The following is a 61,453-nucleotide window of genomic DNA, read 5'->3' on the forward strand; positions in this document are numbered from 1 at the left end:
TCCATGACACACATTCTGAATCGACTCAAGGTAACCTTTTCTTGTCAGTTTCTAATGGATTTTTTACTGCTATTGACAAGAGAAATTCAGTTTTGGGGTTTTGTTTGATTTAAGAGTCGTATCACAGTTCCCCTCAGTTTCAGAGCTTGTAGTCTGTTCCAAATCCTAGTGAGCTGCCTTCATAGACTGCATATCTGGGCACCATAAACAAATTCCCACTTTGAGGGAATGTTGAAAAAAAATCATATTTTCTACCTCACTTTAGCCAGATTTTAAAGCAGGATATATTTCACAAATTAAAATGTCAACTATCAATAGGTATATTACATTTATCATAGAAAAATATAAATAAATGCCGTCTGACCTAATTCAGTATTAAGTATTAAGCTATAATGATTTTATATATTTTAGATTTGAATGAATAATTTATTCAGCAAGGTTGCATTAAATAGATCAAATGTGACAGTGAAGGCTTTTATAATGTTACAAATTATTTCTATTTCAAATAAATGTTGTTCTTTTGAATTTTTCTATTCATCAAAGATTAATGAAAAACAAAATGTATCACAGTTTTCTCAAAAATGAGAAGCAGCATAACTGTATTCAACATTGATAATAATAAGAAATGTTTCTTAAGCAGCAAATCAGCATTTTAGAATGATTTCTGAAGGGTGGGGTAATGATACTGAAAATTCAGCTTTGCATCACAGGAATAAATTACATTTTAAAATACATTTAAAAAGGGAAGAGTTATTTTAAATTATAATAATATTTCACAATATTACTGTTTTCTCCATATTTTTGATCAAATAAATGCAGCCCTGATGAGCATAAGAGACTTCTTTCAAAGGCATTTTACCAACCCCAAACTTCTCAATGATAGTATACCAAAACTTGTTGAATTATGAAAGCAAAGCCTCATTTTTGGACAAAAGTGTCTCTAGTTTAATCCTCCCAGCATAATCATAAAGATATAATTGTTACTGTAAATGACTCTAAATGTTTAGGTTTATTGCCGCACACATTTGCTAATGGAACAATGAACATTTAAAGGAAAAACTCTCATCTCGTTTTCGCTGATGTCTTAGCAGTTTAACACCCACTGTGTGATCCTATCAAAGGTAAAAGGCTCTGCAGAGTTTGTCATTACACCCACAAAGAACTTCACTGGTACTCTAATCCTCATATATGGATTGAATTTAGATCTGTAGATGTAATTTGAAATTTTGTTATGTGTCATTTATAAATTGCAAGTTTATAATGTATTATGTAAAATCTAAATCTGTGTTATACAACACCAAGAAAGAGAAAAGTTCTAAACCTCCTGCTGGAACTGACAGTTCAGACAAAAATTAGAAATGATTAGTTACAAACCTCCACCCTCTTTACTCTCACTAACTCAGACCACATTAAAAGCACATCCCAAGAAAATGCCATTTCAGTCTTTTTACTTAAAGTGCCCCTATTATGGGTAATGAATGGTTCATATTTTGGTTTTGGGAGTCCCCAACAACAGACTGACATGCATGCAAGGTCAAAATACAGTTTCATTGTCTTATAATATGCACTTATTTTTACCTTGCTTGCTCAACAAATCCCAAACGATTCGCTAAACTATTAATTTTTCCAAACCCCTCCTTTGCGTGATGCTAATCTGCTGTGATTGGCCCAATTGGTCTCATTTTAGTTTCATCATGCCTGTTATAATGCCTGATAAAGCAGCGTTTGTGAGCACAGTGCTGTTTTGTGTACAGTGTTACCGGGGAAACCACTATTTTACTGCTCCAAAAGCGGCACCTAGTGGCAAAGAATAAATTTGCAGTTTCACTCAGACCAATACGAAAAGACCAACAAGTGAGCGGGAAATATGCTAATGTTTCATGTTGACGTCAGCAAGAAACGGCTTAGGATTCGTTTTAAAAATGATTGAGAGTCGACTCTTTCTTTTGAGAGACAAGGTGCACTTTCAGATTTTAAAACTTTGCAGGATGTTTTCATTCACTTAGAGGTGTGTTATACAAATTTTACAGTTTATTAAATTTGTTATGGAAAACAAAGTACAAAGTAATTGTGACTTTTTATCTGAGAATTCTGACTTTTTCCCCTCACAATTCTGATTTTATATCTCACAATTTTAACTTTTTCCCTCTGAATTGCAAGATATAAACTTGCAAAAAAAAAGACAATTCTGAGTTTATATCTCACAATTCTGAAACATTTTCTCAGTATTGTGAGATATAAATTTAGAATTGTGAGATAAAATGTCACAGCTACTGTACCATTTTATCTCATAGCGGAAACAGGCTTACATACTTACTTGTTTTTTTTGTAGTAAATATTTTAATTTACATGCAATTTCAGAAGGAAAGTTCAAATTACATCTGATAACATTATAGTGTGAGACAACAGAGCTATATATAATCTTTCTAACATGTATACAACATATTCACAACGCTACTGTAACCTCTTTAGTTACTATCGATGCCATAGTGACCTGAATAAATGAATGAAAATCAAATAATGATGAGCTAGTGTCAGTTATTAATCCTGAAGCAAATGTTACAGATTCACCTGGGAATGATAGTGACATAATTCAATACTACTAGCTATGAGAACAATAACTACAGAGCCAGTTTTGTTTCTGTAATTACACTAAAGTCAGTGAGGTCAGAACATTCTGTATTTTGTATTCCACCGTGGTCCAAAGAGACAGTAGTATGACAAACACTTCAACAGTTTCCTTATCTTGAAGTTTCTAGGAAGTCTTAAAACTTTTGGGGATTCTTTTTCCCTCATTCTTGATTTCTGGGGGACAAGAATGGCAAGACTGCAAATCATCCATCTAAAAGAGCTAAAGAAGATAGAAGAGAGAGCCAGAGATGGAACAAAAGTGTTGTGTTAATTTGTAAAGGTGTCAGAGAGAATTGTAAAAGTGCAGAAAAATAAACCATCAAAGGAGGACCTTTGACGTGCCATTTTCTCTCGCAGACACACAGAAACATGAGTGTTTTTTTAGTGTCCAAGTCCAGATAACTGAAAGCTAAATCTGCTGTCTGCAACAAAACATACTCTATAAATCTAAAAATTACATGTGGCTTGTCACAACAGTGCTTATTTTCTCTAGCAATGGTTTTTATGTTGGTTTCAGACACCTAGATAAAGACTGTAGTAATTAAGATCATTTTTATAAGCACACAATAGCCTTTGTTACATGAAGAATGTCAAGCACTGAAAGAAACACATTGAAATATTAACTGGAGTAAGAAGTATGACAACATATACACTCATGTCTCTAGTGCTCACCAAGGCTGCGTTTATTTGATCAAAAAGCAATTATAAATAAAAAAATTACTTCTTTCTGTTGCAATATATTTTAAAATGTAATTTATTCCTGTGATGCAAATCTGAATTTTTGTTGAAAAGAGTATTTATTTCTTAAAAAAAAAAAAAAAAAAAAAAAAAGCAAATAAACTTTCACACCTTTGAACAGTAGTGTGTGTATATAAATGGCTTATTTAAACCACACAGGTCTATCTCATACAATTGTTCTACATCAAAAGCTGATTGTTCCACTAAAGATTTCAGCACATTCTCTTGAAATCTTATCATCTATCTGAATGCTCCAGTATCCAAATATCCTCGAGTGTGTTTGACTAACAGCAGGAGAAGGATTCCAACTGGATCTGAAGTCAATTTGAAAAGAATTCTCCTCATCAAACGGCAATGAATTACCATTTAATGATGACTTCTCAAAGAGAGGAGCTGTCCCACATTTTTAAGAGGGGAGTTGTTGATTTCTTGAGGAAGAAAATGTAAAAAAAAAAAAAAATTAAAAAAAAGAAACAATATATATGGCAGTGTGTGTGAGAGAGAGATGTGAGTGGCTTATTTTAAAACAGTCTAGTATATTTGTGTGAAGATATTCATATTTTATCTGAGTTAATTTAGAATTCTTTTTCTTTAAAACATGGAACTTAATGGGATTAATCAGTGATCTAAATGAGTGGGCGTCTCAGTGTATTCAGAGCTGTGTGGAAGCATTGGCACATGCAGTTGCTGCTCTTTAAGGTGCACACGTGAAAATCTGAGAATGTTCTGAAGACTCCAGAGACTCGTTGAAGCTGTGAAAATCAGGACACTGATGTTCACAGAACAGCATGACTTATCTAGAGGTAACAATGGTGTTTGTTAGACAAAGTGGCATTCAGTGCTGGCTATTTGAACAATTAAGCACAACTGAAATGTATCAATGTCATTAGATAACCAAATATCAAGTGGCATGTTTTTTTTTTAAGAAATTAATACTTCTATTCAGTAAGGATGCATTAAAATGAGCAAACGTGACAGTAAATACATTTAAAATAATAATAAGTTTCAAATAAATGCTGTTCTTCTGAATATTCTAAAACAGTGTATCACAGTTTCCACAAAAATATTAAGCAGCACAGCTGTTTTTAACATATGAAATGTTGAATCAACATATCAGAGTGATTTCTGAAGGATCATGTGACACTGAAGACTGCAGTAATTATGCTGAAATTCAGCTTTGAATCAAAGGAATAAATTCCATTTTAAAATATATTCAAATAGAAAACTTTTTTTAATTACATTAATATTTAATTTTTACTGTAGTTTAATTAAATGCAGTCTTCTTCAAAAACTGCTTTCAAAAACAAAACAAAAATTGCTTTAATTTTTTTCTTTTTTTAAGAAAAAAAAACATTTAAACTGGTGTATAAAAAGATAGCACAAGCATACTTCAAGCAAAACATTTTACAAAATAAGACTTTTTTAGTTGTACATCATAAAATAATGTTCAAAATCTAATTTTTTGGAACAAACAGAGCAATTACTAAAGCTTCAAAAAGGGCACAAAGCACCTTAAAATATATTAAAAGCAGTCCAATATTTAAAGTCTTTTTAAGCCACAAAGCTTTGTGTGCTATATGGCAGACCAGTACTTTAGAGACTTTATGATGATTTAAATTTATTGCAGCTGCTTGGGAAAGAGTGACGTTCTTTATAATTTCTTCTTTTGGTTCCAGGTATGACATAAAGTCATACAGGTCTGGAACAGCACGAGGGTGAATTTATGACAGATTTTGTATTATTGGGTGAAGTATCCTTTTAAGTGTGTCTTAAGCATCCAAATATACCTGGGGCCACTGTGGTTCATGAACTAAAGGACAAAAGACACAAGCATCTTATTTTCTCTGAAGTGAATGTCAAAACTTGTTTCACCGCAGTGCAAAACGCCCTTCATAACCTTCACTTTCCATCTGAAATCAATAGTTTATAGACACACAGAACAGCTCGACTGTAGTTAATCTGGGAACTGTACCTGTGGATCCCGCATTTGATCATCTATCTATAGATCACAGCTCAACATTGCCACACTATTTCATAATCCTATGTTGTAATGAGAAGATATCAAATATAAGCGGTGCAACTCGCTTTCTAATGTGACCAGTAATCAGCTCCGCCTTTTTCCTTCTTTAAGCGGCGGAGAATTCTAATGCATCAACTTGGATCCCTCATTAAGAAAGTGTCTTTATCCTATCTGGAACACAGCTGGAATATAAAGAGACTTCAGAGAGGAATGAGCACTTCATTCAATCTTAAACCACCTGCTTAACCCTTCACATTGACCTGTGGAGATGCTAGATAGACTTATCGAACAGGTTGCCATAAAGGCTGTATGGAGTGTCATAAAATCCCACCTGTCCAGATGTAGTCAGATCCGTTGTCTTCAAGATGCCTGATACAAAGCTGCAGTTCTGCTAAGCCCATCAAAGCCTGCAGCTGTATTTATAACCCGATGGCAACAGACGCTGCAAGGGAAGAGTCACGGTGCCAACAAGGGCATTGGATTGGGCATCACCAGGTGAGACGGGTTAAATGACAGACACCGCTAATGAGACACTTCACAGGCCGGCCGCAGTGTCATTCCTGATGAGAGCCGTGTCGGGGTGATGTGGCGACGCCCCCAACAGGTGCTGCGTATGGTCACATTCTCGATGTGGTGCTCATGCCAAGTGACTTTTGAGAGTAAGACAGAGAGGCATAATTAAGATACTGTACAGACACTGAGGCCAGGCTGCTTTAAAAGGCTCATAAAATAGAGAAAAAATAATAATTATTGAACTTGCCGTTTTAAAAATAACAGACATAAACAGTCCATCCAGACTAATTATGGAAATTAAACTGGGAAAATGGGTAATAAAAATAATATATTAAAAAAGCTTTTTTAATATCGGTATTTACAGTATTTGCAGTGACGGCATAGAAAAACTAATTTGGGTGCCCAAAAGATCGTTTTTGTGGACAGTTCTTAAAAAAAGAACATTTTTCTTAGTGTAAAAACATTTTAAAAATCTAAAGAATCTTGATGGTTCTTCATGGAATCATCAATGGCACAATAAATAATTTTTTACTCAACATTTATTTTAACTTGATATAACTTTATTTTTAAAAGTGTGAGGTCATTAGTCAGGGTGGAAAAGAAAGAAATGTAACTATAACAATTCGTTTTTTGTTTTTGTTTTTTGAGGAAAAAAATGTAATCTCAGTGCTGAATAATAAGATATATATTTTTAATAAGTTCATTTAAAAGAATCCCAATCTTTAAAAGTGGCATACATTAAATTTGATACTTGGCCTTAAAACGACAGTTTTTGTCATCATTTACTCACCCTCATGTCATTCCAAAACTGTATGTACACAATTTTTTGTCTTTTGTGATCCAAGAAAATCATACAAATTTGGAATGACATTAAGTAAATGAGGTCCAAGTGATATTTTTTGAGAACTTTATTCATTTATTTATTTATTTTTAATTTAATTATATTTATTTTTTGATGCTCAATTTTTTATTTTTTGGAACTATCATATTATGAACTACCATTAACTGCCATTGTGCTATGGGAGTCCCGAATTCGAATCCCGACTCGAGGACCTTTCCCGATCCCATCCTCTATCTCTCTCCCACTTTGCCTCCTGTCAGCTCTGATCTGTCCTATCATAATAATGAAAATGCCAAAAAACAATAAAAAATTATAAATAAATAAATAACCATCCCTTAAGACCAATTTGTTCAGGAATCAGTTAAATTGCACTGGTCATGCTGTTTGGGTTTGATTCACTTAACTAAACTGACTTACTACCTGACTCGTTATAAAGAACTAATTTGTTTTTAGTTCTTACAATTAAACAGCTGGTTTAATTAGACAATGAAATGGTCATGCAATTTTAAAATAACAAGAAACTGTGACTAATATTATAAGTGAACTTCAGTTTTGGAAAGGATTCTAAAAGTGTAAAATATGACCTATTAAAAAGGACGTCATTAAATGAAGGTACAAAAAGACCTGGACTATACAATAAAAATAAAAGGGCAAAAATCATGATGCATCAGTGTGCCAGAGAGAATAAACGTCCAAATCTAGATGGAAATGAGCTAGAGAGATACAGAGAGAGAGAGAGGAGAGAGGATAATGAGAGCTGCAATTTAAAAATTGTCACTGAAGAAATTGTGCCTGTCACTGGCTTTAAAATCAGAGCGTTCCACTTAAGCAATTTACCGCCAAGATCATGCCACACACCACCAATGCATGCTCAGCTTGTTTTGAAGACCACAACCATGAATTCAGTGTCTCATATGCAGTAGGCCTATCAGTCTCATTCTAAAAGCTTCGAATCACACCAGTCGTGCCACAAGGAATCGCTTCTACAAAAGTTCTGAAATTCAATTTAAAGCACAAGTCAAAGCCATATTCCCCCATGGGGACTCCAGGGAATGTGATTTGAATAGTAATATTTTTGAAGTCAACCCTGCAAAATCCACCCACCGAATCGATTTGACAGTCTGCACTGCGGTAGCACCGAGACAATTTAGCCACCGTCACGTTTAATGTGGTCCAGGGCCTCCGTGCACATTGTTTGGGACAGTCAGAACCATGTGCTTCTGGAGAGGGGAGAAGAATCGCTAGGGAGCTCACTGAAGAGTCATATGACTTACTGAAGAACTGCACCCATGGCGTCTCCCAAGGGCGAATGGACCGTTTGGGAAGAATTTGCAAAACATGAGAGAGAGACCTCCATTAACCTTCAGAATGTCTTGTAAAATATTAAATCAGTCCTTATTATATTTCTGACTTCTATCATTTCTTTCCAGACGCTTGTGGGAAAAACCACCTGTCATAATTTATTCATCATTCACTGTTATTTTTTTTATTTAGAACATTACTAAATGTGAAACAGACAAAAGTGTGAAGCACTCTGTGTAATGTCTTCACAAGGCTGCATTTATTTGATCACAAATACAGTAAAATTGTGAAATATTATTGACATTCAAAATCAATGTTTTCTATTGCAATATATTTTTAAATGTAATTTATTCCTGTGATGCAAAGCTGAATTTTCAGTAGCATTACTCCAGTATTCAGTGTCACATGATCCTTCAGAATATTATTGTCAAGGTGAGAAACAGTTGTGCTGCTAAACATTTTTGTGGAAATGGTAACATGTTTTAGCATTCAGGAAGTTCAACAGAATTATAATATACATACACTCTCACACACAGGTTATAAATACGCTTCATATTACCCATTCATAGAGGGAAACAAATAGTTTTTAAGCTTCCTATTAAGTGGACATTTACAAAAGAAAGAAAGATTTAACAAGGTTTTTTTTCTTTTCTTTTTTTCTTAAAAAAAAGTCCTTCCTTGCTTACTGAAGAAAAATAAAACTATCACTAAAATAGATTTGAGACTTGATTTGGATTCATGGGAGAAGGTTTAAGCTGTGGTCACACAAGGCTTTGAGCATGCAAAATCAGTTCAGACCACACAACACTGCAAAGCATGCAGCCTTCCGGTTCCCCGTGTCAACACAATGAGTGAGAACAAGTGTGAGGTGTGACCATGGCTTAAGACTTGGCCTCTTAGTCTCCACACCAGAAACCTGTCATGCATTAATCACTTCAATCACATCTATGCCCAAAGTCTTTATCAGGTTGCCATTGGGTTTCAAAAAACCCTTCCAATTAACATCCATATTAATAACGTGATTTCCCAAACTAACAGTGCTCATTTGCATATAACATTTATGAACGAGTAGTTCAGCAAACCCGTATCAGCAAAGCCCACTGGTTACGTGATATGCCAGCAGATCTTGCACTGTTCCCTAATTAGGATTTAGTGAGTGTTCCTTTAGCGGTGCTGCTGCAGATTTCATCTTTAACCTGGTGTTTAATTGCCAGAAACAACCAAGGCCTGATGTTTATTTAGTTGTCCATGTGATTGATCCGCAGTCTCGGTCACGTCATTAACATCAGGTTTATCCTATTTATTTTCATCTACCACCTTCAAATATTTTGACATGACAGAAATGCATGGTTTATTTATTTATTCATGCAGTTTACATCAAAATTGAAATTTTCTGTTAATTTACTCACTCTCAGGCCATTCAAGATGACTTTTTTTTTCTTTCAGAAGATATATATATATAAATCTCTAATCTTTAATGCTTTCCATAGATTTTGTGCTGGATTCAAGTCAGGTGATTGGCTGGGCCATTCTAGCAGCTTTACTTTCTTTCTCTGAAACTTAATGAGAGTTTCCTTGGCTGTGTTTGGGATCATTGTCTCACTGGAATGTCCAACCTCATTTCATCTTCTTGTGTGAAATGTTGGTCATGAGACACCTTTTTATAGGCCATCAGTTGGGACTTAACCAACTAAAATTCATTTCCACTGACAAGGGGCAGGATTGCTTTCTAATTACTGATAGATTTCAGCTGGTGTCTTGGCTTTCCATTCCTTTTTGCCCCTCCCTTTCTTCATGTGTTCAATACTTTTTCCCTGTGTTATTCTACTTTATTACACAGAAGTTAATTTCTGAATTTATTTGCATTGTTTTCTTTGGGGTATTAATTTTGTCTTGTCTGTATATAGTTTTTTTGACTCTGATTTTGTGACGGTAGCCATTCAGTTGTATTTTATGAATCACCAAGGTCCACAGTTTCATCTAAACAACTTTTTTACTGTTCTGCTGAAGAAAAAGTCACCTACATCATGGTTCTTCAAATCTTACCCTGGAGGGCCAATGCACTGCAGAGTTTAGCTCCAACCCTGATCAAACTCTCCTACCTGAGATTTTCTAATGATCCTGAAGACATTGATTAGCATGCTCAGGTGTGTTTGATTAGGGTTACAGCTAAACTGTGGTGTTGAGTTGATTTAGTGGTCTTGATTTGAGGATCCCTGACCTACATCTTGGATGGCCTGAGGGTATGTAAGTCAGTGGTTCCCAACCACGTTCCTGGAGCCCCCCAACACTGCAGGTTTTAATGTCTCCTTAATCAAACACACCTGATTCAAATCATCAGCTCATTAGTAGAGACTCGAAGACCTGAAACTGGTGTGTCAGACAAAGGAGAGATGCAAAATGTGCAGTGATGAGGGGCCTCCAGGAACGTGGTTGGGAACCACTGATGTAAGTGAGCAAATTTTCATTTTTGGGTGAACTATCCCTTTAACTAGCGATCCATTTGCAAACATAAATACAGTGGCATACGGTACAATGAATATTTCATCACTTACAATGGCTGTCATTTCATGGTGTGAAAGGCCTTTGAATGACAAATGTAATTCAATCTGTAAATAAATTCCTCTTCTGGGTTTATGTACTACACAATATTCCTGTTAATCAACAACTTGAAAATCAACGTTCAAAATGTTTATTCACCGCAAAGGCATTTAATCCGAACCGTTATCTCCTCCTGAGCGAGCATATTTGTGCGTTTTGTATTCATTCGCACACTTCTGCTGTTCAGACTCGAATGAATTCGTGTCTCTCCCGCATGCCATTTACGAGGAGCTCCCTTGGTTGTAATTTCTGCGGGTGTGTTTGTTTGCTTGTTTGTTTGTGTGTTAGCTCTCCTGTCAGGCGGCTCTCTCAGGGGTTGAGTGGAAAATCCCTGCAAAGGAGCTGCTGTTCCATTAACATTCTCCACCACAGGCAGCCTAAGCCTTCACACGCTGCCGCAGCAGAAGCATTTCTTTATCGCTCTGCCTTTCCCTCGCCATGTCCTTCTCTATCGCATTGTCCACCTTCTTGCAACTTTTCTCTCTCGCTCCATCTCTATGACCCTCTCCTCCTGTCTTGCTTTCTCGATCTTTGTTCATTGTCCTGTCGATTTACCTCAGAGAGGCGGCTGAAACCTGCAGTGCAGCACCAGGCGAATTAAACAGTCCTCACCGTCTGACCGTTCTGCCAGGGGCAAGATTAAATCACCTCAATCTGACATCAAGAAATGAGGTTTGATCCCTGCACTGCTACACTAAAAAAGTGGCTTAAAGGGGTCATATCAAACAACTCTTTACAGGGATAGTTTACCTAAAAGTCAAAATACGACAAGCGTACTTTTCTGTGGAAAACAAATCTTGCATTTATGAAGGGTAGCATACATACACTTAAGGGAAACTTTTGTTTGAAACAAAATGCATTGTCTTTATTCTTTCATTAAATTAATCTAATCAAAAACTGGTGCCATGCAGGTGGAGATTAAAATAAGTGTTATTTTAGTATTATTTATACACTTTTTTATATACTATTATAAGCCTACTAGACTATTTCATTATTTCCAGCTGAATACTGCATTTCACTAGAAAATATTACATTATGATTGCAAAGTGCCGGATGATTTCAACATATTAGTATTCTGAAGTAAAAATGTGCAAAAAGTATTTTAATATCCAGCCTTATGCATAATATCCATCAATTTTAAAAACCCACGCTTACTCTTTAAACACATTAATCTGCATCCTAAAGGAGTCTGCTTTGATCATTCCTCCGTTGGGAAATACACTTCGGCCAGCCACAGACTAAGCTCAAGCGAAGCGAGGCCAAAGCAAACTATTTACCACAGGAGCCTATCTAATAACTTTGTATGATGGTAATTTTGATATATGTGGCTCTAGAGGATATATACGCTCTGTATATATCTGAAGAATCATAACTAAATCTGAAGTGCACTAAAGCATCAAAAAATCCTTGTGAGTGATACTCAGCTAATAAACCACAGGCAAAAGCATGCTAAACACAAAATGTAAAAACATGTTTCAGGCTAGTTTTCTACATCCTTGATAACACTTTTATTATAAAACTGACATAAAGATGCTTATATTTTGTATCCATACTAATAAATGGTGCAAGGCTTAAAATAATGCATTTAAAATACAGGTCCTTCTCAAAAAATTAGCATATTGTGAAAAAGTTCATTATTTTCCATAATGTAATGATAAAATTAAACTTTCATATATTTTAGATTCATTGCACACCAACTGAAATAATTCAGGTCTTTTATTGTTTTAATACTGATGATTTTGGCATACAGCTCATGAAAAACCCAAAATTCCTATCTCAAAAAATTAGCATATTTCATCCGACCAATAAAAGAAAAGTGTTTTTAATACAAACAAAGTCAACCTTCAAATAATTATGTTCAGTTATGCACTCAATACTTGGTCGGGAATCCTTTTGCAGAAATGACTGCTTCAGTGCGGCGTGGCATGGAGGCAATCAGCCTGTGGCACTGCTGAGGTGTTATGGAGGCCCAGGATGCTTCGATAGCGGCCTTAAGCTCATCCAGAGTGTTGGGTCTTGCGTCTCTCAACTTTCTCTTCACAATATCCCACAGATTCTCTATGGGGTTCAGGTCAGGAGAGTTGGCAGGCCAATTGAGCACAGTAATACCATGGTCAGTAAACCATTTACCAGTGGTTTTGGCACTGTGAGCAGGTGCCAGGTCGTGCTGAAAAACGAAATCTTCATCTTCATAAAGCTTTTCAGCAGATGGAAGCATGAAGTGCTCCAAAATCTCCTGATAGCTAGCTGCATTGACCCTGCCCTTGATAAAACACAGTGGACCAACACCAGCAGCTGACATGGCACCCCAGACCATTACTGACTGTGGGTACTTGACACTGGACTTCAGGCATTTTGGCATTTCCTTCTCCCCAGTCTTCCTCCAGACTCTGGCACCTTGATTTCTGAATGACATGCAAAATTTGCTTTCATCCGAAAAAAGTACTTTGGACCACTGAGCAACAGTCCAGTGCTGCTTCTCTGTAGCCCAGGTCAGGCGCTTCTCTGCCGCTGTTTCTGGTTCAAAAGCACACACCTGTGCACGGTGGCTCTGGATGTTTCTACTCCAGACTCAGTCCACTGCTTCCGCAGGTCCCCCAAGGTCTGGAATCGGTCCTTCTCCACAATCTTCCTCAGGGTCCGGTCACCTCTTCTCGTTGTGCAGCGTTTTTTTTTTGCCACACTTTTTCCTTCCCACAGACTTCCCACTGAGGTGCCTTGATACAGCACTCTGAGAACAGCCTATTCGTTCAGAAATTTCTTTCTGTGTCTTACCCTCTCGCTTGAGGGTGTCAATGATGGCCTTCTGGACAGCAGTCAGGTCGGCAGTCTCATGATTGCGGTTTTGAGTAATGAACCAGGCTGGGAGTTTTTAAAAGCCTCAGGAATCTTTTGCAGTTGTTTAGAGTTAATTAGTTGATTCAGATGATTAGGTTAATAGCTCGTTTAGAGAACCTTTTCATGATATGCTTATTTTTTTTGAGATAGGAATTTTGGGTTTTCATGAGCTGTATGCCAAAATCATCAGTATTAAAACAATAAAAGACTTGAAATATTTCAGTTGGTGTGCAATGAATCTAAAATATATGAAAGTTTAATTTTATCATTACATTATGGAAAATAATGAACTTTTATCACAATATGCTAATTTTTTGAGAAGGACCTGTAAAACAAACAAACCTTTCAGTTTCTAAAATGCAATAAAATAACATTTTGTATATTAATACTTTGTATTTCTGTGATTTAAATAATGTTTGTAATACTTTAAATAAATCTATAATAAATTCAAATAAATACAATTATTTTTTGTATTTCCTTATGGGTTTTGCTACACAATTTACCAGATTGGGTTTGCTTATTTAAAATAATAAATCAACATTAAAAAAAAAAAATGCTGAAACTCCCATTCTGTTGGACTTGCCACAAAGAAAGGGAGATATGCACAGTGAGAGAGAGAGAGACGTATTGTTTTTCTTCCTTTTTCATTCCCATTATGTTTCTCTAGGAAAAAAGCGGTTTGATTTTACACGGCTGACCTTTACAGAGATGACACAGTTTCCTGCATTGTGCGCCGCAATTTATGTATGTTTATACAGCCGTAGGAGGAAGCCGAAGGGAACGTTACACACAGAGAGAGAGAGAGAACGCACATTATAACATGCAATTCCTAAACACTGACAGATGCACTTTGGTGGAGAACAGTAATGCATCAATGTGACCCGAACACCACAGACAGGGATTTCCTCATGATGTGCTTCGCATCCACATCTCAGTCAATAACATCCTCTGAGAAAACCCATCACAACAGCCCCACCACCTTCCCGCTGCAGCTTAACCAGAAAAGATGACATTTTAGATGTCATAAATCACGATTCACACCTGTTTACAGGCTCTATCCTTGACACGACTCAATTCTGACCCTTTCCTTGACCCTGAACACCATTGACCAAAATCACTTCCTGACTGCCTCAAAATGCTCATTACCTGCATTGGGGTTATGACAGCAGCAACATGACATCACACATAAGAGGTCACAAGTGTTAAGAGTGCTCGAGAAGAGCCGGACGATAAATAAAGCCGCTCACATGGACTTCATTACATTCCCGCTCGTGTGGGATGCATCGGGTCTCTTGCTGAGGGATCAGTGAGAGGTTAATGCAGTTCTGGCCCACTGTGTTCGAGAGGCAAGCAGGTAGAGACCGGCTCGGATGTTTGAGCTTCGGATCACCCACGTTACATTATGTAGAGAGATATCATTTGATATTAAGTGGCAATTAACCCCTCTTTGCAAATTCTGAACTACTACAAACACAGGTTTGGGTAAGTGTCCAATCCGGCTTACGTAATATACTATCACAACCATTATAGCCCACTTGGTTTTATGGCTTCAGCAATGCAGGGTAAATATGTACTTGGCAAATGTTGAAAACAGCAGTTATCACTTTGATTGCAGTTATGGAATTAACTGGCCTGGTGGATTAAAGTTTAACTTTTAGCAACATCAGGCAATAACATTTTAAAACATTACTGCATTACACAATTAGCTTACATTTAGAGTATGATCACTAGATTTTCAGATCCATATTTAAATTTACATGACCTACTGACCTGTCAAAATAAAATCTAAATTATATGGCATAGCAATGACTAGCAGCCATTCAAAACACTCCAGGCAAACAGCACTGGTTTTTAAATGTAACCAGTAATATCACAGCCATTTACTTTTCATTATCCAGTCAGTAAAATACAGTGCATTCAGAAAATATTCAGACCCCCTTCACTTTTTTCTATTTTATGTTGCAGCCTGATACTACAAATATTTAAATTCATTTTATTTATCATTATTCTACACTCTGTACCTTACACATTTTTTGAAATGTAAATTTATTAAATACAAAAAAAATTGACTGAAATAATACATAAGTACATACTCAGTACTTAGTTGAAGCACCTTTGGCAGCAATTACAGCTTCGAGTCTTTTGGGTTCATCTGACCAGATAATCTTGTTTCTCAGAGTCTGAGGGTCCTTTAGGTGGCGTTTTGCAAATTCCAAGTGTGTTTTCATGTGTCTTCACTGAGAAGAGGCTTGAGTTTGGCCACAACACCATAAAGCCCAGATCGGTGGAGTGTTGCAGTGATCTTTGTCCTTTTGTAGGTTTCTCCCATCTGCATATATGATCATGGAGCTCAACTAGAGTGACCATCAGACCACCAGTCTAGACAAGGCCCTTCTCCATCAATTGCTCAGTTTGGCTGGGCGACCAGCTCTTGGAAGAGTCCTGGTTGTGCCAAACGTCTTCCATTTGAGAATTATGAAAGCCACTATGTGCTCTTGGGAACCTTCAGTGCAGCAGAATTTTTTTTTTGTAGCCTTCCCCAGATCGGTTTCTCAATACAATCCTGTCTCTGAGCTCTGCAGGCAGTTCCTTTGACCACATGGCTTGGTTTTCACTCTGATATGCATTGTCAGCAGTGAGGCCTTTTATAGAGAGGTGTGTGCCTTTCCAAATCATGCCCAATCAATATAATTTACCACAGGTGGACTCCCATCAAGGTGTAGAAACATTTCAGCAATGATCAAGAGAAATGGGAGGCATCTGAGCTCAATTCCAAGTGCTGCTGCAAAGGGTCTGAATACTTATGTAAATGTGATATTTCAGTTTTTTCTTTCTAATTAATGAACAGACATTTCTAAAATTCTGTTTTTACTGTCATTGTGAGGTATAGTGTAGATTAATGAGAAAAAAAAATGAATTTAAGAAATTGTAGTGTCAGGCTGCAACATAAAATTGAAAAAAGTGAATGGGGTCTGAATACTTTCTGAACGCACTGTATAGCGCACGCAAATCTTGTTTGGTTTTGTTTCGGGTGCATAAAAAGCTAATAATATAAGTAATGTGAAAGTAAAATTTAATATATTTAACTACTAGTCAAAAGTAAAACAAAAATTAAACTCACTCTTTATTATTGAAGAATAAAAGTCAAATTATCAAAAGTACAAATTAAAGAATGGGAATTATGCAGTAAAAAAACTTTTAAATTAGAGTGATGAAGCTGAAAATTTAGCTCTGATCACAGTAATAAATAATATTTTTAAATATATTCAAATAGAAAACAGTTATTTTAAATAGTAAAAAAATATTTCACAATATTATTGCTTTTGCTGTATTTTGGATCAAATAAATGCAGGCTTGGTGATCAGAAGAGAATTATCTAAAAAAAACATTAAAAAACGGTTCATAAACTTTTGACTGGTAGTGCATATGTGTGTGTGTGTGTGTGTGTACATTTTATACATGCAACATTATATGTACATACAGTATGTATACACAGTATAGAATGTATATAGTACGTGAATATGTAGTAGTGCATAATTAGATACAGTATATGCTGTAATATTCAATAAGTCTTAAAAGATATAAAAACCTGCAATCACAAGGTCTTTATCACTAGCATAATAGAGAAGGAAGCAATCTTACTTCACTGCCTCAAGATGTGTCTCAGGCCTGTATTGGAATGAAAATGAAAAAGTGAATCAAGAAATAGAGTACATTTTAGTGAACTAGCAAAAAAAGCCCTGGGTCCAGTTACGGTCATTGAAATGGCAGGGGAGGACCTCTCCACAAGCTCCCCAGAAACATTACAAGTAATATATTCCAATTAGTATGGGAGGATGTTCAACTAGGCTACATTTGCATTTGATTTCGCGCCTACATTTGTGGATAAGAGTATGTGTGTGTGTGGGTACAGAGAGAGCTCACATAATAATTCTTCTTCAAACAAGAAAAAAACAACCAAAAATGCGGATAATTACATAAATTAAAGTGTAGAGCTTTGAATTACTCTTTGTTTAATTTTTAACATATTTACAAAAGAATGGTGTTTTTCCAAATCAAATATTAGATTTGGACAGTTGAATATACAAGTCTGAATGAAGTCGAGAGCAAAAGATTGTCAAAGGAAAGGACAGTCCATTTGGCAAACCATATCTTTACGATTTTTGAGAAGCAGTCATACAATATCAATGTCAAAGCATGAGCTATCACTCTCTCACTTGCTTTGACAGATTACAGAAAGCTGCAAGTGTCTCAAATGCAATATTTCTCAGTGCTCAGTTACATTATTTGATCTAATACATAGGCAAAATTCAAAAACAGGCTTTTCATACCCTGTGTCGGGCTACTGTGCTTGGAGGACAAGCTCTAATAATTCAAGAGAGTTGAGCTCTAGTGGTACTATGTTGCGTAATTCACAATCACAGCGGTTTGATTGCAGGTTTAGAGCACAAACTCTATTGCTACATTCTGCAGCAGGTGATTAAGTGTCAATTGAATTACAGCCGTAATTGCAAACCACACTGAAGTTTTACCTGGCAGGCTAGAAGCTAGAGAGCATGAAATGCGTTTTTCCAGAGCCCATATCGACCTTCTCTCACAAAGTTTAACAAAACACTGAAAAACTTTTCTTTCATTTGAAAAGCACTGAAAGCTATTTCAATGGCCAAAGAGAATAAATCAGCCGTTTTTAAACCTAATTCAGGCTGGTGCTTTGTTTGAAATTAACTTCATATTGTATTTTAGTTTTTTAAATTTTTTTAGAATATTATTATTATGTTTTTTATTATAATATTATGATTTGTTTTTTTGAGAGAAAACTGATAGACAGACCTCCTGTTGAGGACCCTTCACTACAGTGTTCATGTTACTCTTCATTAAAATGAGTAAAGACTTAAGGTACAGGTCATGTCTTCAGTTGATATTGAAAAATTATGAGAGACAGAAAGTCTGTTCAATGAATTATACTGTTGTGTACTTTGGTGCTAATATTTTAATCAAAGAAATATTTCAAATATCCAGTAAAAGTCCAGTAAACATGGATTAAGAACATTAGGCGTGACTGAAGAAATAAGAAAGAACAAACTATTGCGCTTGTATATCTCACAGCATTGTTTTCATGTGCACCAATTTGGAATTTATATGGAATTTATTATTCATAGATAAAATGATAGGGTAGAAGTGTAGAATGACAGATGAGTAGAAGGGTAGAAAATGGATGAACAGACTTAATGGTGGACTGATGGACAGAAAGATGAATATAATGATCAATATATAAAACAATTGAAAGACAGAACGAAAGAGATATAATGAAAGATAAATAGAGAAAAGATAGACAGAATGATAGAACAAATCAAAAAACAATACAACAATAAAACGAGCGATAGAACGAATGATAGAACGATATAATGAGATAGATAGATAGATAGATAGATAGATAGATAGATAGATAGATAGATAGATAGATAGATAGATAGATAGATAGATAGATAGATAGATAGATAGATAGATAGATAGATAGATCATAAAGAGGAAGATGCGACAAAGAAGACCTAAGACAGTTGAGCAACTAGAAGCCTGTATTAGACAAGAATGAGACAACATTCCTATTCCTAAACTTGAGCAACTTGTCTCCTCAGTCCCCAGACGTTTGCAGACTGTTATAAAAAGAAGAGGGGATGCCACACAGTGGTAAACATGGCCTTGTCCCAACTTTTTTGAGATGTGTTGATGCCATGAAATTTAAAATCAACTTATTTTTCCCTTAAAATGATACATTTTCTCAGTTTGATATGTTCTACATTTGATATGTCATCTATGTTGTATTCTGAATAAAATATTGAAATTTGAAACTTCCACATCATTGCATTCTGTTTTTATTCACAATTTGTACAGTGTCCCAACTTTTTTGGAATCGGGTTTGTAGATAGTATGATGGAATAATAGATAGAATGATAGAGTGACAGAATGATGGAGCAAATGACAGAAAGATAGATATACAGAACGCTAGAAACAACAATAGAACGATAGATAGAACGATAGATTAGATAGATAGATAGATAGATAGATAGATAGATAGATAGATAGATAGATAGATAGATAGATAGATAGATAGATAGATAGATAGATAGATAGATAGATAGATAGATAGATAGATAGATAGATAGATAGAATGATTGTATGAAGGAATAATAGATAGAATGATGGAGCAAATGACAATAAACATCTGCCAAAATCCATAGCTTTAGAGAATTCTCCAAAAATGAGGTCTGAACAAAGTTTTGGTGGTGCGCTGGCAGAGAAACACTGCCTTACAAGAGCGTGTTAATCATGCCGGTGTGAAGCTCAGCCTGACTAGTCTTGCCACTGATAGGCCCTGATGAAATGGCGTTATAATTAAAACCACTCATGTGTTCAAAATAAATGTCTGCCTGTGTCCCTCGCCAAGGCACCGACACCACTGAGAGACGCCGGCAATTACAGTCAATATTTCTCATTTCCACTAAGCTGTAGTGGAGGAATAGTCTTCTCTATTGCTCCCAACGGACTGTTGGCAGAATGAAATTCATTTGTCAAGACATACACAGTGGCATCACTGTTTTTGGCAATGTATCGACTAACCGTTATGACATTTAAAGTCTGATATAGAGGATAAAATGCATCACAGAATTCCAAGGAGTTCGATACCAGCTGAGCAACTGCCAATGAGATCAATGGAAATGCTAACGAATTGCTTTCTTCAGGTAGACTTCTTTGGCCTATTACCAACTCAGCTAATCAATATTCATGAGCCAAACTTATGCATTGCACAATGCGTCCTGCCCACACAGCTAGAAAAGGCTGCATTGATGCATGGGTTCATAAACATGCTTCTCTTTAAAATCCAGATAAACAAGACGCTGAATCAGGGCAGAGATAATAATCCCCCGCGACATGCGTTGACTCTGTGATCGTCTAATTAGGCCTTAATACATGATGAGGAGAGGTGCTAATAAGAGCACTCTTATGCATATTTTGCGCTTTGGCTCACCATCCTTGGCCTCGGGAGTCTCTGCGGAGGATGTTCTGTGAGGACAGAGGGAATGTAGGTGAATTATGAAATCCTTTGCCTTTCATGTGTTTATTTAAAATTAATTGCTGAGGTTTTTATTCATTTTCTCAATGGATATGGCACAGTTAATAAAACAAGAGTCCAGACAGACACAGACACAATGAGGAAGAGAGAGAGAGACTCTATCTAATGATTCTTTGAGTCGTGAAAGCCTGGCTCTTGTGCAGAATCCAGGTCAAAGCCGCAGAGTTCCCTGACTGGCACACGGAAAAGTGGGGCAAACTCGAACTTTCCCTCCTTTTTTTCCAGTGAGTAAGCAGTATGACACACTCCCTCACAGAAAACATCACCAACGATCATACCGAAACAAGACGGAGGGAGGGAAGAGAAGATTTAAGAGAGAAATAAACAGGAAAAAGACGCTAATGAGGGAAGGAAGGAAAGCAGGGAAGGAAGGAAGGAATAAATGATGCAACTGAGGAATGAAAGAAATGGAGAAACAGAAAAGAGAATAAATGTAAATGTAGAACTAGAAGGTTTTTTATGTATCAGATTGAAGGCTATAAAGGCCTTACAGAAACATACAGGTTGTAAAACGTTTCTAGGGCGATGCTAGGTAGTAGCTGGGGTGTCCTGAGTGGTTGCTAGGGTGTTGCACTGTTAGGTAAGCCCTGTCTCTACTGGCAGAATAGATAAAACGATAGACAGAATGAGAGACAGAATGAGATTAGTGTATACCAGGGTTCCTCAAATCTTACCCTGGAGGGCCAATGCACTGCAGAGTTAAGCGCCAACCCTGATCAAACTCACCTACCTGTGATTTTCTAATGATCCTGAAGACACTGATTAGCATGCTCAGGTGTGTTTGATTAGGGTTAGATCTAAATTATGCAGGAAAGTGGATCTTGTGGGCCAGATTTGAGGATCCCTGGTGTATACTATAATATTAGTGTGATAAAACAACAAAGAGAATGAGAGAAAGAATAGCTATGTTACTATCCACCTTTGTTATGCAAATTTTGGGATATCACTTAATATCACATCAATTCTAAAAATGTGCATAAAAACACCTAACAAACTCTGAAGCTCATCATATATTGTATACAAAAATTATTATATCCAGTGCCTTCTCCTACTGCAGCAAATGAAATTTTTCTTTGTGATATAATTTAGCCCAAGTTATTCAGGAAGTGAAGATTTTGTTCTCTTCAGAAACTGCTTTATTTGCAAATGTTTTATGCAATATTCCGATGGATGGATGGATGGAAAAGATGATGTTAAACAATAGAATGATAGACAGATACAAAGAAAGAACAAAGCAAAGATAGAACATTAAATTGTACCATTAAGAGAATGATAGATAGAACAAAAAATGATAGATCAATAAAGCAACAAAAAGAGCTATGAACAAAAAATGATAGATCAATAAAGTAAAGAGAACGACAGAATAGGATAATAAAAAAAAAGAGCGAAGGAATGATGAATGATAATGTAAAATGTAAAGATCGAAGATTGGATTGTAGATTGAGTAGTGATGGTATAACAATGTTAATATAGAAAAATAGATTGTTATTGTTTGAAAACGCATATACAGATGCACACACACATAGACACACACACACACTAGATAGATAGATAGATATGATAGATAGATTGGGGGATAGATAGATAGATAGATAGATAGGGTAGACGCTGTACAGTCAGATTCACCCACATAGATAGATAGATAGATAGATAGACAGACAGACAGATTCTGAATGAAGGGATCAGGGGTTTAATTGCAGCATGTACAATGTATGAGTATGTTGTGTTTGAAGGAAGTCAAGGAGTCATGCTCAACACAGACAGACAAAAGGAGGGTGGGAGAAGAGAGGGGAACACAAGGGATGAAAGGTAGACAGTGTGACAGAAAACCAAGTTAGCTGAGGTTGAAAGAATGAGAGGATGGGGGGGGGGTGAAGAAAACAAGGCCGTCAAAAAAAGCAAGAGAGGCTCTCAGTGGTTCTTATATGTTGTTCGCTTCTCTAAAAATAGAGAGGTGAAAATACTGACAAGCAGTGACACCGTGAGCGCTGTTTCCTGCATTGATGAGACAAGTGCATATGTGGCGGGAAAACGACTGTGTTGAGGGGTTAAAAAAAGAAGCTGTTTTCAGGAAGAAGCAAAATGCGTGCTATTCTGATTACCTATCTCCTCCCTGTGCTATTGATCACAGTTGTGACGGAGCATGCGTATGAGTTCTGAAAGTCAAAAAGATGACAATAAACTGACAGAAAATCAAACACAAGTCTTTCGATGTCCTACTTTTTGTGCAGAGCAACACTGCATCAATGTATAGGAAAAATCATCTCATCTTAAAATCAGCTTTGTTTAGGTCAGTGTTTCCCAACCTTATTATATATATCATATATATATATTATATATATATATATATATATATATATATATATATATATATATATATATATATATATTATATATATCATAAAAACACCAAATGAAAACAGTAAAATCCATAATGGCCCTGTCCCAAATGGCGCACTTCATGTGGACTTAAATTGCGTGTACTCGCCGAGTCTACGAGTCCGTAGGCCGTCCCATTCAGCATTTTAACGCTCTGAAGTGTGCTCAGCAGCGCCCCCTTTGTACCCTTGAAGCGGTCTTCCGCGAAGGCCGAATAGATGCAGGCTCCGCACACTTTAACTACCCAGGAATCCTTGCGAAATGCCAATCAGACAATAGATGGGAGGAGATTTCGCTCAAGAGCAATTGATAACATGGCTGAGAAGAAAATATTTAAGTGTAGGTATCATTATGGTTTTTATGACCTAGGTGTACATTTTACCAGTTGTTACCTACAGTTTTATACAAAACATTATGGTCATCGACCAGTGGTTGATATCTCAAACATAATAATAGCGCATTGAATAATACGATCGCATTATGATTCATTAAATAAATAGAACCGAATGTCAGGGCTTTACTGAGTCATATGTAAACCTAGTATTTATATTTAAACTTGTAAATTCATCTGAAACTCACGCACATGTTTATTATGTGTTAAAATTGTAATCTTAGTTCAAATGGAACATAGGCAGCATATTCCCCGAACCTGCAGCTCCTGTCAAAAAACCACCAGACCGTTATTTCCGGCGTGACGATCGAGTCTGTCCCAAAAATACCTCTCAATGCGCCCTCGTGGACTCGCGCCAAGGGCCCTATAGGTCTGCACTACATGACGTCACCAAAGTGTGGACTCTGAGGAAGTCCACAAGTCCGGAGTGTGCCATTTGGGACAGGGGCAATATTGCAAATCATTATTAAAATTTTAAATAAATTTTTTATTTTATTTTTTTTTTTTAATTTATTTTTATTGTTTTTTTGTGAGGTTGAATTTTTGGATTTTTTGCTGCAATTTTTAGTGTCACATGATCCTTCAGAAATCATTCTTATATGCTGATTTACCGCTCAAGAAACATTTCTTATTATTATTAATGTTGAAAACTGCTGCTGACGGACAGATTGAGCATCTGTCTTTAAATCAGCTCTTTGGATACATGTAAATTGACCTTAACAGTGACCCATGACCCAGTGAAGTAGTTTGCTCTGTTTCAGATTTGGATGGGTTATGCGGCTCCTAAGGTATTTCTGAGCACACAGTCTTCCACAGAGAAGGGTTCATGTTTAAATTTAATTACTGAAACTCATGTTATAATGAGAAGCGTGTAATGATGCAGACTTCTCTGTTCATTTAGTGGCAGCTAATGGCAGAAAGGATAATACATTTATCTTAGAAATGCACACACGTTGCTGAATGGTGGGTGTTTCACTAATACATTAATCAACACAGAGCAGGACCAGAGCAGTAAAAATAAAAATAAAAAAAACACCGCTACAGAATTCCAAAATTAAATGTTAGGGAACTCTTGCAAAAATGTAGATTCTCCTCAAAACTGTGCATATAAAAATACATTTGTAGCTGCTTGGTATTAACCACCACTGTCATGAAAAATGCAGTAAATGAAAGAAGCTTTTGAATGCTGGCTTAACATAGCACTGTATGAAAGTTTAAAAAAATACCATAAGTTATGGTTTGATATTACAGTGTTACATTTACCAGAACAACAGATGGACTGATCAAAGAAGCATGGAAAGAGAGATCAAATAAATGACAGACGGGCGACTGAACAGAGACAGATCAATCAGATGGCAATACTGCATTACTTAAAAGTCATACCACTAAAGCTATTTGAATAGAAAACTGAATTGAATTGATCTGCCTGACCTCACAAGTATTCAAGTGTGACGTTACATTTAAGTTCATGAAATTATATAAAAATGACATTAAAATATATGTATTTATAACATGTATATGTATGTATGCAACAGCTTTACAGTTAGACACTATGGATTCTTTTCACATTTCCAAGGTTCTCAGAAGCTGAAGTCGTCATAGTTGGGTGTGTAGTGAATAATAGTGTAGTTTAGTAGTTGAATTTAGTAGGTTTTAGTGAATGGAAAATACAACAAATATATTTTTGTCTTCTCAGTAAATATAGCATTACAGAACATTTCAGAACACTAATCAAGACCCTGTAATGTCTGCCAGCCAATCAGAATGAAGCATTCAACCATAGTTTGGTATAATGGTTCAATAAACCGAAAGCAAGTGAGAACAAAAGAACTAAACTGATTATACACCCCCTGACATTTCAACACACGCCACATTCAAACATATTCCGTCGCATGGATATGATTTGCATATATTTATGGAGTGTGTGTTAGTGTACGTGCTCAGGCTCGATGCTCCCCATTGATCATCATCTCAAAGGCTGGTAGTGATTTTTTGCAGGCAGTCCTGTGAGATAACAGTTATGTCCTACTGTTATTTCCATTGACACAAATACAAAACAAAGCAGGCGTTGCATGGACGTGAGGGCAAAGCATAATTACACACACACACACACACTGCTTTCTTCCATCCTGTCAAGGGGTATTTGTAAGTCACCTGAAGCCTATTAAAACAATTTAAGCAGAGAAATGAATCACTGAACTCAGTGTCATTCATTAGCATCTCAGGTAACACTGGAGAACCAGTTCTGTGAAAAACAAGTGCTGACATCTAATAAGCAATCCAGTCAGCCTACAGTACTACAGTACCTCAGTGACGAAGGGTGAAGTATATTTTATATAATGTTTTTGAAGATTAAAGGTCAAGTGTGTAATTTCTGCAGCAGCACCAGAAAGAATTACTCGAAAGGTGAAACTTTCTATGTGGCTGCTAATAAGATGTGGTTAGTAGCTGCCAAGTGCTTACTAAAGCTGAAAGTGCAAGTTCAAGTTAAGCTGAAACAAAACTACAGAATTTGTGGCATAATATTGATTAACACAAAAAAAGTTTCCACTTGTCTCTCTTTTTCTTAAAATATGTGGGTTACAGTGAAAGGCCAATTCGTAAATGTTAAAATATGGTATAGCCAGAAAATATATGTTTGGTAACATTATATGTGTGTTTTTGATTGAACGTGAACAACTTTACAGCACAAATATTTCACAATTTTCAACACCAGGATTGATGCAAGTGATTTTATAACATTATAAGCAGTGTTGTCATTTTAATAAACTGTTAAAAATAGCTTACTGGTAACTGAAATAGAGCTAGAATAAAAATACAAATATTTAATCTATGATTTGATATATGAATAAATATAAAATAAAATATATAAATATTAAAACTTTGTCTTGGCAACTACACTGTAAAAATGATTAATTTGTCAATAAAACAAAATTATTGGAGTATGTTTTACAAGAAAATTCTACTCACTTTTATCAATAGTTTCTATTTCTCTGTAATTATTTGTGAAATATACTAGCAATTTCTGAGTGAACATTCTTTCTACACCAATTTAATAACTCCTAAAATGCAAAAAAAAAGCTAAAAAGAAATACAAAAAAAAGTTAATAAAGCTAAGATAAAGTTAATAAAACATTAAATCAGAAAATAGTAAAAAAAAACTAATTCAAAAAACTATAATAGTATGCAAATAACATTAAATTAAGACTGATAATGATCTTTACATTTACTGGCTCCATTTACCTTCATTCTAAGTTTCTCACTGGAATCCAGAATTTTCTGAAAAAGCACACTAGATGAAGTGAAACTATTTTTTATGCTAATCAGCTTCACACCACACATGCTGTCGATTTAGCTTAACTTGTACTGAACTGAGACTATCCCTTTAAGAACTAGTCAAAGAAGGTGGAAAATACCAGCAGAAGATGAAGTTGGAAACTACAATAATGTATGTACATGGAGGTCAGAAGATACTTGCTTTTGCACTCAACCTGGGGTCTCTGCACATAAAACTGGAATAGTAGAAAGGATTTATAATAAAAACAACACATTTCACCTTTAAAGTCAGGGTATCTTGAGATCAGAAACCAAGCTTGCCCTTAGAGAACAGTCTGGGCAATCAAACTGCATGTTGTGTAATCCAAGTAAACTGCAATCAAAAAACTACAATAAATTCCCAAGGCAGAAAGCCACCATTGATTATCACTGCCTCTGATTTTCTCACCCTCAGTAAAGTAGCTATTCTTCTTTTCACCTTGGTACCACCTACAGATGCAGTTTTATCTTCCAAGGCCTCCATCTGCCACCCCAAGGACTGATGGGACGCATAGTGACACAGTCACCTCCTAAGGCACATCCCTCTCTCGATCGCGACAGCCTGTCAATATGCCTCGAACCAGCTGTCACTCATCCAGACATGCAGACATTGTATTGAGGTAGGCCAGAAACTGATGAGTGCTGGGGAGTTTGTGTCTCAGGCTGTGATAATGATAATGAGGATTATGGGAAGTATGATACATGAAGCAAACAGCTTAGACATCTGCCCAGCTAAATTATAGTTGTTGTCATGACTGGTAACAAATAATACAAATACAGCCATTAGGGAAAAAACTACAAGAGTTTAAAATGCATAAACTGTGCCTATTTCCACATTATTTAGTTTTTTGCAAAAAGTTTTGTGTTTAATTAGTTATTTAATGGTTGTATTATTAGTTATATTTTGATTTCTAATTGTTTGTGCTATAACTGAGATAGTTGCAGCTTTGATGCATCAAACACAAATTTTTAATTTTCAGGCAGATTATATTGATTTACCTTGCGGAACATTCCTCAGGAAGATGAAAATCCAGCGGGCTGCTGTTTGATCGCCGTCCACAATACATTTCTGTCCTTTCAAACATCCACACACAAACACAACCACATAAAAAAACATCCCAAAACACAGTGAAGCTTAACAGTTGGGTTCTGGGAGTAAACGTTTCATTCACTTTCTCCATAAAGAAAATTATTTTTAAAAATGACACAAAAACCTTTCAAGAAAGATGTACAATAATCTCTGAAGTTAAGTGATGATATATGCATTTGTAGAAATCACTTAAGATTTCAATATTACTTTTTAAAACAGTGGAATTTCTAAAGTTGTTACCATAGAAATGACAACCATCCAGCAAACACCCACTCCCATGAACCTCAGCAAAACAAACACATCTTTCATAATATTTAATGCGCTATGCTGTTCATTCCAAAAAAAAGGCCTTTAAATATGGTCTTTTAATCTTTTTCTTAGATTTAGTTTGTGCCACAGTTTTAATTTATTTTAGTTTACAGTGCTGTGAAAATGTTTTTGCCCCCTTCCTGTTTTTTATATTTTTTGCATATTTGTAACACTTAAAAAATTCAGACCATCAAACAAATTTTAATATTACACAAAGACAATGCAAGTAAATACAAAATGCAGTTTTTAAATGATGATAAAAGGGAAAAAAGCTGTCCAAACTGACCTGGCCCTGTGTGAAAAATTAATAAAAGAACTGTGATTAATCACATTATTTTAGAAAGCTGAGTTTAATTACTGCCAGACCTGTTGAATCAAGAAATCACTTAAATAGAACCTGTCTGACAAAGTGAAGCATGCTTAAAGAGCAAAACATCATGCCACGATCTAAAGAATTCAAGAACATATGAGTAACAAAATAGTTGACATGTATCTGTCTGGAAAGGGTTATAAAGCCATTTCTAAGGCTTTGGGACTCCAGCGAACAACGGTCAAAGAGCCATTATCCACAAACAGAGACAACTTGGAACAGTGGTGAACCTTCCCAGGATTGGGCCGGCCTACCAAAATTATTCCAAGAGCACAAGGACTCATCCAGGAGGTCATAAAAGAACCCAGAACAACATCTAAAGAACTGGAGGCCTCAATTGCTTCAGTTAAGGTCAGTGTTCATGATTCAACAATAAGAAAGAGACTAGGCAAAAACAGCATCCATGGTAGAGTTCCAAGGCAAACGTCATTGCTGACCAAAAAGAACACAAAAGCTTGCTTCACATTCGCCAAAAAAAATCTTGATTATCCCCAAGACTTTTGGGCAAATATTCTGTGGACTGATGCGACAAAAGTTTAACTTTTTGGAAGGTGTGTGTCCTGTTATATCTGGCATAAAAGCAACACAGCATTTCATAAAAAGAACATCATACCAACAGTCAAACATGGTGGTGGTAGTGTGATGGTCAGGGGCTGCTTTGCAGCTCCAGGACCTGGACGACTTGCCTTAATTGATGGAACCATGAATTCTGCACTCTGTCAGAAAATCCTGAAGGAGGATGTCCGGCCGTCAGTTTGTGACCTCAAGCTCAAGCACACTTGGGTTATGCAGCAGGACAATGCACACCAGCAAGCCCACCTCCGAATGGCTCAAGAAAAACAAAATTATGGTTTTGGAGTGGCCAAGACAAAGTCCAGACTTAAATTCAAATGAGATGCTGTGGCATGACCTTAAACAGTCCATTCATGCTCCAATGTGGCTGAATTAAAACAATTCTGAAAAGAAGAGAGGACCAAAATTCTTCCACAGCGATGTGAAAGACTCATTGCCAGTTACTGCAAATGCTTGATTGCAGTTGTTGCTTCAAAAGGTGGCATAACCAGTTATTAGAATTAGGGGACAATTACTTTTTTTTATGTAGTGTCAGGCAGGTTTGGACAGCTTTTTTTCCTTAAAAAAAAAAATAATTATTTCAAAACTGCATTTTGTTTTTACTCGGGTTATCTTTGTGTAATATTAAAATTTGTTTGATGATCTGAATCATTCAAGTGTGACAAATATGCAAAAAATAACAGGAAGGGGGCAAAATCTTTTTCACACCACTGTAATACTGAATATATTTTTCAAAATCCCAAAGAAAATGAATGCGAAAATGTTTCTGGAACCAAGACTGCTGATAAAATAAGCAGTCGATGTTGTTCTTTATCCTGAACCATGCTTGTGGCCATAATGCAGGGTTTTTTTGCTCATTTTATCGCTCACCAGGTGAAAAATATACATCTGATCACTGAAAAATAGTCACATGATCTGAAGTATCAATCATGTTTGTGGCACAGTTGTTATGGGTCGGTTGCACACTAAGGGCCCTATTTTAACAATCTAAGTGCATCGTCTAAAGCCCAGGTGCACTCAAGGCGTGTCTGAATCCACTTTTACTAGTTTAACGACAGGAAAACATTAGGCGAGCCCAGGCGCATGGTCTAAATGGGTTGTCCCTATTCTCTTAAGGAGTAATGGATGTTTTTTGGGCGTAACGTGCAATAAACCAATTAGTTTAATCTCCCATCCCCTTTAAAATCCAGTTGCGCTCGTGCCATGGCGGGTTCGCTATTTACATGCCGGAATGTAATTTTTTTGTGTTTTTTTTTTTTTTTGTGTGCTGCTGCGCATCCCTTGTGAGTAGTAAGAAAAGTGTACGCACGTTGTGCACCCACCTATAGGCGCATATTACTAATGCGCTCTTTAAATAACAAAGAAAAAATATTGCTCCAGACTTTAGACCAGGTTTGAGGTGGTCTATGGTGCAGTCTATTTTCAGTTCCTCAAAAATAGCACCGTGCCAACAATGCACCTGAACACACCTCTTTTTTTAGACCAGCACGCCCATGGGCTCAAATGCATTTGCTATTTAAACAACGCGGCACAAGATGGGAAAAATGAGAACTGTGTCTGGTTGAAAATACCAAAAACGCTTGTGCCAGGTGTATGACAGGCCCTTAAATGCAATACTAGAGAGATGTTCAAAGACCTAGGAACATGTTCAAAGCAAAGTGTGAACATCAGTAATTCATCCAAAAAATAAAAATAAAAGGACCGCCAAAGAATATTTTAGATCATTTCCATTCATTTATTCCTCAGCACGACAACATTTTCAAAAATATATTCAAATTCATTAAAACATTGTAAAACATTTCAAACAGAGTAAACAGTTTAAAAAATTCCAAATATTTCATATGTAATAGTCTTCCAAATAGTGTGATCCCAAAGGGTTTTCTTTCCCTAAAATATCCTGTGCTAAACTATCCTCTGAGAGGAAGTAAACTCTTTTATACTGTACCAATTAGGTTTAATACAACCTATATGAATGACCAGATAGCTCCATATTGGACCCCAAAAAATAAACTCCCGAACTAATACGACACAAGGGTGCAATACCACTGCTTTAGCCAATTATTCTGACACATATTGATTGAGAGAGACGGAGATTTCTGCTGTGCAACTGGAGAGATGAATTTAGGATGCAGTGCAGAGATATATGTAGTCAGTGTGTGTACACTGCTTAACCGTAGTGTCTTCATAATGGGATTCTGACCTCCTGCAGACAAAAGAATATTGGGAAAACAACGTGTAGTGCATCTCTGTATGTGAAAAGAGTTTATGTTAGTGTATGTGCGGTGGTTTGAAACAGCTCCTTTTCCTCTATAGTTCTGTTTACATGAGGTGTTTGTGTCCTCTTAGTGTAATGTAAACTTTAGCCACATATACATTCTTCTCATCACCAGAATGTGTTAAAATCAACAGGAATGGGTCACAGTCTGTCCAGAAAATGTGATAACAACACACAATACATTGTTCCACACATTCAAACACTAGTCCAGTGTGTCTGGATGGCTATAGCTCCTGGAAGAAGGCCACTCTGGATTTGGTGCTCTGTAGAGTGAGCTGTGGAGACAGATTGAAGATTGAGAGGTGTAATACAATTGTGTGCTCAGCTCCAACCTGATGATGCCTTCATTTTATTATCAAGTGACATGTTACCGTAACTAAAATACACACATTGCGTTTTCAAATTTTTGGCGGTCAGTAACATTTAAAAAAAAAACATTACTTTTATCAGCAAGAATCAATTAAACTTGACTAAAGTGACAGTCACAAGACATTTGTAATGTATACAATCTTTCGGATTTTATCAAAGAATCCTAATTTATCTACAATTCCCCAAATATAGTATGAAGCACAACCTCTTAGTAGTGTTGCCAAAAGATTAAAATAAGATGATAAACTTGTGTAGAAGATTTAATGTACGAAATTAAGCCAGAAACACTTGTAACACAATAAGGTGTAAATATGCCAGTATGCAACAGAACATGAAAAACACTGAACAATCCTGATTGACATTAATTTCGACTTTTACCTGATTTTTAATATTTCAAGTTAAAATAAAATAATATAAAAGTCCAAATTAAATAAAAAATCAGAATTAATTAATGAATCATTAGAAATTATATATATACACAAAAACGAACAAACATGCATTAACCTAAATATTAGTACATGTATTTATAGATAAATATTGATAATATAATATTTTTAAAAAAAAAAATAAATTGCTGTACATTGTTGTGACATGATGCCTAATACAATTAACTGGCCTAATGAGAGGAATAAGATATGAAGTTAAACACGATATTTATGCTCATGCCATGAGAAACAACAGACATGTATGACATGTTCAATAACTCAGAGTCATGCAGAATTCATAGCGAGAGGACGAGAGAGAGAGTGATGGGAGGCATGTGTTCCTGATCAGCTGTCACTGGTCTGTGTGAACTCACTGACAGTGATGTTAAAAGACACTTTTAGACAGAATCCCTCATGAAAAACTGCTGTAAACAAACAAGAATAGACGGAAGAGAAAGATACAGAGAAGGGGAAATGATGAAATTAATGCTATATGAAGATGGTACATTTCTGCTTCATTAATAAATCATTCAGAGGGAATTCAATGCATGACAACTGCTCAGTGGTTACCAGACATTCTCCAGACATCTTGAGTTATAAATGTCATTATAAATATACTGTTCAAAATGAAGACATAGGCTAGGTATTTGGACACTAGTGTATCATGTTCATTTTTTAATGTGATGAATATTTGGTTTAATGTTTTGCATGATATCCAAAAAAAAAAAAAACACATTCAGACATTTTTAATTGTGGCTTAGTCCAATAATTTTTGGGATATTGTACACTACATTTTTGTACATTTTGTACTGTAAATGTTTTCCATGTTTCTTAAAGTCTATTAAGTCTCTTATGCTTACCAAGGCTGCATTTATTTAATAAAAAATACTGTAAAAACAGTAATATTGTAAAATAATATTACAATTTAAAATAACTTTTTATCAGAATATATTTTAAAATGCAATTTATTTCTGTGATTGCAAAGATGAATTCTCAGTAGCCATTACTTCAGTCACATAATCCTTCAGAAATCTTTCTAATATGCTGATTTGGTGCTCAAGAAACATTTCTTATTATTATCCATTTTGAAAGCAGTGCTGCTTAATATTTTTTAATATAACTTCTTTAAAAAATATCTTACTGACCCATGCACATTTTTGAAAGGAAGTGTATAAAAGGTGAAATTTTGTTTTCCTTTAAAAGCTATTTGCATCACAATTTTGCACTATTTTTTTCCCCAAATGAGTATAGGACCAGTAGCTTTCTAAAAAAATCACTTTCAAGGAGAGAAAAATACATCAATATTGATTGTTGTGTTTTTTGTTTGTTAGTCTTTTTTTTTCTACTTATCCATAATTCAGGACAATTAACGAAGGAATGCTTAGACACTTACGTGCCCACCGCTTCGCTGGGGATTTTGATAGATTACCACATAAACACACTGAGGGAACAGGTGAGCCTGTCAGTGCATTAAGAAGACGCTCTCACTACATCTCTGTCCCTCAGGCTATAGCTAGCAGCGGGACGCACCAGGCTATGGAGAAAGCACAGCCACGACCATTAATCACTCCACTGGTGTGACCTGGAAAGCCAGCGACCCTTGTCACTTTGCTCCAAGGTCCAGTGCTCAAACTACCTGACCAAGGGTGATTTACAACAGTGTCCCAATACAGGCTTCTGATGCGGGCTCCGCATCGGCTAAGAAAACAACAGCTGTCAAAGGGTGTAAGACCGAGCTGGATTTTCTAGCTGCTGTTAGCGTGAGAGCTGTAAAGTCGTTCCCCTCAAAGTGTCCAGCTCCGCTTCAGTTAGACAATCACATCAAGGCAGACTGACTGAACACATGGAGGCTACTCCATCCATCCAAACAAACCGATCACAACACAGGAATCAATTAGTGTAGCACTAATGAGAGGAAAAGATTCTATGGCTAAAATGGAGCTTTTAATCTACCGTTTCACAAGGCTTGATGAAACGTAGCTGAACCTTTCAGAAAGAATATGAATAAATTATTTTTGGATTACTGGAGCTCGGTAGCATGACTAACTGTATGATAAGGATAATATTTTATAGGAACTAGCCCTTTTGAGATATGGTGCCACAACACAGAGATGCTATAGACTTAACATATATGTCAGTTTATAAAATCAAACCCATCTGAGACACAAACTCCAATGTTTCACAACTGGGAAACGGATTCAAACACTGTAGAGCACCTGCAACATAACACTTCTGTATGTTGTAAGAAGCTGAATTCTAAGATTTGACCATATTTGAGTACTGGACTACAATGTATTTAAGCAAAACCTGAAGGGGTAATAATACTGAGTGTCTTTGCTGCTATATGATGATTTTAAGATATTTAATATTTAAGTGACTTCTTTTTCTCCACAGCTACTGAAAAACTCTTGAACTCTCCAATCCCTCTCTTTTTTTTTTTTTTTTTTTGCATTTCAGTTAACAGCCCAGAGGACAAACATTCATGAAATATTTCTTAAAACCTTATCAACTGCTGTTTTCTTCTCCAAACTGAACACATGGCGGCCACTCCATCCATCCTTAGTTCCTAACTAAGAACAATTTGAATTCCTGAAAAGAGTATTCGTAAAAATCATTGTGATTAGCCTCCTAAAGTTATATACTGTATTTTGACCTTTTATATCTTTATTTCATATGAAGAGATTTCTTAATTTCTTTCTTTAGAAAATTTTCATGAATCCGGCCACAGATGTGTAACTGCTACCTTACCATACCCACAGATAACAAATATTAAAAAATAAATAGTCTTAATACAGCTCAGTGACTTTAGAGCCAGCAGCTGTTGTGCTCAAGTTCCCCACTACTTTCATGTCATCTCTCAACTATTATTTAAAAAAAGAAAAAATATAAAAGAAAAAAATAGAGCTCAATGGCATTTTAGTCAGTTTCAGCTTTAGCGTGAGTTAGTGTAAAACAGTGTGTAAGATATGTGTGTGTTTTTGTGGATGTGTTTTTACCACCTTTTTAAAGCTGCTCTGCTTGCTGGTGCCTTTCTCAGAGTTCTCACTATGTAGGATTTCTAGAGGCGTTTCTCACTCCTTTAGATTTAATGACTCAATCTTGGTCTTCAGTTCATTTATCTGCGCCTGAAGGTGTTTGCTCTTCTCCATATACTCGACCCTGCCAAACAGGACAGACGTATCATGTAACAAAGCTGCTCTCTTGGTCTCCATCTGTTTTAAGGGCTATTCACACCATTTTTGTCCTTTTATCACTTTTTTGTTTTGGTATAAACAGTCATTTGTTGAAAACTAACAATACTGTTCAAGTTTGGGGTTTGTAAGATAATGTTAGTCTCTTGCTCCTCATTGATCAAAAACTCAGTAAAACTTATTATGAAATTCTTATTATAAAACCTATTATAAACAACTGTTTTCTATTGAAATATACTTCCTTAATATAATGTTAATTTCTGTGGAGAGTTTTCAGCATCATTACTAAAGGTTTAAAGTTTCACATTATCCTTCAGAAATCATTCTATTATGCTGATGTGCTGCTCAAGAATTTTTTTTTATTAATATCAATGTTGAAAACAGTTGTGCTGCTTAATATTTCCGTGGAAATTGACACATTCTTTGATAAACAGAAAGTTCAAAAGTAAAGCATCTGTTTGAAATAGCTTTTGTAACATTGTGCATGTCTTACCCAACTTACCCCAAACTTTTGGATGGTAGTATATTTTATACACTGAAAATGGCATAGATTTTTAGGAAAATGACACTGAAGATCAAGATTACTTAGACAATCAATATTTAATTACCACTGCATCTCATACTCTCATAAATCACATTCTTATTGCAATTTTTGGTCCCACTTTATATTAAGTGGCCTTAACTACTATGTACTTACATCAAACAATAAGTACAATGTACTTAATGTGTTCATACTGTATTGCAAAACACTTTTGCTGCTATTGAGGTGGACTACTGGTAAAGTTAGGGACAGGTTGGGTGGTATATGGGTAGATTTAAGGGTGTAAGGGATGGGTCAACAGTGTTAATTATAAATGTAATTACAGAAATAAATTACATGCAAGTTTTTTTAAAATATAAGTACAATGTAAAAACATACACAATGAGTGCATTGTACCAAATGATTCATTTAAATGTAAGTACATAGTAGTTAAGACCACTTAATATAACATGGGACCTATTTTTTTCCCCACAACATTGTAAAATTGTATTTGGCCAAACTGTAAGTGGTCATTCTAGTGGAACTGTCTAAACAAACAAGGCGTCAGGGAGTTTTATTACTTTAAAACAAATCCACTACTCCGTTGAGCATCAGCAGAGAGGACAAACTCCAGCTCAGTTGATGTAACTGGTTCAAAAGGTGTGGACAGCCGTGGCGCCAACAAAGAGACTGTGATCAGGATGGACTGATGCCTGAAATGGGCTGCACTCACTTCTCTTTCTCGATCTCCATGGACAGATGTTTCATGTCTGTGTCTTTGAAGTCAAAACTCAGGTTCTCCATGCTGAAGTTGAAGTTAGGGCAATCAGGAGGAAAAGCGCTGACAGACAGCGGCACAGGCAATGCAGTAAAAGAGAGAAAAAGGAAGAGAAGGAAAAAGAAAAAAACATGTTCAAATGAGCTGACTGGGCTATGTAAAGATCAATGTACAAATAATAATCAAGCAATATTACAAAATTAGTAGTTCTGTACCAAACATCCCAGTGTTAAAATACTAAATATTAAAACTTGATGCATTAGCATCTTTCGAATAAATGAAATTAAAACTTGATATTCACTTCTAGTCAAATCACAATGTTCAAAATCAAATTAGATCATCGGATCTGTTATTGCAATAATGCTATATATAATATATATATATATATATGTATATATATATATATATGTATGGGATGCACGATAAATATTGACACGATATTTAATGAGCATCTCGTCAGTAAAGCTGGTTCTGTAATTAGCGGTAAATCTCTACACGTGCGTGATTTCACGTGGAGCAGCATTTACTACACAGAGCCTTTGTTCATTGACAAGCTGTGTAAAACATGTACAAAATATGTGGTTTTGCGCAGCTTGTCAGGCTCTGTGTAGTAAATGCTGCTCCACGTGAAAGCAAGGTATTTAACCTCCTTTAAACAATATGATTACACGTAGGACAGAAAAAAAAGTTATTTAAATTCAACATGACATTTTTCTTCTGTAACAGTGCATGTCCAAGTGAAACAGGCTTTTTTTTTATTTGATTACATAAAATGTTCACTAATTAGAAGGATTACACAAATAATGTGTAAGAAAGTAAATGAGTTGACCCCAGTTTTGATTTCATGTAAGCCTAACATACTAAGTCAAGTCACCTTTTATTTCTATAGCGCTTTATACAGTACAATAGTGATTTTTTTTTTCAAAGGAGCTTTTCACAGTATTAAACATTAAAGTGAAAGAATCAATGATGCCAACTTCAAAAATTAAGCAAATCCCTCTGCTACAAAGCAGCTGTAGAAAGACATCTAACATGTAACATTTCACTGGTCAACCTGACGTTCAGTGTGGCAACTAGGAATTCAAGCACCTAGTATGAGCTTCAGAAAAACTGCCTTAATTTGCCTCAGGCAAGATGACTTATCTAAACAAAGTCAAGCTCCGGTTTGCCTTAATAGTTATTATATCAAACACACTTAAAAATTCTCTGTAAAACATCAATACCTGCAGACAGCGGCAATGCTTTGAAATGCCTCCTGGATTTTTAATGGTCGAACAGATCTAACATTAGCCATCCATAGGAGAGAAATAATGTTTGAAATGATACGCTGACCTCCAATCACCCCTAACTCAGCGTGCATGTAAAATGTGCGGATGAGCTACCAGTTGGATTTTCAAGAGTATACGCAAAGCTTTTAAAGAGCGGAAGAGCTCAGCTCCCAAGTGCTTAGGCTAATAATTAGGGAACTCATCGTAATAGCACTGAAATGTGGTTTCCAGGTAGAAAAATGTCCATCTTGGGAACATTTGTGTAAGGAAAAAAGCTAATTTTCTGACTTCAATTATGTCTATTATCCATATATGAGGCTTAGGACAATCCCTCAATGGTAGTCTATTTCAATCAGTTATGAAGTGCACTCAGTCATCATGTGCATTCGAACCTGGCAGATATTTACAAAGCATTTCATGGAGGTATTTAAGGTAACTGCGGTCTCTTGCTAACAGTTTCCCTTTAAATAGAATTGTAATCCAATTTAGAGAAGCATTACAACCATGTCATGCAATTCCTGGAACCCTAGAGGGCTACCTAACCATTTTTTATAAGTTGGACAGCCTAATATGAATAGAAATATTCCTTTTAGATTGCATTAAGATGGTTATTGCGAGGCTAAAACACTCTCAAAGGTTTCTCTGGACGAGCGGGGAAAGTTTACTTGTGAGTAATGGAATGGTTGTCTGATGCAACTTTTGTTTAAATAAATTATCTTGACACTGACAAATGGCCAAGAGGCTAAATCAGACTAGCGTAAAAACCCATAACTGTGCAGAGTTTAAAACCTTTTTTTCTTACAGATAAAATTGGACTGGATTCGGACTCCAGCCTGATTAAGAATGACAAGCGTTGATGTAACGTCATCTGTGGAGATGTTGGAGAATGCCATGGGGGAGTGTTTTGGTAAGGGATGGGTGATTACCGAGTACGCCGATTTGCTGGTGATCTCCAGCAGTTTGTTTTTGGCTTTGCACTCCCGATTCTCTTGCCTCCTGCAGGTCCTGTTTCAGCTGGTTGGCCTCTTTTGCCCATAGATACATGGGTTACTCACTCAAGGTTTGAACCCTTTGAAGTGGACACAGTGCTGGGATCTCCAAAAGCACAAATTCAGCTGGAAATGGAAAAATGGATGCTCAGATCAGCAGAAAATTGACTTTCACAGGCACCAAATCAAACAGCTATCCCAGCATGCATATCAACAGAGTGCCACATACTAAGTAAAGGCCCAGCAGATAGGTTTGAGAAGGAAGCTGTGAGAGGAAGATCTGGGATGTCTTTTATGATGCATGTTCTCATATTGAATTTTGAATAATACATTATAGGTGCTGCTTGCTTTTAGCCAACGCTTTTAATCCAAACTGATTTTTAACAGACAAACAAACAAAGCAAAATAAAATAAATAAAAATATACATTTAAAAAAAATCTATGCCATGCTGCTATGTTGTCATGTCTTTGCTAAGGTCTTCTAGGTGGTCCCTTAGGATTTCTTTCTGGCCAAATTATTAGTATTATTTCTATAATATTCTAGTATTTATTAATATTTGGAATTAGCTTTTATTTTCATATTTTCAGTTTTCACTTTAATTTTTTTTTTCATAAAGTTTCATTTTGTTGTGTTTTTGTCATTTGTACTACTTTTTTATTGTTCTATTTAATTCTATCTACTTTAATTTACTTAAATTCTAGTTAGTGATTTTAGTGTTTCAACTTAAAAACAAAAAATTAAAATGTAACTGAAATAAGTTTAAGTTTTAATTTTCAAATTTTTCATATATATATACTGTATAGAGAGAGAGAGAGAGAGAGAGAGAGAGAGAGAGAGAGAAATGTAAAAACTTATCAGCCTTAGTTTTTTATTTCAAAAATTCAAAGTTGATGTCAAAGTATGACTTTATCTATTTTTACATATAATTTTATATTTTTAGAAAAGAATGATACACTTAAAAAAATAGCACCCACTTGGCTATTTGAAAAACAACAGAAACAAATATTACAAAGTCAATATAACTTTTCAACCACAAATGATCTTTTATTATTTAACCACTGGTACACAACTAAATATTATTATTTAAAAACTAAATATGTCATTTGATATATCACCATGTTAAGCAGGAATCTGATAGGCAGAGTATGTGTGTGTGTGTGTGTGTGTGTGTGTGTGTGTGTGTGTGTGTGTGTGTGTGTGTGTGTGTGTGTGTGTGTGTGTGTGTGTGTGTGTGTGTGTGTGTGTGTGTGTGTGTGAGAGAGAGAGAGAGAGAGATGTTACCTCCTCTCTGACTCTTCTGCCATCTTGAGTGCAAGCGTCTCAGCCTCTAGCATCTTCTGTTCCATGAGTCTCTTCTCCTCCTCAGTGCGAATGGCTGTCACATTTATAAAGAGTAATTCAGAGCATGATGAGTCCTCAATGCTCCTAAAGGATCTTCTATGAGCAGCTGGTGTGGGCAAATGCTCACTAACCTTAATACGCTGCATCTCCTGTTCAGCCTCGGCCGCTTTCTGAGCCAACAGCTTGGCCTCCTCCTCAGCGATTTGTGCTTTCTCCGCCAACAGATCTACAGTCTCAGAGCACAACACAGAGAACACAGAGACCACACGCTTTGCAAAGATGCACATCATCATTTTGCTTCATTTGATGTTCTTGTTAATTAACAGCATTAGATGGTAAAATATCAGTATATTATGCCAATGCAGCATTATTAATAATGTAAGCTATCTATAGATTTAACTTTTGCTGTTTTTCTTGTTTCCATACCATTTGTGTAACAGCTCACAAAAAAACTGTTACATAAAACTCAGGTCTAACACACTGACGTCATTTCCAATGCAGAAATCATGTCACTAGGTCAGTTTTTTCTTCCCAAATATATCTCTCAAAACATATCTACTTTTGGCAAGGAAAGTGAAAAAAAACCTCATAAATATTTGAGAGAGCAAGAGAAAGAGAACATTGGACTGGCAAGGATATGAAACTCTCTGATTAAAAATAATAAGACCAGTGCTAGTCTGAGCCCTGCATGTAAATTATTTGAATTAGTGTTATGCTGAGCACGGATGGTGAACTATTAGGAGAAATGCATATATCAGTTGTACTCACACTTACGTCAGTTTTAATTTCTTTTTCTTGCAAGAGCCGAAGCACCCTCAGAATGTGAACTGAACATTGAGTCTTAAAATGTCATGTGAAAGTACAGAGATAAAACAGAAATATACCCTTAAGAATATTATCATGTGCAATAATAAATTACATTTATTAATATTTAGGTGGGATGGGTCCCAAAAAAAAAACTTTAAATCCAAATGTGTCTTAAATTGGCTAATCTGTAAATGTTCAGATTTTTATTTAGAATATTACTTGCTGATTACTATTTATTATTTATAAAAATAATAATTTAATAATTATAATTACTATTATTATTAATGTACTGGTACTTTTGACATAGATGTTGCGCCAGGTTAATTATGATTGACTGGCCAGTGATAATAAAAATAGGCAACAACTAAAACAGACAAAAACACCTGCTAAAAAAAAGGTGAGTACCAAACCAGATATATCTGTGCTCTAGCAAGCACTCAAGCGATTAGAGTATGTATATTTAGTGTGGGTGATGTCTTAGTTTCTCACCAGAGCTTCATTGGCCATATGAGCTTTGTCTTGTAACTGAATCAATCTCTTCTCCAGTTCATCACGAGCTCTTTCTGCCTCCTTACGCAATTGTTTCTCCCTCTCCAGCCTCTGCCGCTCGATCTACAGAGAGGTGCAAAAAGCTCATCCATATTTCACCAGGATTGCAGCACTGCTATATGGGTTTAGTAAATCACAAATCTAGCACCTGGTTAAAGGTGCCCAGAGGTGCAACAGGAAAATCAATGCAAATGGTGACCATGAAGTCTTAAGATTTGCCTGACACTTCCCAAGCTCTCCAAAAACAAGATAATAGTTTCCTAAAACTCCAATCATTTATAAAAATATGTCTACACATACATTACTGTTCAAAAGTTTGGGATGAATACATTGTTCGCCCAGAAAGGAAGAATTAAACTGATCAAAAGTGACAGTAAAGACTCTATTTGCCATTTTATCGTCTTTCCTTTCAACTTTGTTTGCTTTGCTTTTCTTTTGATGCTGTAAGACAGGAGCTCATTGAAAATCAGAGCCCAGAAAACAGTTTGTTTAGCATAAACAATAATCTTTCTCAGTTGCTGTTAATCAGGCAATCATTCACCCTTTCTGACCTGTTTGCGAGCTTTCTCTTCTCCAGCCTGCATCTTTATCTGCTGGACTTCCAACGAATCAACTTAGCATCTCCTCAGGAAGAGATCATGGTTCCCGATGCACAGCTGAAGAATCTCCGAACACACAAAAATTGCTTTATCAAAAGCGTCACAAAATATGCCAATTCTGTCATCATTTATCCTCATGTTGTTGTATGAACTGTATGACTTTTTAATGACTGAAACTTCAGTCCGTGTCTCACAAATGGCTTCAGAATAAAATATGGCTTCAGAAGACGTCGCATATAAATTAGTTGTTAGTTGAAAGGACCATTTTATGATGGTTTTATATATTCATTGTTTGGAAAAGAGCACTATAGGCACTATAGCATTCAGCTAAATTCTCATTTTGTTCTTCACTGCAAAACTAAAATCATACTGGTTTGGAATGAGTAAATGATGACAGAATTTTCAATTCTGGGTGAACTATGCCTTTAACTAAAACATGACGGCATCTCTGAATTAATGGCATAAAGATTTATTAAACCAACAGTATTCTGGCTGACAGCCCAGATCTTAAACCTCATACCACACCACAGTGGGTTCGTGAAGATCCATTTGAAATTGCTCACTGCATTACATCACGAAACACTCACCAGTTTATTTTATTTTACTATCATGATCACATTGCAACGGCTATTCAGAGTGAAACAGAAGTCACATGGCTGGCAAAAGTAATATTTCATACAAAAACGCAGAAATATTGAAGTTTCAAGCAGGGTGGACACCGAAGGAAGTGTGAGATTTAAGTTAAAGGTGATTAGGTCACAAATAATAAAAGGTTTGATTATTAATGATATAAAATAATAAAAACGACCTCAGATTGTTACTGCCATACAGCAGCGGAGGCTTTTCTTACCCTAATGGAAAAGTAATTGACCCCATACATCTCCAGATCCTGAGCTATTTTTAAATACTCCATCTCAGCTTCATCTCTGCGGCACACAATAACAAACAAAATCGTGGGAGGGAGGAAAGGAGGGAGACAGAAGGGGAGAAAGGGAGAAAGAGAATAAATTAGACACAAAATAAAATCTATTCACCGCAGGGCTTTAATGAGACTCGTCTAACTTGGAGTGCAGAAACTAGAGGTCACGTAGTATGTCTTATAGTAACTGATTGTGGCAATGAACACAAATGCACACATACTCACCATTAACTCCCCAATTAAAAATAGCATACTAAAAAAAATGTTACCCCCTTCATATTCTCATGAGTCTGCAAGCAACTTGCCTTGTCTGACCGCATTTACCAAGCACAGAACGAGAGAGGAGCCGCTCGTACAGGATGTTTGTGCTTTCAAAAACAGCCAGTATTTCAAAGCTGATCTACTTATAAACTTGTTTTTAATACATGCTGTCTTAAAAACAGCCAAAAACATCAATCTGCATCTGTACATACATCAACAACAAAATTATTAGATAAATAAATATAAATAAAATTGAAAAAGAAAAACAAATGAAAACAAAATATTATTAACTAATTTTATTATTTCTATTTTTATTAAAAATAAAATAAAATAAATAAATTGATGAAATTTAAGAACATGTTCTGTGTGAATGACCCCATTTACTTTGAACAATTAACAATAAAATAACTAAATAAAAAAAAATTATAATAATAAAATAATAATAGAAAACAAAATAAATAAAACATGAAAAATAAACATTCTGTGTTAACGGCCCCTTGACTCTACCTTTATCATTTAATTAATGATAAACATTACAGAAATTTAATGTCTGATCAATGCTTTATGCAGCTATCACAACAATGTAGGCTAATGCCATTGAATTATCTTTTGAATTACTCTTTTCAAAGCAAACATAAATATATGAAAAAAAAAAGAATTACTTAGCATATCATATTTCAATTTATCAACTGACAACCCTAATTTGCAGATTTTATTTAACCCCTTAGCTGTCACCCCCCATTTTCAGCATGGAGACACAAATGAAATACCCAAAATAAAAAGGTTGCTGCTCATGAGTCTTTCTGGAATTTTTTTTTTTATGTCATTCACATACTCAAAATAATCATTTACATATAGTTATATTATATTTACAAGTCCAAAAGCTATACAATACAATAACTAAAGGGCCTGGAGGACTGAAAATGGCACATATTAAAAGAACAATATATTAACTATATTAAACTATATAAGTACAAGAAACGTTGATTAACATCAGACTTCAGGGGGAAAAAACAGGATTCAACAGAATGGAAAACTTCTGATATCAGATTAAGCTGGGTGTATGTATGAAAGAGAGATAAAAAGAGATGTGCAGACTGTGTATTTGTGAGTGTGTTTCATGAATACACACTGGAGTGCTGTCAGATGTAAGGAGAAGGTGTAGAATAAGAAAGTGCCCTACATGCATCGAAATAGGTTCCGAAGCAACACAGGAAGTCAGTTTCATCACCACAGTGTTTTTGAGCTAGGCTATGTCCGATTATGGATAAAGCAGCATGCCAGTTTTTCATTTTGTGAGTGTTTTGACTTCCAAAAGTGAACATAACACAGAGTGAAGCCACACCTGTTTAACGGTGTGCTTTTATTGCATCGAAGAGCCAGGCTGTTGTCTATCAACATGGTCTGGTGCATTCTGAAGCCGATTCTGACCAAGAACAGCCGTCTAACCAACATGCAAAGCAAGCAGCACAGTTTGCTTGTTGCACTTGATTGAAAACTGTGATTTTAGAAGGCTTTTGCCATTTCTGTGTGCAACATGCATCAGGCGGTCCATGAAAAAAACATGGGCAAACTGTCTGAGACTGAGACTAGAATGTGCAATACCTGGTTCTGCCCCTGTGCTCAGCGTAGCAGACCGTGATTCTCTCCTCCCACATCTCTGCAGTCATCTGGTACAGATGAATAACCTGCACAAGAGAAAGACACATGAAGATCAGTCATCAACTTGAAAAGTCTTTAACTGTCTCATCAGGGCGTTTTCATAACAGAGCTCTTGGTGCGCACCAGACTCTGCTTGACATCAGTATTCATTTTGTTTGTTGGAATGAAAGCTGCTTTCCATCTAAAAAAGGGAAGTGAACAACTGTTGATGGCATACACTACCATTTCAAAAGATTTTTATTTATTTTTTTTGGAAAGAAATTGAAACTTTTGTTTAGCAAAGATGCCTTAAATTGATCAAAAGTGACAGAAAAAAACATTTATAATATAACATTTATAACTTTATTATTATTATAAAGTATAATACAATAATTAATAATTTCTACTTCAAATAAATTATATTATTTTAAACTTTCTATTCAACAAAGAATCCTGTTTCCAGAAAATACTAAATAGCAAATCTGTGTCCAACATTAATAATAATAATAATAATAACAATAATACTTTTTCTTATTATAAGCACTAAATCAGTGTATTACAATGATTTCTGAAGGATTGTGTGACACTGTAGACTGGAGTAAAAATTTTGCCATCACAAGAATAAATTATATTTTAAATCTATTAAAAATAGTTATTTTAAAATGTAATATTTCACAATATTACTGGTTTTACTGTATTTTTGATCAAATATTTTCTACACGCCATATTTTGTCAAATAATTACAATGCATTTCTCATATTAGCTGGTCTCCACAGAAATAACCTGGCTGCTGCTAGTATTTATTTTGGTAAATATATTGATTTCAAATATTTTGAGCCAAATAACACATTGGGCAGATAAGAAATCAGGTTCAGACGATCAACTAAACCTAGAGTCAAACAGAGTAAAAAAAGTTAAGCCAAACACAATGGCTAACAGAGCTGAAGGACATTTCCTAATTAAGTGGGACTATTTTAATCCTTCAGACGATTTTGAATGTCAGTGGAGTAAACAAGCACTCTTTCTCAGTACTTACTGACATGCGAGAAAATGCTTCCAGCGGAGAGCTTTCACTACATCTAACGCCCCACGGGAAGCCTTACAGGCTCGTTGCAGAGCTCTGCGAACATAATCAGTATAATTAGCATGGAGCAACGCCCATCTAAACATTACACTCACTCGCTTTGGTAGCAGCTCCTCTTGGGACAGGAAGCCCGGCTTGTGGACATTAGGGTCATAATAGCCATACTGCAGAAACAAGATCAGAAATCAAAATGAGCTCAATTATGAACACTGACAGAGGGGGGAAAATGGATTCACACAGTCATAAAAAACAGCCATTATATTCACCTGCTCTCACTTAAAGTGAATTAAGTAACACGCTGTTGCGTAAAACATAAAAGCACTTTGAAATCAAAATAGGATGAAATACAGCTGTGAGTTTTTATGAGAAGCATTATGGGTAAGATAAGTAGAGAGTAAAAAAAAAGGTGCTCTAAAAGATAATTGCTCGATTACATTTCAGACAGATGTTGCAAAAGCAAAATGGTTTGTAAATTGACTATGGGACTTAAATGATGCAGAATATCTTAGATATTTAAAATGTAAAAAAAAAAAAATCCACTACCATTCAAAAGTTTGGGGTCGGTAAGGTGTTAATGTTTTTGAGATCAAAAATACTGTAAAAAGAGTAATATTGTGAAATATTACAATTTAAAAATGTAAAAAAAATAAATAAATATGTAATCATTTAAATTTATAAAAATTATTAATGTATTAATTAATTAATATTTAATTCTGGGATGTCAAAACTGAATATTCAACAGTCATTACTCCAGTAATCCGTCTGAAATTGTTCTAATTTACGATTTGTTTTTTATCAATATTTTTGAGGAAACCGTTTAAAAGAAAAGCATTAATTTGAAATATTTTGTAACAATGTAAAAGTCTTTACTGCTACTTTTGTTCAATCTTTTATTCATCCTTGTGCAAAAAAGTATTAATTTCTTAATACTTAATCTTATCTTATTGGTCTCAAACTTTTGTGCACATCCACATCCCATTCTGGTACCCACACAAATATAAAAATAGAAAGCAAACAGGTTTATTTATTTTTAGGATTTTTTATTTTTTTGCTGGTCCTGAAAGAGTGGCTAGAACACACATTGCACCAATCTTATGCAAACACATTCATTAAATGTTGTGGTCATACTTCTGAAACAGTGTGAAATTGGCGTAAATGTATTTAGTGCCTACTGTATATGTTTGTTTCTAAACACTGAGGAAACTGTCTGTGGTAATCAACACCACATCACAGATGCAGTACATAAAAATAGCCCGGAATACTCCTGTAAGTAAAGGAATATGAACATCACTATCTTCCAAAAATTAAACATCACTACAGATTGTGGACTGCTTGCAGAAACTGAAGAACAAGCAGATCATCTGAATCAGAAAGGCAAGACAATGATACTCCATCAGTGTCACACTGGCTTGTCGTTTTGAGCTCTATGGACAGATTCACGCTGCTCAGCTGTGATGAGACTGGCATCTGAAAGCATCCCATTTGAAAGTGTCTGTGTGAATGGTTGCTGTCTAAAGCTTCACTCCTGCATTAAAAACAAGTATTCACAGTAAGGGAGAAACTGCTTCCATCTCAGGCTTTCCTCTCTATTCGATCTTCTCTTCCAGTTTTTTTTTTATTTATTTCTTACTTTTGTATATCTGCCTATGCCTCTTTTTTGATTCTCACTCTCTTTACATCTCTTCGCTCTCTTTTCTCATGCCTTCTTTAACTTCCTGTCTTTTTGAATAAATCCAAACCTGCACCTGGTGGTTTTAAATGGAGACAGAAATCTGTCATGTAGCTACTCACATTTGTAAATCAGATAAATCTTTGTGGACAAGCTGCATTCAAAGCCAAAGAAATGCATTTCTGTAACTGCACATCAACTGAATTTATAATACTGCACCAAGTTGCGGTTGGCAGAATGAGCAAAATCTAAAATTACAACATATTTTCTATAACGGGAACACTAAATGTAAACGAATTTAATTTCTGTAGAATTCTATAAAAATTGTTTATATACACATGATAGTAACTATTTTGGATAATCTGTTGAATCAAATTCTTCAAACATTCAAATCCAAATTGAACACTACTGTTCAAAAATTTTGCTAATATTTTTGTTTGTTTGTTTGTTTTTGAAAGTCTCTTATGTGTACAAAGGCTGAATTTAATTGATCAAAAAAGTACAGTAAAAAAATAATATAAAAAAATATATATTATTATCATTTAAAATAACCGTTCACTATTTTAATGTATCTTAAATTGTTTATTCCCATGATGTTAAATCTGAATTTTCAGGAGTCATTACTCCAGTCTTTAGTGTCACATGATCCTTTAGAAATCATTCTAATCATCTTTTGTAACATTCTAAATGTCTAAGACCTGGTAACAATGCAAAAACAGATCGTTAAAAAAAACAATGATGGTAAAACTAATTTAATAAGAGATAAATAAGAATTACTAATGCAAATATATATATATATATATATATATATATATATATATATATATATATATATATATATATATATATATATTATGAAGATGACAGTTCATAGTTAACATATTTTATACCCTATGTTTTATAATAACTTTTATCCAAAGCGACTTACAGTGCATTCAGGCTATCAATTTTTAACTACCATGTGTTCCCGGGGATCGAACCCCCAACCTTGCGCTTGCTACAATGCTCTACCACTTGAGCTACAGGAACACTATATACATATAATAACCTGTTTTTCTTTGTTCATCTACAACATTTGAAGCAAAAAAAAATTTATAATAATAAAAATAAATAAATAAATAAAATAAATGATCAGTTGTGTGTAAATCACATATATGACAACTCTGAAATCAAAATGGTGTGTTTCCCCAAAACTGCTGTAAAAAGCTTTGAGAAGCTACTGAAAGACTTAAGCACAAGGCTCAAACACCAGCTAACAAGCTGCCTTGCCATGGGAAGCTTACAAATTGTGTTAACAAAGCAAACAAAAGCTTTAGCTATTCCCATCCAGTTTTTAGAGCCAGCGTTGCTCCGTGTCTGACATGAGTCAGAGAGAAACAGAGTGCGATTTCTAAATTGGCACAAGGTGAGCTGTGTGCAGTTAGCCAAGGCTTTTGGATAAATCGCTTGCTCTTGTGGCCCCTGAGCTGTCAATCAAACTGACACTTGCTTAATGAAATGCATTTCTTTCTGAGGGAAGAGTGTAATGGGATAAATGCAGACCCTGAAGGACGTCCATAGGAGGTTAAGGTTTAGCTTTGACACCTTTCTGTGTGTCTATCAAGGAAAGAAGGGTTTAAAAAAACAGGCGTGTTAGAAAGAGCACTGACCTTAGCATGGACAGAGTAAGAGACTAACAGCAACAAAGCCTCAGGCGGACAGTATATCTCCTCTTCTAAAATACTTTTCTTCACCTGTGGGATTTCAGAGAAGAGGAGATTAATAGGACTTCATAATTATTATTGCTACATATTTGAGGGAACGTGCTACCAAGAGTTTTATGCAGTCCCATCATGATAGATTACAGAGATATTCACCTGAATCTTGCTGAAGGGCAAAATGGTGTTAGTTAAAGAGCCATTCGTTTGCAGTGTTTGATTCTGCATCCTTTTGGTTACCTGCCCAGAAATGTTTACTATTAACCTATTACTATTATTAACAACTAGCAAGTATTATAGATGATATTAGAGACAGAATATGGGGGGGGGGCGGATTTTTCTGATGAATATAAAGCTTAAAATAAAAATGTTTATTTAAAATAGAAATCTTCAGTAACACTTAAATGTATTTGTCACTTTTGATCAATTAAATGCATCCTCAAATAAAAGTATTAAATACTTTATTGATAATGTTTTTTTATATAATTTTACTGACAATATATATATATATAATATTTAAAAAAAATAATAATAATAATAATTTACGCAAACCATAGGTGATTACCAATGTACTGTATGCATCCAAGCATAATATTTAAATGTAAGATACAGTAATACTAATAAACTGGTCAATTTAGCTAGATGCTAACTATTACATGGAAACGGAAAGAGCATAAGACTAAGTAGTCTTTGATATCTAAATTTTATGACGTGATATGCATGACTACTTACTGAATTCAAACCACGTTAGAAACAGATCTCTAATTAAACTAATTAAACTTCTATAGTCAGGGTCTACCTAACTTTAATGCTTTATAAAGAACTAGATATTTTAGCAGGTACTTTCTTTATAGATAGAATAAACAACACTGTGTGTTTTTTTTTTTTTTTGCTAACCTGGTCACGACTATCCATTAGTAAGCCAGCAGAGGTTGTCTCCTTCCAGCTCTATGGACTGCAAAGCCCAGACGTCATTTACGGCTGCAAATACAAAGCAAAGAGAGAATATTTCAGGGTCAGTTTTAAGAACTCTAGAAGCAGCAGATGGCTCACAGGTTACACAGTCACTGTTGCAGGGCTGTTGAGTTGAATTTCAAGTGGGGCTGTAGGGAGAAAACAGGTGACCTGGCAAAGGACTGCTCCTAGAGCAGACTCCTAAGCCTGGCAGAAATCACTGCATATCTGTTTGTAACAATGTAATTTGTGCGTCCATCATCTAGACTTGAATGCATGAATAAATAAATAAATAAATGTAGACTTTCATTTCCTGAAGGATCTAGCACTGCAAACAGGAAAATAATAATGTTGAAGTTTTCAGTAGGTTTAAGATTTCAGCATCTGAGCTAAAATAAAATATTGTTGTAAATAAGAAACATGTTAAAAAAGTTGCATGGATGTTAACCTGCTAATAAAAATATAAATAAAATGTTAAAATTCCACATTAAAGGCTGAATTATCTACGAAATGTCTGAATGGAGTCTGTATGTTAAGCAGTCAAGCTGAACTAATTCCAGAAACCTGTGGAAAAGAATAGAAAAAAGAAAAAGAAGAATTTCAATGCAGAGCTGCCTTGCAAGCACTGTAACGACTAATTGATAGGCTACTGAATGAATCAAAGAACCAAATTAATTCCTGACTTCATGCTTCATCAAAAGAGAAAAATAATAAAGGATGGAGGAATAGACCCCTGACCTTTATGAACAAAAGAAGTGTTTAACAGAATAAAAGTTTGTTTATGTACACAGCTTATAAATGCAAAAATGTGTTCACACCAAAAGGTTAGTATTTAATTATCAACAAGGAACCAGTGCCAAATTACGAGTAAAATATTGCTGCCTTGCCAAATGAGCTGTTGCTAAAAGCACAACTACATGAGAGACGGGTGGTCACTGTGCTGACCATTAGCTGCTTGGCAAACCAAAAAAAGATCTTATCTAATGATAATGAGAAAATGAAAGCCAAAAAAAAGTTTAACGACAGGGCAACAATTAACACAAGGTCGAACTCATTAAAAAACAATAAAACAACCACATACCCATTGGTAAATCAATAGTTTGCTCAAAAACGCAATGTTTTAAATCTGCATGACTTTCTTCGATCATTATGATCAGGGGTGGTTTCTTCATTAGGGCGACGCACCACCAAAGTGTGAAAGGGAGGGATTTTTTTCTATTATATTCAACCACAGTGTTAAGCTAACGGTCACTGTTCTAGACTGTTTGTTCTGCCTCTGGAAAATAGTCCAATCAGCATCAAGTCACATAATGTGGAGTACCACCCCTTTTTGGGCGATTTTACTCTGTCCGAGAATCACCCCGAGTGTTCGCACAGACTTCCATACAAAGACTTTATCAATGTAATCTGTAATAGGAGTTCAGTGATGGCTTGCACTAACACGCTTTCGTCATCATATGTAAACTTAACTTGTGCAGTGATTGGTGGGAACAAACATACCTTGATTTATAAGAAATATGAAGCCAGGACTAGTCTGTATGGGCTGAATAAAGCAAACCAGTTTCTCACCTGTAAAGTTTAGATGGATGAAGATTGTAACAGAGGTACAGACGGTTACAGTGACATACAGCATTCATACATTATTAGATGAGCGCGAGTTCATTATTCTTAATGTGCAAACAAACAGACTGTGTATGTGCGCTCTCTGATAGCTTTTTGCACAAGCACATTTCAGTATGGTCACATATCTGGCAAGTGTTTTTTAATGGACACTTGCTGAAGAAGCGTGTTTTTACAGGAGTTTGCTGTGATCAGTGGTGTTTATATACATATGGACATCAACACTCATTTATTTATTTATTTTTTTAAAGAAATAAATACTTCTATACAGCAATAAATTTATCAATAGTGAAAGTAAAGACTTTCATAATGCTACAAACTTTCTATTTCAAATTAATGTTTTTCTTTTGAACTTTATATTCATCAAAGTTTCCTGAAAAAAAAATTATCATGGTTTCTACAAAAATATTAAATAGTACAAGTGTTTCTGAGCAGCATATTAGAATGATTTTTAAGCATCATGTGACACAACAGTAATGGCTGCTGAAAATTAACTTTAAAATATATAAAAAAGACAAAATATTAGTTATAATTTTTACTGTATTTTGACCAAATAATTGCAGCCTTGAGCATCAGAGACTTCTTTAAATATATAAAAATAAAAAAAGACCCTAAAATGGTATTAAATGGTAGTGTATCAATAGAATAATAATAATAATAATACAATTTATTTTATATAGTGCCTTTAAAGCAGCTTCTCAAGGCAGTTTACATAAAACAAACAGATAAAAACAGAACACATGCAGAACAAAAATTAAAAGATCAGACTAAAAAAATGAGTTAACTAAGATAAAGTATTTAGATTCTGTGCATCTCTGATACAAGAGGGGAGTACATTCCAAAGTCTAGGAGCATAGGATGAGAAAGCCCTGTCCCCTACAGATCGCAAGCATGTCTGTGGAACAGCCACAAACAATATGATTTTTGAATATAGCGCATGAGTCATATATACAGTACTTCTTTTATGAAGTTTATGGTACTTTGTAAAAGCATGCATAACCTGTTAGCGTTCCTGTGTGTTTTAGGAGTTTTATGCAAATTTTACAGGAATGCTAAAGGGTTAATCCTGCCAGAGTAATAAAAGCTTACATTCTATTCTATTCTAATCTATACTTTTCATTCTGTATTTTACCAGCCACACTCCTCATTCACCTTTGTTCCATTGAAAATCGTGGTCAGGATATTCTTAAAAACATTTGTGTTCCAAGAAATCAAGATTGGAAGCAAGACATCAAGTAATTTTAAAATTCCAGGTAAACTATGCCTGTTAAGACATGCTTCCCAGTCATCTTTATTATTATAAAAAAAAAAAAACTAAATAAAAGAAAGAAACAAGAAAAGAAAAAGAAATGAATAAGTATTTCATTCATCTATTTATCAGCAATTTGTAAGTATTAAAAAAGTTAGAATGGTATATTTGAGATATTTGTGAAACTAGTTTCTGGCTATTACAGTCATCTTTTCAGTCTGCTTTACAAATGTGACAGCACTCTAAGAGTGCAGTCTGGGAAGGGTGGCTGTTCCTGATAAGCGCACATCCAGGGGAGATATTTAAACAGGATCTGCACATCCAAACATGCAGCTCTATCCTAAGCCTACATATGAGCGGAGGGCACAGGCTAATACAGAACAGACTCACCGCTCTTCATTCCCTTCCCAGAATTCATTAGCATCTTTTGAGAATTCATTACATTCGTTTCAGAGTGCACTGCCATTCTGAAGCGGCGCAGGTCTACCTCCCATTACGGGGTGAAGATAAGCTACTTATATTTTCTCCGAATGTTCGTATCTTATGCCCTTTGCGATGCATTAAATCTACCAGATTGGTACAAGCACTGTAAAGTAAAGGGCAAATTGCCATAACTTAACATTAGATAACAAATGTAGTGACTAATGCTGTTAGTAAAACTGAACTAAGAGTTAATGCATGCAAGACAGATGCTTATTTACCTCCCATGCCGAGCAACCAGCTCGCTCAATAAAATGATTGATAATGTGCTCATAATCAAGGTGCTATTGCTTAATGGTTTCTGATCGCTCAGACTGAATTTTTGACAGGAAGCTGTATTACGGTGGGAGGTGTTCCCCTGGGCTTATAGAATCAGAGACAGGGGCGCTGATATGAAGCACACAGATTCCACATGGCTGAACACAATCACACCAAACAATGAAAGAGAGCGCTGAACCCACAGACAGCACAGCCCTCAAACCTCTCTCCCACAGAACTGCCCCGAGAAACCAAATACAGGAGCTCAGTTCTGCTGCCAAGCCTATTGAATTGAAATGGCTTTTGAGTTTGGGTCAATGACACATCATCACCTGCTGTTGTGTACAAACAATACTTACAGTCCAGCTAGATTATGTACAACACTATGCAGATATCAAATCAATTTTCTGTGCATCAATTTACTGCTCTTGCTTTTAGAGCATTATGGTAATCTAAGGGTTAGGAGTTAGGCTGGCATCACATGAGGTAGCAGATTCAATCACAAACAGGTTATTAATGTTAAGCAAAACCAAAAATATTCATCTAAATGAAAACTTTGTTTCATCATAACAAAAAAAACTGCTCTGTGGTGCTTGATAAAGTATGAATGTTAATTTGAGGACATCTGAAGCCGTGCACACATGCGAGTTTGAGTCACCTCTTTTTCCATCATTTCCTGTCCTCTCTCTATCCTTCTATCAATAGAAGTGGCAACATGCCAAAAAATTCCAATTAATTTGAGCTTGTCCAGCTAAACCCACCTGAGCCGATGACTCACCTGCAGGAAGAAGAGCTGCTGTGTTATGTTGTGCACCAGCTCTTCTTCAACATTTTCTAGGTAAAACTTGGCCAGGAAATGAAACACTACGGGCTCTTATTTGGACATATCATGATTCAAAACCTAATACAAAGATAAGTCATGACAAATGTTGTGCTGTGCCTTGTATACTTTAAATACACTGACAATAAATTACAAAAAAAAAAAAAAACAAGACACTACCACATTTTTGGACATGATAAAAATTATAATACTTTGTCCTTTTTGGACACGTACCAAAGTAGTACTTTAGCATTCTTTGAAGTGCAATGAAAAGAACTTTGTACATGAATAAGTTCAAGCCTTCAGTATCATAATATTACCAAGGAAAAAAAAACAGTACTTTTTTGAAAGAGTAATGAGTTTGGTTTGGTTTTCAAGACAGTGTGTTTGTATTTATTCTTCCTTTCAAAGATTTGGCCTCATTAAGATTTTTTTATGTTTTTGAAAAATGTGCTGTTTAAAAAAAATAAATAAATAAATAAATAAAAAAGATAATCAATTTCAATGCATTTTTGCTGCATAAAAGTATTAATTTCTTTCAAAAATAAAAAAATAAAAATCACTGACTTCAATTTTTTGAAAGGTTATGTATATCATTACACAGTAAAATTTAATAAGATTTGTAAAAAATATAGTTTCAATTTCTAAGTTTAAATTGTGTATATATGGGTATATTTTTATTTTACATGATTAAGGTGATAAAGGAAATGTTTTTAAATCATTTCATTTTTATCATTTTGAGTTGAGCATCTTACCTTCTTGTCCATTTTCAGCCATGCCACAGTGTCTTTGACGTCATACCGCAGACCAAAAAACAGGTCTCCCTGAGCCTCAATGTCCGGCACACAAGTTCAAACAGATCCGTCCCTTTCCACTTCAGCTGCCCAAACAAGATCACAAAAAAAATGTTAGTAACGCAAAGCTTTAAAGAAGTGCATTCTGAACCGCCTGAGCCTCAATGTCTGGCACACATATTCATTCCTGTTCCTGTGCCATGGTTCCTTTTGAAACAATAAGTCGGGGTCAGGACATATAGACAGACATGGACTGAAAACAATAAAACCCCAAATTTTAATTTCATGAAGACTTTAAAGGAAACAACCTAAAAACTCTCTAGGGATTACGGCAGACTAATCGAATTCAGACTGACCACAAATCTGAACAGCACCAATATAATGAACAGCGACATTCCCCGAATAACCTCATTTCCACAGACCATGTGGACACAAGGCAGAGAAATGAATCTGAGCGTCATTACAAAGTCACTGCTGTCAGCAAGCACATTCACTCATTTTCAGACATATCAGCTCATCTTTTATCAGGAGGACTACTGTCAGGAGGCTAGGAAAAAAAATTACCATATTCAGTTGGTGAAGAACTGCGGACACATATCGGTTGCTTATTTCTCAATAAAATGACTTTAATTGTCTTGTGCATACTGCATACTTGAACAGAATCAATAAAGCAGCAACAAAACATTCATTATTACTACCAAAAGCACCTGCATAAGGCTGCATCTTTATCATTCATTTTACTGGTTGATGAATTTGTCAGAAAACAAGGTCAAATTATTTTCCAACAGCACCGAGAAGACTACTTACAAATTGTAGTCCGTTACAGATTGCAAATCACATGAGATTACATCTCTCTCAATTAGATTTAACTAATAATATAACTTTTAGAGACTTTTGACCTAACTCGTTTATCACATAGTTTTGTATATAAAAATACAAAAGTATTACATATTTGATTCATTTCAATTTTCAATAACATTACAAGTGCATTAAATGTTTCTCAAACTGGGGTTTGTGAAAGAACTGAACAAAAAATGTGAACACTTAAAAACACTTAAAATCTTCAATGCTAAAATGTGTGAATGTGTAGTTCAGTTATTCAAATACAAACTTAAAATCTCAGAGGAACCTTAATGGAGATATTTTAAGTCAAAATGATGTGTGAATATGTAATCCATAAAGTAACTGTAATCTGAATATAAGCATTTTAAAACTTAATGTAATTTATTACAACTACAAGCCCTTCATTTGTTGAATCTAATTACGTAATTCAGATTACATGTAATCAGTTAAGATTACATGTAATCAGTTACAGTCTATGGCTACTATCCAGCACTGTTTCCCAATATTGGAAGAGTTCATTTAATAGTCAAAAACAGGAATTTGATGTTTTGAGAATTATTTTATTGTAGACATCTGTGCTCGATTAGCCTTGTCATTAGTGGGATTCAAGTGTACTAGGCATCATTTGGACCCAGCTGAGCTAGATGCCACTGTCTTGTGAGCAATATACTTGAGGACATATGTCACCTTGAATGATTAAAGTTTATGACACAGAGGACAGAACCTTGCTGTTTATAAGTACTGACTACTTCCAACACTGCAAACTGCGTCAGCATGTATTAAAGAAAGAGGTTTTTTTTTGTGTGTGGTTTCATCTTGCATAGTGTTTTTGTATGATAAAATATGAAAATTTTATTAGATCCAGAGTCCAACCAATTAAATATGCTGATGCTTCCCCTCTAGAAAGCTGACGGCTGCCTTGAAGGACGACCGTCAGCTGGTGCAAACATTTACAGAGAAATGAGGTGTGTCTGTGTAGAAAAGTGTTCACTCACTGTCCCAAATATTCAGCGGAGAAGTTATGTGGCTTTTTAGAAAAGAAAAAAAAAATGAAGTACTGAAAACTTGACAGCATAACAGCACAAGAAAGAAATCAAGCACAAAAGCAGTAACCTCAAAGTCCAATTCCTGTCTTTATCCACTATTGAACCCCAGGCTATTTGCCCAAGTCAGATTATATTGACTGAGCTACACCAAGACTGTCTTTCTACACTGAAGTTACACAGCACAAGATAAGATGAGGTCAATACTACACACAAAACCTTCAGCACACAGAGATGGCTTAAACTAAATTTTAGCCTATAGCACTAATATTTAAATATTCTAATATTAATATTGAATAGAAATATGCACTGTACTTCTAATAATTCGCACCTGACAATGCTTAAACTGAAGCACAAGAAAATATATGAAACACTTTAACAATCTGTATGGAATCTGTGCATTGTAACAACCATCTTCTGAGGTCCATTTTCACCATAATAGCATGCTAAGAAAACATTTAGGAGCTAAAATAAATAAAACTGGCTTTATGGTTTTTCCTCTATTCTCGGAATCTTGGTGATGTTATTCAGAACTATTTAGGGACCATTTTCTGTCACTGTGAAATAATATATATATCACTATATACCCAAGGCTTCTGAAAATAAGATTAATTGTGGTTTTAGTAAGCCCTGTAGATGACTTTTGTGATGGGCTGTTATCAGCTTTCAATGGTAGGCAATAAATTCATAATGACTGCAGAGGGAGAAATGGGTTGTGTTTTACAAATCCATGCTGCCACCAAGTGGTGGTTTTTAGGAAATATGAAGATGCACCAAAATACTGTAATCAAATGCAATGGTTTTAAATGGTCCAGATGCAAAGGAATATCTAGGTTAAATGTTACTGTGTAAGCTCTGCATCTCATACATACATGCTGTCAATGTATGTCATACATGCACTCAAATAACAATTTTTGTCCAAAAGAATAAGTTTAAAACAAATTTAAAGTTGCATATTTCTGCTTTTAAAACTATCCGAACACCATAGACTGCCCCATTGCAAGTGCATTACTTGAAACAATTTCTGATTGTTTTTCCAAACTGAAGGGTAAATCAGAAATATTGATTATGGTAATCGACAGTATGTCACAGATGCTGTTGAAAAAGCTTAAACCGGGAATATTGCCTTAATATTTATTGGAGATCAAGAACAATATCACCCAAAAAAAAAAAATGTCTCAGAAAAATGCCAACCAAAAACAGCTACAACTTGCTCCCTCAATTCTAAATATACATTTAGTTTTATATCTAAAACCACAAAACTAGTACATGAGACACCTTCTGGGTATATTATATAACAACAGCACCATGATGCCTCAGAACCTCATTCCTACCACCATAAGAAAGACTGTTAATGAGTGTGAAAGAACAAAACAGAGTGAGACAGGCAAACAGACAGGCACAGAGCAGTACACAGGGTCTTGTTGAGTGGGACCACCATGCCTCATGGGACATTAACTCATGGTCCCTGTCTGTCAGGCGAACAGACAGGCACAGACTGTTTTCCCTTAATTCAAAAGCACTCCCCAAGTTGGTTTCTGTGTAAAAATAGGGCATCTTCCTTCAAGAAACTCAGCGGATGTTGTGTGCAAAAGAAGTGCAGCTCCACAGAGGAGTCATCTGTATGCCTGCAGAACTCCCACCGGATTCACAGTTTGTACAAAACACCTTTATACGTGAGGATGATGATTACTGCCATACAGGATGCTGCTTGCTTTGTAGATTTGTATGTTTGTTTTAGCTTTTCCCCGAAAGCACTCATGAGCCTTTTTTAAAAACTTTTTGGGATTATTTTTAAAGAAAATGTTTCTTCAATATTCTAAAATAAAAAGGAGATGTTAGGCAGAATGTCCAAGCTTCTGTTTTCAAAACAAAAAAGTGAACGGTGATTTATACTGCCAAGCTACAAAAAGCTCCATATAACTATATTTCTTATCCTTCTAAAGCTTCGATATAGCTTTGTTTGTGGAATAGTGAAGGATTAGGTTGTTGCGATAGCTTTGTTTGAGGATGAAAGCACTCCCAACTGTCTATTTCTATTATATGCCTTTTTCATCTGATTGATGGTTTATGCCCTTCTACCAAGTAAAAGGCCTTTTAGTGTAATTCTAAAAAAAACACACCCTGTTTTAGGTCATGATTGCAAAATCCTTTTCATAAAGTAGACATAATTTTTTGTAATATTTTCAAGATGAGCACTTTCTGGACTGAAGCAATTTAGGTTTAGGTAGATTTTGTTTTGCCTTTAAGAAAATTCACAAGTTAAAATGTAAGTATCAAATATTGCCTAATACATCAGACTTTTGCGGAATGTTTATTTGTTCATCTCTCAATCATCATTGTATTGCACTGCCCTAGAGCTTTGTTGATCTTACTTTGACATGTTATTGGGAGATACTGACTTACAACTTATCCTTACCTGCATTTTAAAAGTAGTCTGCTGTACTCTCACTATGTCGTGAGCCATAAAAAATATGGCAGTCAAAAAAACAATGAAAACTATCATTTTCATATGTCAAGCTTTACAGGGTTAACTTTTTTTTTCTTCTTTTTATTAAATTGAAATATCGCTTTGTTCAGAAGACTTAGAATGCAGTGCACTAGTCACATGTTATTTAATTGAAATATCACTTGTCAGAAGACTATAATGCACAAGTCTTATGACCACTTTTATAGTGCTTTTTTTTCTAATTGTTTTGATTTTATTTAACTATGAAAAAAAAAAGTAATAGAGGATCCGAATAGCATGAAGGGAATGAGCAATGACACCATTTCCTTTTTGGAAGAGCTATTCCTTAAGGCCACTGCACTGCCTCTGTTCAAACATAAAAGCAGCTTGAGGAGACAGCTCCCCTGGAGAAACAGGTCAGGCTGAGTGACTTGCTCAAGGGCACAACAACAGTGAGTGGGGACGTTAAAATGTCGACAGTCTGGTGCCTTCCCCAAGTTAAGCGTACATGCCCTCTGGTTACTGATGAGAAAGCATTGATCACTGCCAGCGCAGGTTTGGTTTGTAGGCTACAAGAAGTTTTACTCCCATAAAACAATGTAAAGGTGATACGTACGCATTCAGAGACAGTTTAAAGTTAATTCACCACATAAAAACAAAACACTTGCTACTTACCTCGCAGCTGAACTCCAAGTCTGCATCCATTGTAATGACTGTGACACTGAAGGTTTTGGCTTGTTTCCTCCGAAGGGAGTTGAGTCCCATTTTTGATGCAAGGACACTTGACATAATAGCTGTGGATGGGAAACCTTCCTCGTCTTTAGAGACAACATTATCCTGTTGACTAACTATCTATCTGAAGCAGAGCTCATTATGAAATACAATAGAGTTGAACTCTGGTTAAAAGCTACAAATTAGCATTACTGGCCAATGTAACAAAATGTGATTAAAGTGCATCTCTAAGACAGGGCGTTGTCAACCCCCCTAAAGGCAGGGTGTTGTTAAACCATAAAGGCAGGGTGTTGTTAAACCACCTGCGTTAACTGGTATTTAGTATTTAAGAAGATAAAGGAAACAGACAAGAGCACAAGTTTATTAGCTAGTAACTAAATGAGTACGTTACATGTACAATAACAATAGACAAAAGAAGCTGCTTTTAAGCTACTATAAGCGTAAATACCTATTAAGTGACAACAAAACAAACATTAACCTATTACGTAACAATTAAATATACATTCCTGTAGCAAAATACGAACTTTTACACGACTTCACAACATTTTAGGTGCTCATATACGCTTGTTTAGGCTAATCTACGGTTTCATGCCTCATTGTTTTTGGTTGTGAGGTATATTTGACGGAACTGGCCTGACAGCTTGTAAACTGGTTGCTAACTCACCTGTCGAGCTGTAAAAACAGCTGATTTCCCGCAGTGTGTGTGTGATTCACGCCCGCTTAAACACCTGACACACAAACACAGCAGCTGGTTTGACTCTTTCACGCCAACAAACAAAACTACA

The 61,453-nt window shown here is 35.4% G+C and overlaps 1 pseudogene; it reads right to left on the minus strand.

Moving 5' to 3' along the window:
- Nucleotides 1-31,512: 31,512 nt before the first annotated feature.
- LOC122142376 lies at nt 31,513-60,725 on the minus strand (annotated as a pseudogene).
- Nucleotides 60,726-61,453: the final 728 nt, after the last annotated feature.

This window comes from Cyprinus carpio, chromosome A5 (assembly GCF_018340385.1).
Source record: "Cyprinus carpio isolate SPL01 chromosome A5, ASM1834038v1, whole genome shotgun sequence".
Classification (NCBI taxonomy): Eukaryota; Metazoa; Chordata; class Actinopteri; order Cypriniformes; family Cyprinidae; genus Cyprinus; species Cyprinus carpio.